We start from the raw sequence: 71,669 nt of genomic DNA, 5'->3' as shown, positions 1-71,669 counted from the left end.
CACCTCGTCTCCTCCTCAGTCCCTCATCTCCTACCAGGGACCACAACTGACCTCCCGGGCCCCTGTGGCTCCCCACCCAGGACACCCTGGACCTGGGTTCAGATGATTCCTCCTAAGGGCAGCTGTGGCCACGTCTCACCCTGCTCAACCCCTCATGATGCTGCCCTTTCCAGGGGGACGAGGACTGTCTGCCTGACCCTCAGGGCCTGGCTCCATCCACCCCCAGTCCACCTGGCAGCACACACGGGTCCCCACCACACAGCCCAGCTTTTCCTCTCCTGCCCTTCATGCTCTGCCTCTTCCAAATGCACCCACCTCCCAAGGTCTGTACAAATGCCACCTCCTTGAAGTCCCCCCTGATTTCACTGCCACTGTCTCCCCAAATAAATCTCTCCTGCTCTAAGAAATCAGAGTGTCCACTCCTCTTGCTGTGTTAAGACCTGGTGCTGCCCACTGTGGCTCTTCTTCCCTGCTGCCCCCATGGCTCTTGCCCTCCTCTGGGACATAGTCAGGTCTGTGTCACACAGAGTGCACCTTCCTGCATCCTCTCGCTCCTTCCACCAGTGCCCAGCACAGGCCTGGAACCAAGCAGACCTTCCACACAAATGCAGATTACTGCATGAACTCAACTCAACTTGGATTGGAGAGGAGTTCCATCAGTTCTGCAGCTCAGCACAATATACAAAAGTCAGCAAACAGCAGGCAGAAAATACCAGATGTTCAATGTCTGTTTCATGGAGGATGAGCACTTACTAACATGCTACATGCTCAGTCACTCAATCGTGTCCGACACTTTGTGACCCCATGGACTGTAGCCCGCCAGGCTCTTCTGTCCATGGGATTTCCCAGGCAAGAATATTGGAGTGGGTTGCCATTTCATCCTCCAGGGGATCTTCCTGACCCAGGGGTCAAACCCATGCCTCCTGCATTGGCAGGCAGATTCTTTACCACTGGGCCACCTAGAAAGTCTCTTAATTCATAGAAAAACAAAGGCTAAAATGGTATACCAGATCTCCTTTTGAGGGGAAAAGTACACAAATAGCTATTTCTCTAATGGCTAGGCACCCTTTGCTCACTCATTCACGAGGTGTCCTGAATACCAGCCATGCAACTGGCCTATATCAGGCACTGGGTCCCCATGAGGAGCCGCAGACACCATTCTGGCTCAGTGAAGGGACGGTCATGTGTAGCAAATATATCCTCCCCTACACCTTCCCCATGGACTCCACTAGGAACACAAAATACCAAAACTCCAGTGGTCTGGGGCCATTTGGTACAGAGACAGGTTCTGCATATCTTAACAGCTTTCAGACACCACCACGCAAGCATCGCCTGGTGAGATGGCCATTACAATTGTGAATCACCAAACAAGGACACTTTACATTTGATACAGCCCCAAAGACCTAAACCTTTGACATTTGACTTAGAAAGCTATCTTTCAAGAATTGATCTTTAAAAGGTTGGATTTTAGGAGAAACTGCATTTTGGCCAGTAATTCAGATCTCAGGAAATGACACTTGCTCTGGGACACATCTGCCAGGGGAACCTTTGGAGGCAGCGTGAGGCCTAGGTCCCCCACATACAACAGGGTCCCCCAAAGGACTGGGAGCTGAGGATAAGCCACAGGGACAGGCCAGTCTCTCCCCCAGGCACAGCCTGGAGCTTGGCTCTTGCCTATAGTCAGAACCCCAGATGTGACCACGTGGGCTACAACCCCTTCCCCAGAGGACAGAGGCAAACCACTAGAGGACTGTTTAGAAACCTGTGGTCCTTACTGGGGCTGAGGACCTGAAACAGCACAGTGAGCCCTGCATTCAGCAAGAGTCTCTATGGATGCTGAGCACAGGGCCTCAAGGCTCATCACACCTCCAATCCAGATGGGACCGCTGAGGTGTGTGTGCCCAGGGACCCCACGGTCAGCAGCAGGACCATGGACAGCTCTGATTCACTCTAGTCCTGGCCCTGATCCTTGCCTGGGGAAAGGAATGCCAGTCTCCTCACCAAGCCTACCTCCTCCAGTTCAGTTCAGTCGCTCAGTTGTGTCTGACTCTTTGTGACCCCATGAATTGTAGCACGCTAGGCCTCCCTGTCCATCACCAACTCCCGGAGTTTACCCGAACTCATGTCCATCGAGTCAGTGATGTCATCCAGCCATCTCATCCTCTGTTGTCCCCTTCTCCTCCTGCCCCCAATCCCTCCCAGCATCAGAATCTTTTCCAATGAGTCAACTCTTCGCATGAGGTGGCCAAAGTACTGGAGTTTCAGCTTTAGCATCAGTCCTTCCAAATGAACACCCAGGACTGATCTCCTTTAGAATGGACTGGTTGGATCTCCTTGCAGTCCAAGGGACTCTCAAGAGTCTTCTCCAACACCACAGTTCAAAAGCGTCAATTCTTTGGCACTCAGCTTTCTTCACAGTCCAACTCTCACATCCATACATGACCATAGGAAAAACCATAGCCTTGACTAGATGGACCTTTGTTGGCAAAGTAATGTCTCTGCTTTTGAATATGCTATCTAGGTTGGTCATAACTTTCCTTCCAAGGAGTAAGAGTCTTTTAATTTCATGGCTGAAATCACCATCTGCAGTGATTTTGGAGCCCCCAAAAAATAAAGTCTGACACTGTTTCCACCGTTTCCCCATTTATTTCCTGGAAGGAAATTCTCAATGAGTGCTTTTAACCAAAACAAAAAGGAGGAGGGGCAGTTCTTTAGTGGCTTAGTTGTTAGGATTCCAGGTTTTCACTGCCACGGCCCAGGTTCAATCCCTAGTTCAGGGAACTGAGATCCTGCAAGCCCAACAGTGTGGGAAAAAAAGAAAAAGATATCTGGAACATGACCTGTAGCTATTAAAGATCAATATTCCCTTCAATCCTCAAATTAAAGGATTTGAATTGTTTCATTACACTCTATTGGTCATGTATCACTCATCTTCAAGATGATCCCCCCTCCCCAAAAAAGATGAACGACACTGAACTAAATTCAGAACCTCTTTCCTGATCAACTCTCTGGTTGGCAGAGAAGTGTCATCCTCCCACGCCTGACCAGAGCCAACCCAGCCAGGCAGGAATGCCTCCCAGGCAGGGACCCCAGCTGTCGCTCTGTATCCTCGGGTCCTGCCCCACCTTCAGGAGATGGAGATGCCCATCTTCATGGGCATGCCCAAGAAGTGGTCAGAAAATGAGTGGATGGCACAATCTCAGGCAAAAAGCATCCTTTTCTTAAATTCCTACCCTAAAATACATCCCCAGAGATTACTGACCAAAGTCTTAGCCTGTATTAAAATTCATGGGCATTCTACACTTTCCCTTATTATGTGTTCTCAGGGGCCTTAATTTGACCTGATTTAAATGACTGCAGCTCAGTAAAATCAATCATGGGTCCTGTGACCCCACTGCCTGCTCTGCAGCCCACCCACGGGCATGGCCCCTGTGGTCTGAAGGCTTAGGATGTGGACACAGAGCATCACATGTGGTAGGTTTGTAGTTTTCCAACTACCTCTGCCAAGAAACACTTGACATTTCTAAAATTTATATCTAAATAATTATATGAGGTAATCAAAAGCATTCAAAAGCATGCTACATGCCAAACAGTTAATTAAAAATAAAAAAGCATGCAAACACAATCACATCACTGGTTAAGCAGCTTCAGTTGGAGGCTGTCATCAATCCTGCCAGAGCCAGCAGGCGTCTGACAGACACTCATGGTGAAGGGCCACCGCCCCCCTCATTCAGTGTGTGGGGGTTGAGGGGGTAAATGGGGTGAAGGAATGATGCTGAGGCTGAAACTCCAGTACTTTGGCCACCTGATGCAAAGAGCTGACTCATTGGAAAAGACTCTGATGCTGGGAGGGATTGGGGGCAGGAGGAGAAGGGGACAACAGAGGATGAGATGGCTGGATGGCATCACCGACTTGATGGACGTGAGTTTGGATGAACTCTGGGAGTTAGTGATGGATAGGGAGGCCTGGTGTGCTGCGACTCATGGGGTCACAAAGAGTCGGACACGACTGAGTGACTGAACTGAACTGAACTGAAACTGGGGTGGGGAGGACTGTGGAGCTGGGAGCCAAGGGGAAGCAGAAGCCACCCCTTCGTGTGGCCCCAGGTGAATCTGTCAGTGTTGTGTCCATTTCCTGAGGATGCCAGGACAAGTTATCATGAACCTGGTGTCTTAACAACAACAGAAATCCATTCTCTCACAGTCTCAGAGGCCAGAAACCCTAAACCAAGGTGATGCCAGGGGTGGGGCTCTCTCCCAGGCCCCTCCCCTACCTTGCGGCAGCGGCCGGCCACCCTCAGCATCCCTTGGCTCGTGGCGGCATCACTCTGGTCTCCGCCTCTGTCATCACATGGTGGTCCCTTCTGTCTGCTCTCATGTCCTTATTAAGGACACCAGTTGTGAGATTTAGGGCCACCTGAGGGAGCACCTACCCCAGGAAGAAGGTGACTGATTTAACTGATTACACCTGCAATTACCCTATTTCCAAAAAAGGGCACAGTCTGAGTGGACGTGAATTTTGGGGAAGGACACTATTCAAGCCCCTACAGGCAGCAAGGACCTCAAGGTTTAGGCGGACGCCCCAGAGGTACAGCTCCTCCTCCCACAGGAGGACGGTGGTGGGCTAGAGCCACAGGTTGCAGCCACACCTGCAGCCCAGCATCCTCCCGGGTCACACACAGGCTGCGCCAGCGCAGCGGAGCAGACCTCAGGATGCTCCCTGCTCCTCGGAACTTGACTCCATCTCTAGTCTCCTCACTCAGAAGAGCACAGGTCATGTATCTGAACGTTCTCCACCCACCAGACCACTGAGAGCTTCTGGTTCTTCAGGCAGACACAGCTTCCTGGTGGTGTCTGTCCTTCCTAAGAGTGGTCATCGCCCAAAGAGTGCTGGCATGCCACCCAGGGATTCCCTGGGAATGCGACACACTCTCCAGGCCCCTCCCCACCATCCAGCAGAGCTCACGGTGGTCACTCATCTAAACCACAGCTCCCACCATAAGGAGAACCACACTGGGTTTTCTGGAGGCCTTGCAGAAGGGGCATTGCCTGAAATGCCCTTTGGGTAGAATGAAGAACCTTCAGCAGCAGGAGCTGCATGCATGCAGGAAGGTGGGGAGTGCAGGGCATACAGGAGACCCCAATATAGCCCTGTGCGGGTGAGGCTGGATGTGTGAAGGGGCGGAGACGGACAGGGTGCAGACAGAGGCAGATGCCAGGGGACGTAGGCCAAGGCTTCACTCCTAAATCCTGCTGGCGGGGGCCCGTGGCCCTCACTGTACTTCAGGAAGATTCAAGGCTGCAGCGTGAGGCCCCATCAAAGTGGCTGAGGAAGAAGACGCAGCAGCCTGCTCCTCCAGGGGTGAGGGTCTTACACTTTAAGCCACAGCTGTGGCCATTTCACAAAGCCTAGGGCCCCTTCTCAGAGCCATGGTTGCTAAAGGCATGGAATAACCAGCAAAGTGCAAGGGAAATCAATCATAAGGAAGTAGCGCTATCAAACAGTTTTTAGAAAACACGCACGATAGGGTAACATGTTCCTTATCCGCAGCTACCTAGCAAGCCTGCAAATAGCAGGTCCAACTCTGTGTCTCGGAGCTGGAGCACGCTGAGCAGGCATGAATATCCAGATGTCTGCAACGACTGAGATGTGGCAGGAAAACACACGTGGAGCTTCATGAAGTTCAAGGCTTCCAGTGTCAAGAACGTCATACGTGCAAGAGCGCCCCCCCAAAAGCAGAGCGTGTGTTATGGACAAAGTCCCTGGAAATTGTGAAATAGCACAGGGCTTTGATGTGTGCATTCGTAATGGAAGGAAATGCTAAACTTCAGTAAGAGGTTAATGAACATGAAGATGTCATTTTTTTTTCCCCATCCTAGTTCAAAGATCCCCTGGATTCTGCCCTGATTAGAACATGATGGCTGGTGTCTACGAGGAAGTGTCAGCCTGGAACAGGGCAGGGTGGGAGGAGATGAGGCTAGAGAAAAGAGGATGAAAAGGAGAAAAATGACACAGCAGGACAGCTGGGGCCGGGCAGCCCCGCTGAAGGGAGCGCTGAGCCAAGACACACAGAGCCGCCCTCAGAATTCCTGGAGGGGTACCGCACCAGGAGAGGGGCCCCAGAAGGAGTGGCTCTGTCCCAGAAGGGTGACTGGCTTCCGTGATCATGTGGTAGAAACACAGCATCCGTCCGTGGTAGAAACATTCCATCCAGGAAGCAACCATCCACCAATCCTGAAACAGCCGGGAATGGACACAGTGACACAGATACTCCGGACGTTCCCTCTTTTGTTCACCTTATTCTGGGACAGTCAGAGTGTTTTATTTCCCAAGCGATATGATTATATCTATAACTGCATGTGTGCCTGCTAAGTCATTTCAGTCGTGTCTGACTCTTTTGCAATCCCATGGACTGTAGCCCTCCAGACTCCTCTGTCCATGAGATTTCCTAGGCAAGAATACTGGAGTGGGTTGCCATGCCTTCCTCCAGGGGATCTTCCTGACCTAGGGGTCAAACCTGCATCTCTTACATCTCCTGCATTGGCAGGTGGGTTCTTTACCACTAGCACCACCTGGGAAGCCCAATATCTATAGTTATCAGATACTTACAAGTAAAAATTTTAGAAAAATCTCTGGAATACATTAAAAATCCTGAGACACAACTGATAAGTAAAAATGTATATATATTATGGTGCTCTGATACATGTTTACACTGAGAAATGATCGTAACAATTAAGTGAATTAACACATCTGTCACCTCGTATAGTTATTTTGCAGTGAAACCACTTAAAAGCCATTCTTTTAGCAAATTTCTTGTGTGTACTTAGTTGCTTCAGTCGTGTCCAACTCTGGGGCCCCATGGACTGTAGCCCACCAGGCTCCTCTGTTCACGGGGATTCTCTAGGCAAGAATGCTGGAGTGGGTTGCCATGCCCTCCTCCAGGGGATCTTCCCAACCCAGGGAGCAAACCTGGGTCTCCCACACTGCAGGCAGATTCTTTACCAGCTGAGCCACCAGGGAAGTGCAATTTCAAGTATCAGTTCAGTTCAGTCGCTCAGTCGTGTCTGACTCTTTGTGACCCCTTGGACTGCAGCACTTCAGGCTTCCCTCAGTGAACATGTGAATACAGATACCTTTTCAAGATGTTGTTGTTGTTCAGCTGCTAAGCCATGTCCAACTCTTTGTGACCCCATGGATTGCAGCACGCCAGGCTTCCCTGTCCTTCACCCTCTCCTGGAGCTTGCTCAAACTCATTTCCATTGAGTCGGTGATGCCATCCAACCATCTCATCCTCTGTCTTCCCCTTCTCCTCCTGCCTTCAATCTTTCCAAGCATCGGGGTCTTTTCCAATGAGATGGCTCTTCACATCAGGTGGCCAAACTATTGGAGCTTCGGCTTCAGCAACATTGAATGCCATGAATATTCAGAGTTGATTTCCTTTAGGATTGACTAGTTTGATCTCCTTGCTGTCCAAAGGACTCTCAAGGGTCTTCTCCAGCACCATAAAACAAAAGCATCAGTTCCTTAGTATTCAGCCTTCTTTATGGCCCAGCTCTCATATCCATACATGACTATTTGAAAAACCAAAGCTTTGCTATACAGAACTTTGTCGACAAAGTGATGCCTCTGCTTTTTAATATGCTCTCTAGGTTTATAGCTTTCATTTCCTCTGAATATATCCCCAGAGGTGGGGTTGTTGAATCATATGGCAGTTCTATTTTCCATTTTTTGAGTCATTTCCATAACATTTTCCATAGTGACTGTTCCAATTTATGTTGCCACCAACAGTGTACAAGGGTTCCCTTTCCTCCACGTTCTGGCCACGGTGTGTGATCTCCTGTCTCACTGATAACTGCCATCCTAACAGCTGTGAGGTGCTTTTAACCTCCTGTGTGGTTTTTGCTATTGAGTCGTATGAGTTCCTAATATGTTTTGAATATTTACCCCTATCATGTAGCTGGTTTGCCACCATTTGCCCTCATCTCATGGGCTGCCTTTGCATTTTGCTGATGGTTTGCAGGGATTTGATGCAGTCTCAGTGGTTCATTTCTGGTTTTGTTGCCAGGGCTTCTGACATCATATCCAAAAACTCATTGCCAAGACCAATATCAAGGAGCTTATTCCTGCGTTTTCTTACCGAGGTTTACAGTTTCAGGTCTTACTTTTAAGTTTTTCATTTCAAGTTGATGCTGTGAGTAGGCTAGGGGGTGAGTTTTGTTCTTTTGCATGTGAGTGCCCAGTTTTCCTAGCACCATTTATTGAAGAGACTATTCCTCTTCCTCTGTGTATTCTTGGATCTTTTGCCAAAGGCTATCAATTATATTTGGTTTACTTCTCAACTCTTGATTCTGTTCCATTGGTCTATGCATCTGTTTTTATGCAAGTACCATATTGTTTTGATTATCATAGCTTTGTAACATCATTTGAAATCAGGATCTGTGATGCCTCCAGCTTTGATTGCTTTGGCTATTCAAAGTCATTTGTGGCCCCATACAAATTTTAGAATATTTTTCTATGTTAGTGAAAAATGTCATTGGAATTTTGATAGGGATTGCATTAAACCTGTCTGTCACCTTGGATAGTTTGAAGATTTTTAACAGTACTAATTCTTCCAATCCATGAACACAAGGAATTTATCCACTCATTTGTGTCTTCCTCAATTTCCTTTCTCAATGCCTCATAGTCTTCAGTGCACAGGTCTTTCACCATCCTGGTTAAATTTATTGCTAAGTATTTTACTTTCAGGTGTATTATAACTGGAATTGTTTTCTTACTTTCTCTTTCTGGTAGATCATTGTTAGTGTATAGAAATGCAACTGACTTTTTTATTTTGATTTTACAAATTCATTTATTACTTCTAACAGATATTTGATGGGGTCTTTAGGATTTTCGATACATAAGATAATTTCATCTGGAGGCAGAGACAGTGAATGTTACTTCTTTCTGATTTGGACATCTTTTATTTCCCTTTCTTGCCTAATTGTTCTGGCTAGGACTTTCAGCACCATGTTGCATGAGGTACCCACAGTGGACATCCTTGTTTTGTTTCCTGATCTCAGAGAAGAATCTTTCACCTTTTACCATTGTGTTTTCTGCTGAGAAATGGATTGATAGCCTTATGGGAGCTCCTGTATGCGACGAGTTCCTTTTCTCTTGCTGCTGTCAGAATTCTTTCTTTGCCTTGGATTTTTGACAGTTTTATAATAATATGTCTCAGTGAAGCCTTCTTTGGATTGTATCTGTTTGGGCACCTATAAGCTCCATGTAGCTGTATGAATGTCTCTCTCCAGATTTGAGTCATTTCAGCCATTATTTTCTTAAATAAGTTTTCTGCCCTTTCTCTCGCCCGCCCCCAACCCTCTCTCCGTCTCCTCCCCTCCCTCCTCCCGCTCCTGGGATTCCCATAATACAGACATTGTATCACTTGATAATGTTCAATAATTCACATGGGTTTGCTTTACTCTTTTTCATTCTTATGTCTTTTTTCCTGCAACTGGATAAATCCAAATGACCTGTTCTGGCGTTTACAGCATCTCTCATCAACTTGGTCAGGTCTGTTGTTGATGCTGTCTGCATTATTCATTCATTCATTCAGGCATTTGACACATTATTTTGGCTCTAGAATCTGGTTACTTCTTCATGAATCCACTCTCTCTGTGGAACTTCCCGCTGTGCTCGTGTGTTATCTTCCTGGCTTTGCTGCATTGTCTCTCTGAGTTGTCTCACAGCTCGCTGAGCTTCCTTAAAGCAATTATTTTGAATTCTCTGTCAGGCGGTTCATAAATCTCTATTTATTTTGGGCCAGTTAGTGGAAAATTATTGTGTTCCACGGGTGGCATCATGTTTCCTTGATTTTTCCTTGAGGTCTGTGTTGCTTTCTTCACATATAAAAGCAGCAGTCCCTTCCTCCAGGCTTTCCCGACTGGCTCTGGGAAATGCCTGCAGCAGTCAGCCTGGCCATGGATTCCGAGGTTTTCTCGGACTTTTGGACATGCCTGCTCCACATTGCTTATTCCCCTTCAGGAATAAGATTATTGGCCTTCTCTCTTTGCTACTAAGCCAGGTCTAGTGCTGAGACCCTCCTGTTTCCCTAACACCATACCCTGAAATGCTCAAGCGTGGAGTATCCTCCCAAGCCTTTGGGCCTGGCTGGCTTCTTGTGTAAGCTAACCTGTGAGTGGTCTGCTCACACTCACCCTCGCTTCCCTTGGGAGTGCACACAGGGAGCCTGTCCCAGGAAGGGGGGGAATGAGTGAGACACACGGAGCCTTGGGCCAGCTGTACTTGTTACCGCTGTCCAGGAGCCAGCTGGGGGGTTTGCAGAGGCGGGGTCCCCAGAAGCTCATGGTGGCCTTCCTGCTGACGTCCATGAAGGATTAGGAGGATGGACCCCCAAGTGGTTAGCGGCATCTCTTTGATGAGTTTGAAACTCCAGTTGCTGTGCCCCCAGCTTCCCCCACCCACTCAGCCATGCCCGTCACCCTCGTGTTCCGGGCAGGGTGAGAAGTGAGTGTGCCTCAGATGGTGTCCAACAGAGCTGGATGAGCTAGGCCCTGACGCATCCTTATACACTCTCACTTCCCCTGTGGGAGACTCACGTGACAGAGACTCTGCCCCAGATGCCCCCTGCCCCATCTTCTGGGGATTGTTGGCCATCTTTGATCTTCCTCGGCTTATAAATGCATCACTACAGTGCTCTGCCTTCACGTGGCATTCTCCTGTGTTTTCATATCATCTTCCCTCTAAGGATGTCTTATCTGAATTTAACTTTCCCCATTTTTTAAGATCAGCAGTCATAGTGGATATGACTTAATTTTACCTTGCTAACCTCTGTAATGACTTTATCTCCAAATAAAATCACATTCTGAAATACAGGAGTTCAGGACTTCAGCACGTGAATTTAGGGGAGAGGGTGACACAAGTCAACTCACAGTGGGGAGCGAAGGCAGAGAAATCCTTGAGAAAGGCCATGAGCGGGCAGCTTCCAGCAGACGGGCTATGATGAGGCCTCCCTGGGGGTGTGGGAAGTAGATGAAATCCGTGCACATAATCCATTTTTGCTTCCACAGTTTAGGCTGAGCAGGCTTCATGAAAGCCTTCACTTCTTAGACAGGCAGGGCATGTAGGGCCATAAGTAATGCCTTAGGGGTGCTGTTGGCAGCCTGGGGACTCTGCAACCCCAGCCTCTTCTGTCCCCAGCTTGTTTGAGTCCTTGCATCTGGACTGGGCACTCAGGTACCTCCACCACCTTCCAGACTAGAAGTCTCCTGACCCGGCCCTGCCCAGAGAGTCAGTGGGCACCAAGAACCTCAGAGACAAAAGACAGTGTTGAGCCATGATCAGCCCCCAGACACCGCCTGTTATCCACCTACTTTGGGGACCCATTGGAGAAAATGTCAAGCGATAAAGCAGCACAGAATGTGTCTTGATCTCCTGGTGCTTCTAATGCTGATGTGTAAGTGCTGGTAAATAATCCATCACCCGTGTGTTCAGAATCAGGCTCAGAATCCGAGGTGCAAGCTTACAGATCACACCTGTCCATTAGTTTAAAAATGCATAGCTAATAAACTGTTTTCCTCTTTAGAAATGGCATAAATGTCATTAGAAACTAACCTGAGCTTATTGGCTTTATTTAACTCTTGACAAGTATAGAATATAACATTAAAAATGCAATTAACTTGGGCAGTGGGGGAGAAACAAACCCATTAGATGGATGTCTTTGGGGTAAGGAGAGATATTTACATGTCATAAATCAAAACTTTCATAGTCACATCCCAAAATAGGACTACAGTTCCTTATTATCCCAAATTTCTCAACTCTCAGAAGTAAGTTATTAGCTGGATGTTACCAATGATTAGACAGAAAAACACAGGCTCGCCGCAGACTAAACCATCTCTCAGTAAAATAGATTGGGAGTCGAGAGAAGTTTGGCTGGGTCAACCTATCAGAAAAACGCCATCCTGTCTGTGATGGTGAATGTGAATTTTATGCATCAACCAGCCCGGGTGCCCTGGCATCTTGTCAAACTTAATTCTGGATTTCTGTGAGGACGTCTCTCAACGAGACCAATATTTGAATCTGTGAGCAGTAAAGCAGAGCCTCCTTCCCGATGCGGTGGGCCTCTCCAATCAGTTGAAGACCTGAAAAGAACAAAAAGCTGGTCTTCAACAAGTGAAAGGGGATTTCCTCTGCTGGGCTGCCTTCAGCCAGGACACTGAGCGTTTTGCTGGTTTGTTTTGTTTTGTTTTGTTTTGTTTTACTGTCATGGGATTTAAACGGAAACTCTGGCTCTTCCTGGGTCTTAGGCCTGCCAGCTTTGGACTGGAGTTTACACCACCAGCTCTTCTGGGTCTCTGGCTTCAGAGCTTGAGCGTCAAGGTCCATATCATGTCATATATATATACGGGCTTCTCTGGTGGCGCAGTGGTAAAGAACTTGCCTGCCAATGCAAGAGATGTAGGAGACGCAGGTTTGATCCCTGGGTTGGGAAGATCCCTTGGTGAAGGAAATGGCAACCTACTGCAGGATTCTTACCTGGAATATCCCATGGATAGAGGAGCCTGGCCAGCTACAGTCCATAGGGTCGCAAAGTCAGACACAATTGAAGTGACTTAGCATGGACTACATTCATTCTCTTTCTCTGGAGAACCCGGACTGATACACTCTCTGTGCATTCTTATCCATCCGGTGACCTAAACATTTGCTGGGCACTGTGGAAAACTGCGGTTTTTACACTTAGCGTTGGCTATGCGTTCTTCTGGTTTTCTCTGGAGGCCAAGCCCTCCATCACTCTCAGGCTGTGCAGTTCAGCTGGAGCTGACCCCACCTCCCCTGCACCACAAGCATGCACCCCGTACCCAGCAAACTCACACCCTCCACACTGCGGCTGTGATGACTGGGTCAGAGATGGGAACGTGACCCAAGATCACGCAGAAGTGAACAATCCCAGGACTTCAACTTCAGAAGCATCAAAGGAGACACTGTCCTCCTGCTGGGATTTTAGATGAGAACACTGCTGATGCTGGAGCTGCTCTGTGGGGCTGGCTCCCAGGGACCCGCCGATCAATGGAACCAGAGACCACGCCTGGACGAGCTCAGCAGGGACCCTGACTCTCTAGTCTCTTGAATTCTAAATGCAAATGAACTTTCTGTTTGCCACTGAGAGAGGGGTGTCTGCCACTTGTACCCAAAGGCCCCTTTTTGTGCCAAGGGGCCAGGAAATACTTCACTCTGGGCTAAGAAACGAAAGTAACTTTCTGGGCATTAGTGGAGCTGACTTTAAAGATTAAAGCAAATGGGTCTCTATGTCTGCATCTCCACTGTTGCCCTGAAAACAGGTTCATCAGTACCATCTTTCTAGATTCCATATATATGCGTTCAGTTCAGTTCAGTCACTCAGTCATGTTCGACTCTTTGTGACCCCATAGACTGCAGCACACCAGGCCTCCCTGTCCATCACCAACTCCTGGAGTTTACTCAAACTCATGTCCATCGAGTCAGTGATGCCATCCAACCATCTCATCCTCTGTCATACCCTTCTCCTCCCACCTTCAATCTTTCCCAGCATCAGGGTCTTTTCAAATGAGTCACTTCTTTGCATCAGGTGGCCAAAGTATTGGAGTTTCAGTTTCAGCATCAGTCCTTCCAATGAACATTCAGGACTGATTTCCTTTAGGATTGACTGGTTGGATCTCCTTGCAGTCCAATGGACTCTCAAGAGTCTTCTCCAACACCACAGTTCAAAAGCATCAATTCTTCAGTGCCCAGCTTTCTTTATAGTCCAATTCTCACATCCATACATGACCAATGGAAAAACCATAGCTTTGACTAGACAGACCTTTGTTGGCAAAATAATGTCTCTGCTTTTTAATATGCTATCTAGGTTGGTCATAACTTTTCTTCCAAAGAGCAAGCATCTTTTTAATTTCATAGCTGCAATCACCATCTTCAGTGATTTTGGAGCCCCCAAAAATAAATTCTCTCACTGTTTCCATTGTTTTCCCATCTATTTGCCATGACATAGTGGGACCAGATGCCATGATCTTCATTTTTTGAATGTTGAATTTGAAGCCAGCTTCTTCACTCTCCTCTTCCACTTTCATCAAGAGGCTCTTTAGTTCCTCTTCGCTTTCTGCCGTGAGGGTGGTGTCATCTGCATATCTGAGGTTATTGATGTATCTCTCGGCAATCTTGATTCCAGCTTGTGCTTCATCCAGCCCAGCATTTCACATGATGTACTCTGCATATAAGTTAAATCAGGGTGATAATATACAGCCTTGACGTACTCCTTTCAAGATTTGGAACCAGTCTGTTGTTCCATGTTAATACACGATTTTTTTTTTTTTCTCTTTCTGACTTAACTTCACTCTGTATAATAGAACAGAAATAGGACCATGTGTAAAATAAATAACCAGCAGGAATTCACTGTATGATTCAGGGAACTCCAGTCAGGGCTCTGTAACAGCCTAGAGGAATGGGAAGGGGTGGGAGGGGGGCGGGGGAGGGGGTCACATGTACTCATGCTGATGTATGGCAGAGGCCACACAATATTGTGAAGATGTCCTTCAATTAAAAATAAATAAGTTTGAGGGGGAAAAGTGAATGGATTGTTCACTCCGCACCACACAGAAATCTGAGACACCACAGACCAGCCCGTCTGCTCCCCTTTCAGATAAGGACACCATGAGCGAGTCATATGGCCAGCTCCCGACCACAGAGAAGCTTATCCAGGGACAGGGGATGTTCTCCCCCTGAGGATCAGGAAAGGCCGGGGAGAATAAGACCACTGCCAGAAGAAGCTGGGGTCTAACAAGGAGCCTGGAGCCTGCCAGCCCCTGGATCCAGCTGGAGCAACTCTGCGCACCTTTAGGGAAAAATGGGAGATAGTTTAAACCTGTTCATTCTGAAACATGTACGTCTCCTGCCGCCGGCTGTGACGGTCACTCCTCACAGCCTGTCAACCTGATTTTCTTCTCCCCTCTCCATTTCACTGACATAACAGGATGGAAGGAGTCACCGTTCCCGGCACGGACACGCGTGAAAGTCAGGGAGGAGAAAGCGACAGCGCAGCGCAGGCCAGATCTCTTTACGCCTGCCTGGACGTCTTCAAGGACACGAGCGTCTAACTCACACTTAATTTCACGGGTATGTAGCTGATACGGCCCCTCTACCAGCTCAGACTGCATAATGAGCTCACACACCTTTTAACAGTCAAATTAATAACCCTGCATGTTCAAGCTGTTCTTGTGACAAGGCTTCCCTTCCTCCAGCTAGGAACCCCCTTTCACAAGCCACAGCAACCCCACAGGTGAGAAGCCAGGGAGAGGGCAGGGTCTGCAGGGCCCTGACAGTGGCGGCGGTCACTGAGACAGCCATTTGACCAAGCTGTGCCCGAGGCTCCAGGCCAGGCCCCTGCACAGGGCCCACAAGGAGGGTCTCACCGCTGCCCCAGCACCGGTTTCTCTGGGTCTGGAGTCAGACTCCTCTCTCCAGTGCTGGGTTCACCACTCCAGGCTTAGGTCCAATGCCCAGTCCTTCAGGGTCAGTTCTCTTAATTAATACATGCACACACGCAAGCACACACACACACACATACACACACACTCATGCAATTTTCGTATAGCAATCCAAGGCGCCAGGCTGCTGGGTCAGAAGTTCGCCCATCAGCCACACACACGCACGATGTCTGGAGACTTGGCATAGCTCTCCTCTAAGATCTTAAGCAGGGATCACTTGCTCAATGCCCAGGGCTGAGGTCATTTGCCAAAGTTCATCGCCACAAATCAATGCCACCACGCTACCGATAGTCAGAGAAGGAGATGGGTGGACAGGAGCTGAGCTGTACGCTAGACCTGGACTCACAAGCTCTCCCCACACAAACACACTCCAGGGCTTCTGCGAGACCTCCCACGGCACCCTCATCATGCCCCAGGGAGACTGGAAAGAGCTGTGGTATCTCCAAGGCCCTGGAAAGGCAATCACAAATCTGAAACAGGCAGCGATGGTGGTAAAGAACCCGCCAATTCAGGAGACACAGAAGACGCAGGTTTGATCCCTGGGTCAGGAAGAGCCCCTGCAAGATGACATGGCAACACACTCCAGTATTCTTGCCTAGAGAATCCCACGGACAGAGGAGTCTGGCGGCTTACAGTCCATGGGGTCACACGGAGTTGGACGTGATGGCAGCAGCTGAGCATGGCACGGCTGCCAGCCCACAGCCCAGAAGCCAGGCTGGCCAGCCCCAGGGATCTCTGAGCCACTAAAAGCTCAGAACCAATCAGGGCTAATTGCAGGTTTCCGTGCCACCCTCCTGGCTCAGCTGTTCAGCAAAAATTACATCTCATTACTTTTTTCACTAATCAGCTTCAAGAGCAGAGTGCAAAATTAACTTGAAATAATTTCATGCTTTCAAGTAACCTTTATTTTCTAAATTGTGGTGCTTTGCCATAACTATTTCATCCTACTGTATAATAACAGTGTTTTTTGCGTGAGGGTAGAGCACTTATATAACAGCTGCTATCTTAATCAAATATCAATAGCTCATCTTTATTTCAGCATTAAGTCAATAGCACATGCCATTTGTTACTTCATAAACCTCAATACCATAAGTATTATCAGTTAAATAAGTGTTCTCTAAAGTGTGGTTTAATGAATCAGAACCAATTTAAAAGAGTCTGGACTGAAATACTGAAATCTGCCAAATTTAAGACTTCTATAAAACACTGAACTCTTCAGGTAACCAAATGTTCAGCTATATTTTGAACACACACCCTCTCCTAACAAGTGCTCACATACTGTGGTTTCACTTAAAATATAAGTTAGCGTAATTATGCTGAAGACTCAACCAATCGCAAACCGAGCTCCTGTGTTTCTCTTTTTCCTCTGTCCTAATAAATTGTTAACACACACTTGCCCAACCTTGTCCCCCAAAAGCCAAAACTGAAGCAAAGAAATATGCTTGTTGTTGCTTAACCATCATGAATGTAAATAAGACCTGGGGGCTCCAGACAACTGTAAACTCCTGTCAGAAGACAGAACAGACATAAAAAAGGGGCCAGAGCAATCCTGAACATTATCAGGGTCCTGGTGCCTAGGAAGCAGAAGGCGACAGCCACATCCTGTACCTGGAACTCGCCTGGAAGGACATATTCACATATGAGCCCCTCGCTTGGAAAGAAAAGATGCGACAGAATGACATAGATGGAATCAGGCCCCAAGACACACGGAGGAAGGTTGGTCAGAGGATTTGCACACGTGTCCCAGGGGCAGGGCCAGGATGACCCAGTAGAAGTAATCGGCTAGGAGGTCTGTCTACACTCACAGCTGCTCCGACGTGGAACGAGCCACTTACAGGACAACTAACTGAATTCTCTCATTCCCAAGGTGACAGAAAACTACAAAGAGAGGACCTAACAGGTGGGCTCTTTGTATTTGCCTTAAAAGTCAGTATTTCCCAGAAATGTCTTCTGGGCAGAGGTTGGGGGTCTCCTTGAGTGGAGGAGGCAGAGCGGGGACTCCATGAGAGCCCAAGAGGCTGGAAGTCACAGTGTGCAGGGGAGGAGAGGGCAGCTCCTGAGAGCTCCAGAGACCCTCAGTCACTGATGCCTGCAGAAAAGCTCCCCACGTCCAGGAAGAGGACCGCCAGGAACGTCACAGGGGACACTCACCAGAGCTCACACGGGGCCGAGAACGGGGCCTGTCCCCACCAGCCCGAGCAGAAAACCTTAAACGTCCAGGAAGAGGGCCGCCAGGAAGGTCACAGGGGACACTCATCCGAGCTCACACGGAGCCAAGAACGGGGCCCGTCCCCACCAGCCCGAGCAGAAAACCTTAAAGTAAAGGGAGAGGGTAAATCTCTCCAAAGAGCTGCGCTCAGAAGTGGAGCAACTCATAACCCTGGGCTAAAAGTCGCTCTGTTCCCACCCAAGAAGTATAAAAGCAAAACCTGGAAGGATCAAACTGTCTCTGAGGACCTAAGCCATGGCACAGAGCAGAGCTCAAGGATATCTATAGGAACAGAAAAGTATCCACTGTACAAGGCAAAAATCACAATGCCTGGTTTCCACCAAAATTGCTCAGTGTGCTAAAACAAGAAAATAATGCTCACAATGAGGAGAAAAAGCAAGCAACCAAAACTGAACCAGCATTGACACAGATGATAAAATCAGTAGAAAAGGACATAAAACAGTTACGATAACTGTTCTATATGCCCCAGAACATAGGGAAGAGAATAGGCATGTTAGGAGGAGCCATGCGTGCTTAGCTGCTCAGTCGTGTCTGACCATTTGTAACCCCATGGACTGTAGCCCACCAGGCTCCTCTGTCCATGGAATTCTCCAGGTAAGAATACCAGAGTGTGTTTCCCTTTCCTTCTCCATAGGAAGAGCTATAGAGAGCAATTTTTTTAAAAAGAACCAAATTGAAGTTTTAGGAATGCAAACTAGAAGGTATGAGATTAAACTAAATGTGACAGATGGAATTAACAATGGGTTAGACTCTGTGGAGGAAAAAAGTAGTGAACTTGAAGACACAGCAATAGATGAAATTAAGCACGGCATTGGGGAAATGGCTCCAAAAAACTGAACAGAGCATCAGAGTGGGCGGTATGGGACAACTTTGGCCAAACACAATGGATAGGACCTCAAAAAAGAGGAAAGGCTGGGGAGAGCACAGCCAAAATTGTCTAAGGTTGATGAAAACATAACTCCATCAGTCAAAAAGTCATCAAACCTAAAGTACAATAAACATGAAGAAAACCACACAAAGGCACGCTACAGGGAGTCCCCCACACACGAACCTTCAAGTCGTAAGCTTTCAAAGATGCGAACACGCATCCCACCAAAGCCAGGCGGGAGTGAGAAGGCACCTTGCCTCTGTCTCCATTGCTGACGACCCTTCAGCTCCACCCTCTCCCTCCTCCTCGCCCTCTTCCAGTCAGTGACTCTTCTTGCCTCTTCACTCCACTCCAGCCCCTGTGTGCCCGCTTTTCCAGGTACTGCACTGTAAGATTTAAAATGCTTTCTTTATTTTTTGTATTTGCTTTTTATGTATTATTTGTGTGAAAAGTATTATAAACTTATTACGGTACAATACTATATAGCTGATTGTGTTAGCTAGTTACCTAGGCTAACTTTTTTGGACTTACAAATGCATTCTCAGAACGGAACTCATTTGAATGTTGGGAACTTACTGAACTTTCAAACTGTTCAAAGGATTAAAAAAAGTCTTAAAGGCAGCCAGAAAAAAAGGGTCACATTACCTGGAGAGGAAAAGAAATGAAGGTAACCGCAGACATCTTAGTGAGAAGAGTGCCAGATGAAAAGCAACACCACAACTTTAAATTATTGAAAAACACTGTCAACCTAGAAAACTCTACTCCATAAAGATAGCTTTAAAAATAAAGACAAAATAAATGGTTTTCATACATGCAAAAGCTGAAAATGTTATCACCAGTGAAAGTTCCCTACAGTAAAGGAAGTTTCTCAAGCAAAGGGAAAATGAGAGCAGATATAAATCTCTACACAAAGTAATCATGTCAATGTATGGCAAAACCAATACAATATTGTAAAGTAATTAGCCTCCAATTAAAATAAATAAATTTATATTAAAAAAATTAAAAAAGAATACTGAAAATGGTAACTATATGGGTAAAGATAGTTATTATTTAAATCACTTTAAGATATAGTTGACTATTTAAATGAAAATTAATAACAGTTCATTGTCTAGTTTGTAATATCAGTTCAGTTCAATTCAGTCGCTCAGTTGTGTCTGACTCTTTGCGACCCCATGAATCACAGCACGCCAGGCCTCCCTGTCCTTCACCAACTCCGGAGTTCACCCAGACTCACGTCCATTGAGTCAGTGATGCCACCCAGCCATCTCATCCTCTGTCGTCTCCTTCTCCTCCTGCCCCCAATCCCTCCCACCATCAGAGTCTTTTCCAATGAGTCAACTCTTCGCATGAGGTGGCCAAAGTACTGGAGGTTCAGCTTTAGCATCATTCCTTCCAAAGAAATCCCAGGGCTGATCTCCTTCAGAATGGACTGGTTGGATCTCCTTGCAGTCCAATGGACTCTCAAGAGTCTTCTCCAACATCACAGTTCAAAAGCATCAATTCTTCAGCGCTCAGCCTTCTTCACAGTCCAACTCTCACATCCATACATGACCATAGGAAAAACCATAGCCTTGACTAGATGGATCTTTGTTGGCAAAGTAATGTCTCTGCTCTTGAATATGCTATCTAGGTTGGTCATAACTTTCCTTTCAAGGAGTAAGCCTCTTTGAATTTCATGGCTGCAGTCACCATCTGCAGTGATTTTGGAGCCCAGAAAAATAAAGTCTGACACTGTTTCCACTGTTTCCCCATCTATTTCCCATGAAGTGGTGAGACCAGATGCCATGATCTGCATGTTTCTGAATGTTGAGCTTTAAGCCAACTTTTTCACTCTCCACTTTCACTTTCATCAAGAGGCTTTTGAGTTCCTCTTCACTTTCTGCCATAAGGGTGGTGTCATCTGCATATCTGAGGTTATTGATATTTCTCCCGGCAATCTTGATTCCAGCTTGTGCTTCTTCCAGCCCAGTGTTTCTCATGATGTACTCTGCATAGAAGTTAAATAAGCAGGGTGACAATACACGGCCTTGACGGACTCCTTTTCCTATTTGGAACCAGTCTGTTGTAATATACATAAAAATAAAATGTGTGGAAACAATAAAGCAAAGACTAGGAGACTCTGGATGGGAAAGGGAGAGAAGGGAAGGAACCAAAGAGGCATAAGTGAGAAAACTCAGGCTGGCTTGAAGATGGAGGAGAGGGAGCCTCTAGAAGCAGGAAAGGCAAGGAAACAGGCTCTCCCCTGGAGCCTCCAGAAGGAACAAAGCCCTCCTGAACCCTTGATTTTAGCCTCGAGAGACCTGTCAGATGTCTGACCTCCACAACTATGCGATAATAGAGGTGCATTGTTTTAAATCACAAAATCTGTGCTAATTTATTACAGCAGTCACAGGAAACTCATATATTCAATTCAATGAGTGAATGAGAGGATGGATGGATGAACAGATGGATGGATGAAAAGATGGATGAGTGGATGAATAGATGGACAGGTAGATGGATAGATGGATTCATGGATGAATGGATGAAGGGAGGGAGGGATGGATGCACTGATAAATAGATGGGTAGATGTATGTATGGATGGATGGATGGAGGGAGGGAGGGAGGGGTGGCTGGATGGGTGGATGGATGAATAGATGGGTGGATGAATGGATGGATGGATACATGGATGAATGGATGGAGGGGGAGGAATGGATGGAGACATAGATGAATAGATGGGTAGGTGTATGGATGGATGGATGAATAGATGGATGGATGAATGGATGGATGGATACATGGATGGAGGGGGAAGAATGGATGGAGAGATAGACTGATGAATAGATGGGTAGATGTATGTATGGATGGATGGATGGAGGCATGGAGGGAGGGATGGATGGATGATAGATGGATGGATGAATAGATGGGTGAATGAGTGGATGAATAAAAGTGCCTGCTGCCACCAAACTCCTGACTTCTATGTCACACATTTCTCATTTTTCCTTACCTCAGCATTGATTCCATCTGGTAAAAGCACCTCAATTTGGCTTTGGAAAATCGCCCTTCTCTCATCTTCTATCCATATGGTTCAGGTGAGGTTAACATGAGTGTCGAACAATAGGGGTGGCCCAGGGCCTGGGCTGTTGGCTAGAACACACCTCCTTCTGGTCAGTGATGGGCCAGCACTGAACACATGGCCACACGGGGCTTCTGCTGCGAAGTTTGGAAAACAAAGCTCTTCCCTGCCAGAGAAGGGGCGCCAAGCTCGTAGGGTCTGCATTTGGAGCTCTCGGTGGCTATTTCTGTCAGCCTGTGGGAAGGGCCTGCCTGAGAATGAAGATGACATGGAGGAAAGCATGGCGGAAAAGTGGTGACCGAGTCTCAGCTAAGTCATTTGAAAGCTTGCATCCAGCCACGCCGGTTGCGTAGGCCAGTTCACTCTCCCCAGAGCTTTAGCAAGTTAGTCAGGCCTCCTGCCTTGAAGTAAAGAGGAAATACAGCCTCTCACTTCCAGGTTCTTGGTTCAAGCCACTCCCTCAAACTAGGACCTGCGTGCCCATCCTGGAGAGCTCAGCTGAACCCCCCGTGCCCATGGAAAGCGTCCCTGATCCCTGGATGGTGCCATCAATCCTGACATCACCAGAGCACAATGTCCATTCATGCTGAGAATGCGCATCTACAGTCCTCGGGCTGTGGTCATGGCCAACATATCCACCTATCCTCCCGGCATGGAAGTGCCTTGCCCTTGGGCTGTGCCTTGCTCACCTCTACACCTACTCCCACCAGCAGCCTGTGGTCAATAAATAATTTTACATAGAGATGCCCCACCACTCTGAAATAATTATGACATTAATTATTTGACAATATTCCCTGTTTATCCTTAAGTGCCTTTAGAACCTGTAATGACTCCCTCTCTCAATCCTGATATTGATAAATTGTGTCCTCTCTGTCTTTATCTTGACAAATCTGGCTAAAGGTTTATCAAATGTATTGATCTTTTCCAAGAGCCAGCTTTTGGTTTTATCAATTTTCTCTACTTTTCTGTTTTCAATCTCATTGGTTTCTGCTCTTATCTTTGGTATTTCCTTTCTTCCATTTGCTTTGTAATTCTTTTTCCAGGTGAAAAAAAAAAAAAAACTGGAAAAAGAAACAAATTCTTGATCTTAAACTGTTTTTATTTTAAATACAAGTATTTAAAGCCATGCTTTCCTGAAAGCTCAGCTGGTAAAGAATCCATCTGCAATGCAGGAGACCCCAGTTTGATTCCTGGGTCGGAAAGATCCGCTGGAGACGGGATAGGCTACCCACTCCAATACTCTTGGGCTTCCCTTGTGGCTCAGCTGGTAAAGAATCCGCCTGCAATGCAGGAGACCCATAAATGTCTCTCAAAACACTGCTTTAGTTGTGTCCCACACATTTTCATATCTTGAATATACCTCACATAATTTAATTACTTTAAGTATGCTGAGGTATTGAAGCTCATCTTATGGCCCAGTGCATGGTCTATCCTGGTGATCACATGCACTTGGAAAGAATGAATAGTCCGCTGTTTTGGGGAGAATCATCCCGAGTCACTAAGATCAAGCTGAATGAGAAAGCTGCCCTGATCTCCAAATCCTCACTGATTTTTCTGTTTCCTTGTTTCTTTGATTACACAGAGAGAATTACAGCTTCCAACTCTAATTATGGATCTGTCTGTCTCCCTTGTCAATCCAATCAGTTTTTTTTACAAATTTTAAAGTTCTTTTATTAGTTTCACACACATTCAGGATTATGTCTTTTGGTTCACTGACCTCTTATCTGAATGTAACGTCCCTCTTCGTCCCTGATAACAGTACTGTTCCGAAGTCTACTTTGGTAGATACTAGTTCAATTAATCTTTGCATGATAGAGCTTCTCTCATTTTTATATTTTTACGCCAACTATGTCTTCATATGTAAAGTGGGTTTCTTATAACTTATCAAGCATATTGATGGGCCTTGCTTCTTTATCTGATCTGATAATCTTGGCTTTAAAATTGCTTTAAAATATTTACAATGTTTAGGACATTTGCATTTAATACAATTATTGATTCCCTTGGATTAAAGCTATCATTTTGCTAGTGATTTTCTTTTTGTTCCAATGATCCTTCATTCCCTTTTTCCTCTTTTTCTGACTATTCCTGGGTTATTTGAGTGTTTTTTATGATTTCATTTTGTCTCCACTGCTGGCTTATTAGTTATACCTCTTTTTAAATTGCTTTGAGAATGGCTCGGCTTTAACAAGATTCAGTGAAGAGGAATCTAGATTGCTGCAAGAGAATGTGAAAGGTAACTGTTTACTTATGGAAAAAACCCTCTGTTCCAGAGAACAGATCCACTGGGGACTCCAAGCTCTAATCATCTGCACCAACGCGCTTGGCAGGGTTCAATTTGCTCATAAAACTGACAACCAGCTTCCCAGCGTGATGCCTGCACGTCCACACCAGCCAAGGGGCAGTGACAGAGTGGGGCTCCCAGGAGCAGCCTCAGCCCGAGTCTCTGGAGGGGCTCCCAGCCCTTCTCAGCAGCCCCTCCCCAGGGCAGCCCCCGGCGGCAGGACAGGCCAGCCCGGGAGGAGCCTGGACGTGGCAGACTCCTGTCTGTCCCTTTCCTACCTCACCCTGAGCATCCAGCTGTGACCACAAGGGGAGGCACCCCAGCAACTCCCTCTCTGCCCCAAGGGGGCTGCTTCATCGCGCAGGAATCTCCAAGGATGAGTCCGGATGGCTCAAGCCACTCCCTGAGGTCAGTGAGCCGAGCTCAGACTCACATAATAATGCTCACCTCATCTGAGCAGCCTAGTATTCAAAAAGCAGATAGAATTCTCAAAGACAAGGGAAGATAATTTCCCAACTTCCAATTAATCAGCCAAGGCAGGTTCTTTCTACTTTTGTTGCCAGACCACTGAGCTATCAAGGGGCTGCACAGAAGCATCTGAAAACGAATATCCTCCCCATAATGACAGAGAGAAAAGGGCCTCAATCATCCACCAAATCAAAGCCCATTAAGAACATGATCCATCACCTGAAACTCTGAAACCAGACTCCTCAGACGCTCCCCCTTTCAGCGACACCCTCTCCAACTGCTAATACTCTGATGCCGCTCCAAGGCCACGCGGTCCCAAGGATGACACATCAGCACATCCCTGGAGGCGGCCCTCTAGGGCCTGGACTGGCGCTCTTCCAGCTGCTGGAACCAAGCCCCCTCCCACCACCGAGTGCTCGTTCAGGAAACAACCAAGGCTCCTGCGTACCCAGATGAAAGTGAGAACCCATATTCACAGGAGATGAAGGGGTTGCCCATGCGGCCAGGCGCTGGCCACGGAGGGGCACCAGGTAGTCAGGGGCTCCCAGAATGTAACTTTGGGAGCGAATGGCCAAGAACTGGTCCCGCCCAACTGAGAGCCTGAGACGCCCCTGCCCCCTGATTCTCAGACCTGCCCAGACAGCCGTCATCCCAAGACTGTTGTGTTCATGAAATAGCAGCTGGATCAGACAACAGGTGGCAGGTAACTGACTTTCTGGGAAAGGAGGAACAGGTTCCCTGGTCTTCAAGCTGAGCTGGAGGAGAGAGGGGACTTCATTCCTAGCCTGGGACGGGAATGATGGGTCCACAGGCCCAAGACCAGAACCGCTCATGGGGCTGTCTGCTGTGCCCCCAGCCTGGTGCCCAGCTCTGGGAACAGAGGTACCTGCTACGAAGGAACGTGATGACCGGGAGGGAGCTGGCTGCTCCTGCTGCACAGGCCAGCTTGAGGCAAGGCCCCCTCAAATCCCTCCCTTCTCACCCCACGCCAGGGCTGGGCCCCAGGAATGCCCGGCAGCCATGCTCAGAGAATCTCATCTCCACCATGGGCAGAGCTGAGGTCAGCAGAAAACCAGATGCAGTTTGTTTCGGTGGGTAGATTCCAGCAGCTTTTAAGTTCATGTCCTTACCAGCTCTCTCCTGAAAGGGAGACTGGGCTGGAAAGAGCAGGACACCAGTCACTGCAATGGTGTGATTCCAGGGTCTTCAGAGACCCCAACCCACGCTGACATGCTCTAAATCCAGGGACTGATTTCTGCAGACATGAGGTTTTTCAAGTTGTTGTTTAGTTGCTGAGTCGCGTCTGACTCTGGACCTCACAGACTGTTGCCTGCCAGGCTTCTCTGTCCATGGGATTTTCCAGGCAAGAATACTGGAGTGGGTAGCTGTTTCCTCCTGCAGGGGGTCTTCTCAACCCAGGGATCAAACCCGCGTCTCCTGGATTGGCAGGCGGGTTCTTCACCACTGAGCAACCAGGGAAGCCTTTTCTCAGATTATTAGAACCTAAACCAATCTGGAAAACTCAAGCCCTTAGGGAGTTCATCAGAAGCCTATGAAAGAAGTTCACAGACTCAAAGAAGCGGCGAGGGAAGCAGGCACAGAAAGACAGAAACCAAGAAGCTGACGGGCCCCATGCATCCACAGGGGAAGCACCTCCAGCCACCTTAACCTTTCTGCCCCTTCACTCGGGGCTCGGAGTCTTTGGAGGAACCTGCTGGGGTGGGGCGCCCCCTTCTCCCGAGGAATGCAAGGGCCCCTTAATCTAGGTCCCATGAGACTCTGTCCAATGGGATGGGTGGGTCCCCAAAAGGGAAGTGTCAGATGACACCCCCAAAGGGAAGCAGCGGGTACATCAGGCAGAGGGTCAGCTTGAAGGGCTTTCACCCAACTGGGAATCCAGGCCTGGCATCAGGGGCTTTCTGCAGGAAACGGCCAGCGCGTCGGTCAGCTGAAGCCCACACCTGCCGTCTGCGGTCTGGAGTTCAGCTCACCCTAGAGGTGCCGTCCAAGGCCCGAAGCCGCGTTCACACCAAGTGATGTGAGCAGCCGCACGTGCTCAGAACAGAAGCGCCACAGAAGGCGCTGTTTTAACCTCTAGGCGTCCTTGCTGTTGTGACACAGCCGCCCTGTGACACAGAGGGCGCCCTGGGTTGGAAGGGCCCTCGCTCGCGCGTCCATCCCACAGGCCACGGCAGGCTCGCACTGGAGCCCCAGGGGGTGCGGGCTGCCGCACGGGTCTGCCCGAGGCTGAGGGTCCTGCAGTCTTAGAACCAGAAGAGTCCCAAGACAACCATCTCCATTTTCCCAGGATTGAAAGTGTTCCTGGCACACAGGACTGTGGTTTTAAAATCAGGAATGTTCTGGGCCACCTGGAGCGCTCCACCTGATCACCCCACCCTGGGCAACGCGAGCCCCCGGGCCCTCCTCCAAGGACCCTGCTGGCCCATCCCAGTGCACGACACACGTTCCAGGGTCATCAAGGCTTGGACCTGACGCTCGAGGCATTACAAGCCGTGTCAGCGCAGCAAACGCCCTGAAATCCCTAAGTGCACAGCCAGCCTTTCTGCAGCTTCAGCCCCTCACAGGCGGCGCGTGCTCTGATGTGACTGCAACCGCTGCCTTGTCCCCTGGGTTTCAACTGACAATGTCCATCTGCACAGACACAGTCTGGATGGCACAGGCCCCGGCAGGCGAGCGGTGGGCAGTGGGACGCCTGGACCCCCGAGGGCCAGGCCAGTGTCTGTTCTTTGCTATGGAGCAGAAGAGCAGGGGTTGGTTCATTTTTGCACTCCAAAAAAATATAATAATTAAAGCGCCATCAACATTAGCATTTAGGTATGAAATATTATGGCACCGATGCCTAATTAACATAGTAATTAGACAGATTAATATATTTCCTTCTTCATTTCAAATCCATAATCTACACTAATTACTTGTAATGCACGCATTTTGGATGGATGCTGATATTTTCGAGTGTGAAATTATAACTTATTCCATTACCCAAACACCAGCGGCAGCACGGTCGTCCCCTATGCGTTCACACTCCTTGTCTGTGTTGCCACCAGCCGTCGGCCCGGAGAGACAGGGAGACATTCATTTGCAAATTCCCAGAGCAGGACAGGATGATTAGGACACAGGGTTAGCACTTCTCTCCCGCACTCCAGAACCATAGAGAGATGGATCCCAGAGGAAGCCGCGGGCAACGCTCCATCAGGGCTGACAGAAGTGACTCCCACACCGAGTGTGGGTGTTGTCGACTGGAAAACAGTGCACAACCTACAATTTGAGAATCACGTTTCACTCGGCAGGCGTGCTGAGGATGCACGCCTGGAGGCAGCCTCCCAGCACCCTTGGAGCCACCGCTTGGTAGAGGTCAGGGGTGGGGAGCCAGGAGAGACGGGGGTTTGCAGCAAAGCCCAGGTGGTCAGAACATCAAAAGATCCCTGTTAATTAAAGAAAACCCAGACATCTCAAGGCAATGAATTTAGTGCCTTCCTGTGTATGGGAAGGTGCAAGAGTCTGGGCTCATTGAAATTGCTCCTTTTGACGTGCCCCTCAGCTACCTGGGGCCAGGGTCCTGCTTTTCTCCATCCTGACTCCTCTCCAGGGCACACTCAGGGCGGCTGCTGGGGCCAAGGGTTGATGGCCGCAACGTCCTTTGCTTACTCATAAAGCTCGTATGCTCAGTCGTGTCCAACTCTTTGTGACCCCATGGACTGTAGCCCGCCAGGCTCCTCTGTCCACTTCCCAGGCAAGAATACTGGAGTGGGTTGCCATGCCCTCCTCCAGGGGATCTTCCAACCCAGGGATCCAACCCAGGTCTCTTGTGTCTCCTGCATTGGCAGGCTGGTTCTTTACCACCGAGCCACCTGGGAAGCCCTTCTGATCTGGCAGCGACATTCTTTGTCCTCAGATTTGTTCGGATGCAGCTGTTTTCTGTTCCGTATCCACAGCAAATAAGGTGGCAGAGCCCAGGATCCCCCCTATTTGTTTCAGGAAAGGTTCCCACAGGCCTTAGAAGAAGGTGGTGCTCTTGAGAAGACTGTAGCCTGGGATGTCCAGATGGTGACCAGTTGGCTGAGCGAGCCTGCTCTGTTCTGGGGCCTCCATAACCCTCTTCGTCATTGCAGACACTCAGGCTGCCCTGGCGCCTAGTCACGCACTCCCCCCATCCCTCTGCACCCCTGCAGAGGCCAGTCTTGGAGCTCCAGGGTCCCTTCGCCTGCTCTGGGCATGTGCTTAGCCACCCTGGGGGCCACCTTGGTGGACAGAGGGTCCAGCAGACAAGTGCTCTGGACCCTGCACTTAGGGGGAACAGCACGGCCTGAGGCTATCTAACCCCTGGCCAGCCACACCTGTCTCTCTTTCCTCCTGAACAACCTTGGAAAAACACATTTGGAGAGAAGTTGCCACCCCACACCTAGGCACCCCACAACTGGGCTTCACGACTTCAGAGCCCAGAGTCATTTGTGGACAATGCGGACCTGCCCCCCTGCCCCCCAGGATGCTGATCTTGCAGGGAAAGCAGAGAGCAGAAGGGGACGGCAGTGCCCAGGTACACCCTGGCCTCCACTGCTGACCACCAACCAGGACCCGCAAGTCACTTTCCTCTGATTCTCAGTCTGCTCATCTGAAAAGAGGAGACGTGGACCTAGGGGCCTGAAAATCCTGTGACCCCCCACCCCAAATTGTACACTGGTTCAAAGGTCAACCAAACTGTGCCTTCTTTCCTGACAGCCAGGGCACCCACACAGGGGAAGGTACCCAGCCACTTCTGTCAGCTTTGAGCACCTGTCTAAGGCAGATGTGTTAGGGAACTGTTGATGGAACGCATCCACCTTGGCCAGGCCCATGTGCCTGAGCTGTCTCACAGCCTGAGGTCCTGATAAGGAACACCACGCTGCCTCAGAAAACTAACTGGGAGAATTCAGGAGGGGCCAAGAGAAGGAGGGCTTCCCTGATGGCTCAGTGGGGGAAAAAAAAAACCACCTGCCAATGCAGGAAACCCAGGAGATGAGGGTTAGATCCCTGGGTTGGGAAAACCCCATGGGTAGGTAATAGCAGCCCACTCCAGTATTCTTGCCTGGAAAATTCCACAGACAGAAGAATTTGTCGGGCTACAGTCCTTGGAGTCACAAGAGTCAGACACGACTGAGCACACACAAGAGACAGGGGATACACCAGCCCATAGTATGTCTTAACAGCCCCCTAGAGTCCTTCACACTGGAATCCCTCTTGGCTGAGCGACGTGCGTGAGAAGTGGAATATGTTCTGCTGTATCATTAGACAAAGGATGTCACTATCATCAGCAACCACAGCCACGGCCAGCAGTAAGCCAGTGAGCCCTGCAGAAACTCGGGAAGAACACCTGCAGTCTGGTAGCCATCAGACTGCAGCCACTCCCCGTGGTGAGCCCTGAAGAACTAAGGTTGTGAAAACATGGGAGACTGGCCCTGGACAGCTGAGGTGCATACAAAAGGAATGATGTCAGGGGGCCCAGACTCTTGCATCTTCCCTTTCATAGAAAAGCACTAAACTCCTTAAATTGCGATATCTGATTTACTTTAATTAGCAGTAATCTTCTGTTCAGACACCTGCCTTTTGTCACAGAACTTCTATAGAACATGGCTCCCCTCCTCACCTCCTCAGAACAGTTCTTCCAGGGCTCCTTGAGATGCTGCCTCCGCAGCTTGAAGTCCTAAAAATTTCTGCCAAATAAAACAACCCTCAACTTTTAGCTTGTGCCTATTTTTTTTTTTTTTTTAGTCAATACATCTGCCACTGGGAAGGACCCTGAATCAAACCAAATATGGGCCACACAAGATGACTGACCAGAAGCAACCTGGAAACTCACCCCATCACCATAAAACCCGTGACCGCAAGCCTCATGGCAGAGCAGTCCTCCTGGGCTCCCTGATTCTCCTTGGGCCCGGCAGCCCTCCCAGTATAGTCTCTTGCTTTGCCAGCTGTGTGTCTCCTTGGACAGTTTATTTCTATTAGAGAAGAGCCCACTCTCTGGCCCTGGAAGGGGTCTCCTTTCTTGGAACAGATGTACCCTGAGTTCCGCACTAGGGAAGGGGTGTTTCCTGCATTCCTCCAGAGCAGAGAGCAGCTCTATGCTCTCTGAGCTTTTCATGGGGGTGGGAGGGTGGGAATATTCTTCTACCCACCTCCACTGTATTGGCTGGGGCCCTGCAAATTTCATGGGCCAAAGATTAATAAAAGACAAACAGAAGTTCACTGCTCATGCATCTCTGAAACACAGGGCATCAGTCCCAGGTGACTCAGAGGGGCACTTGGAACTCTTAACAAAAGAGAAACAAATGTGCGGAGAAGTGGCAGGACAAAGGAGAAGGACCCTGAGTCTCCAGGGGAAACTGTGGGAAGGCAAATATAACCCGGGGAAGCTGGTGGGAGACAAGCCTGGCGAGCAAGTCTTGTTAGCGTCAGCTTCAGACTGGCGCTTGCCATGGGTGCTTGCCGTCTACCTCCATAAGGGTTAAATCGCGTGCTGCTATAGCTGCTGACCTCCAACACCCTGAAAGGAGCAGTGGGTGGAAAGCAGAAATGAGGTCCTCTAGCAGGACAGACCGCCATGGAGTTAGATATTCTCAGGAGTTTATGTAGGAGCCCAATTCTTGGAGCATCTCACACCTGAAAAGCACTAAAATCCTTCATGGTGACTATTGTTTCTTGTTTCTAGCAGAAACTTTCTAAAAGCAAATGTGCTTGATTGCATGAACTCCCCCATCATCACAGTCACATACGTACTGTCCTTCCCTCCTGCTCTTTGGAGCGGTCTCTTGGAGCTCCCTGAAGTGCTGTCTCCTGGGTCGACGTCCTCGTTTTGCCCCCAATAAAACCTGGCCCACAACTCTCAAGCAGTGCATTTTTTAGTCAACCTTATGCAGAGTCCTCTGGGCTGATAAGGATCTAGTTTTCTCCAGTCATTAGCTTTGGTCCTCCATGGAGAGAGAAAGAGGACACTTTTACAAACTGATGTCCTGTTTTTAGGCAAATCAGTTCAATCGCTCAGTCGTGTCCAGCGCTTTGTGACTCCATGGACTGCAGTATGGCAGGCTTCCCTGTCCAACACCAACTATTGGAGCTTGCCCAAACTCATGTCCATCAAGTCAGTAACACCATCCAACCATCTCATCTTCTGTCATCCCCTTTTCCTCCTGCCTTCAATCTTTCCCAGCATCAGGGTCTTTTCCAATGAGTCAGTTCTTCACATCAGGTAGCCAAAGTATTGGAGATTCAGCTTCAGCATCAGTCCTTCCAATGAATATTCAGGACTGATTTCCTTTAGGTTGGATCTCCTTGTCCAAGGGACTCTCCAACACCACAAATCAAAAGCATCAAAATTCTTTGGTGCTCAGCGTTCTTTATAGTCTGACTCTCACATCCATACATGACTACTGGAAAAACCATAGCTTCGACTACACAGACCTTTGTTAGCAAAGTAGTATCTCTGCTTTTTAATATGCTGTCTAGGTTGATTATAGCTTTTCTTCCAAGGAGCAAGCATCTTTTAACTTCATGGCTGCAGTCACCATCTGCAGTGATTTTGGAGTCCCCCAAAATAAAGTCTGTCACTGTTTCCATTGTTTCCCCATCTATTTGCCATGAAGTGATGGGACCAGATGCCATGATCTTAGTTTTCTGAATGCTGAATTTTAAGCCAGCTTTTTCACTCTTCTCTTTCACTTTCATCAAGAGGCTCTTTTGTTCTTCTTTGCTTTCTGCCATAGGGTGGTAACATCTGAGTATCTGAAGTAATTGATATTTCTCCCAGCAATCTTGATTCCAGGTTGTGCTTCATCCAGCCTGGCATTTCATATGATGTACTCTGCAAATAAGTTATATAAGCAGGGTGACAATATACAGCCTTGACGTACTCCTTTCCTGATTTGGAACCAGTCTGTTGTTCCATGTCCAGTTCTAACTGTTGCTTCTTGACCTGCATATAGATTTCTCAGGAGGCAGGTCAGGTGGTCTGGCATTCCCATCTCTATAAGAATTTTCCACAATTTGTTGTGATCCACACAGTCAAAGGGTTTGGCATAGTCAATAAAGCAGAAGTAGATGTTTTTCTGGAACTATTTAGGCAAATAACGGAGCACAGTATCTGCTTCTCGACTGCCCTCAGCTCAAAATAATCTTGATGCCAAAGTGGCCTGTTTGGGGGGTGGCATGTTCTGGGAACTTTAGCCTCCGGCATGGAGCCCAGCTCTAGGGGCTGCTCAGCGTCTAGGGAGGAGGGTGCTCTGCTCACTGGTCCCTCCACTCTCCAGGGCTGCCACAGGCTCTGCGGGCTAGCTGACATCTTCAGCGCCACACCTATGCCAATGAAAGATCAGCACTCCACATCTAACCTCTGATGCTGGGACGACGCATTTCATTTTTCAATTAAGAGTTGATTTTCCGTGTTCAGCCCTGTTCCGCATCACCATTACCTCTTTAATTAATTTAGCATCTCTCAAGCAGCAGTTGTTAAATTGCCCGAGCAGAGATGGGAAAATGAAACCCAAGCAGCTCCCAAGCCCAAGGTGAGCAGGCCTCTGGAGCACTGGGAGCTGGCTGGCTGTTTGAATAAGAAAGCGTTTATCTGACAACACTTAGCTTAAGCAGCAATTAGTCGGAAAGGGAGACAAAGCCATTTGGAAGGCCAGTAGGCAGCCCTGGGCCAGCCTGGGGAAGACCGTCAGAACCTGCCTTGCACTGAAACAGGCTTCCTTAATTAGTTCCTGGCGGAATCCGACCTCCACTGTTTGCATTTCAGGGAAGTTCCTAAGACCTTCTTATTTGCTTTCCTAGGGGTTTTGTTTTGCTTTTGTTTTCATTCTTTTTTGTTCTTCAAGCCATAACATTCAAGGCCCATGTCAAAGGCGGGCAGTTCCGGCGGGCATCTGGGTTGGCTCCATGCTCTGCCCTGGAACAGGAGTCTCAGGATGACTGCAGAGCAAAGAGCCTCCGATATGAGGGGCCCGGTCACAGCTCCCCACTACCCACCCCACCAATGTAAGCCAGCTTTTAGCAGCTCTGCATTCATTTAAAAGAAAACAATAGCCTGTCTTAACAAGGCCTTCGAGTCACTGCTTTTGAAGACCCTGGAGCCCCACCAGCAATATCACTCAGCGAAGAGTCTACTGGGTCATCAGACTGACTCTCTGAAACGCGTCCACCACCAGGTCACTGGTTGTGATGCAGCTTCTTGAATGTAGGTAGAAGTCAGACTGCTGGTCACGGAGGCCTCAACTGACCTAGACCAAGATTTGTGCAAGGACTGGAGGGCTGTGGCATGGAGGCAGATACCCTGCCAACCTCAGAAGGGATCAGAGTGGCACCCCCCACAGACCCACGCACCTCTCTGGAAAGCCTGGGGAAGCAGGGTAAGGCAGGAGATAGCTGGACTCAGGCTGAGCAGCTGGGTCTGTCCCCTGTGGGCAGCTATGCCAAGACAAAAGAACAGCAGGAGCAGAGAGGAGCTGAATCTGCCCAGATGCAAAATAAAGAGACCACATCTTCCTCAGTCTTGAGGCCAAGGAGACCTGTCCCACTACACATGCGCAGAAACGCCGCGTGGAGTCACAAAGGGAGGGGGGACCACCCTCACAGCAGGTGAGGTCAACCCACCCACAGGCCTCTGCAGTGGAACACATCCTGGCTAAGAGATGCGCGTGCACATGGGAAGACCCTGAGACATACCAAATACCGACTCAGAAGCAGGCAAAGCGAGGCAACTGGCCAGGGCACACCCAGAAGAAATGCCCCATGGGAGTGATTCAAACAACCGCGAGGCTGAGCCTCTGAGTCCGCCCGTGCACACCTCTTCACTTGACTTGTCTCACTCCTTTCCGTTTCTTTGTGCAGATTGATTTCTACAAAGCTGACGGTCAGGGCCTCATCACGGGTGGTCTGGAGGCTGGGATTCAGCGCTCTCACTGCCGCGGCCTGGCTTCACTCTCGGTCGGGGAACTGAGGTCCTGCTTCAGGCCACTGCAGGCCGAGGCCGCCAGAGACCACATGGCCCCACCAGGTCCCCTGGACAAAATGAGGCTTCTCCCCATGGGACGGGAGATCCTGGGGTCCTCAGAGACGTGAAGTCCTCAGGATGACGGCACACCCAGCGTTGGCATGCTCCAAACACCCCACGGTGGGGAGGAGAGGCAGACCCATCACCCTCCAGCTCGGCTGGCCTGGTGGTTCTCCTCCAGCTGAGTGCTGGAATCCCCTGGTGGTGCTCCTGGCTAGCGACGGAATCGGTTTAGACTCCTGATTCAGGGCGCCATCCCCGGAGGTTCTGATTAACTGACTGGGTCCAGGGCAGGCCCAGGCACGGAACGCTTCAGAAGCTCCATGGGTGATCCCAGCGCACAGCCCCTGATGGCCGAGAAGGGCTCACCAGGTCAAGGCAGACCACCTCCCCTCGCCCAGGCAGGTGAGGCCTCTACGCACTGCAGCAGCCAGAGAGGAACCTCCAGGCAGCTCCACCCCTGGACCCAGACTAAAGGATTCCTGCTACCTGAGATGCAGCACTAATGGAAGGCCTGGGCCCTCCCCAAGGGCCTGCGACCCCAGCAACGTGAGGAGAGACGAGGCTGGGGAATCCCATCACACCTCCAGAGAGGCAGACAGACACCAGATGGTCCTGTTAATGTGGACGGACTCATCTACCTTCCCCCCAAGGCCTCCCTTCCTCACCAACCTCTTTCCTCACAGCCTTTTCCGTTGCAGTTACATGTCATCATGCTTTACAAAGTATGTGGACCTCTTAACAATAATCCATGCCATTAAAATGCAACAATGATTCTTAAAAACAGACCCAGGGAGCCACACACTAGGACAGAAGACAAAACCCTGGAGGAAAATGGTAACTAAAGCCACGCTTCTCACTTGGCCTTGAGCTCCCCCGGGCCGAGGTGCACAGGTACTGGTCTACACGGTCCTCCTTGGCAGGCGAGCATTCTGGCCTCACGGTCTGAGCCAGGCTTGCTGTGCTGCTGTGGAGGGTCCCCCAGAGCGAGGGCACCCGGGCAGGTGGCTTCTGTCTCCAGGGCCTGCTCCTTCCATGATTAAGTTCAAGGGGAACCAGGAAACCCCACCCTTCCCTCTCTAGGGCCATCACAGGGGCCTCCGGGGCATCCAGGGCCCACATACCTGTCCCACCAGCTCCAAAGCGGAGTTCCCCCGTGAACTAAGCCAGGACAGCTGAGCAGAGTCCTGGGGTCACAGGATGCTGACCTGCAGAAGGAACTCTCCCTCTGGGATCTTGAATCCCACCACTGGTCAGCACGGGGGTCCTGGGGTCCAGCGGGAGCCATGGCCCCTGCAGAGCCCTCTCCAGCACCTCCTCCCTGTGTCTCAGGGCTGGCCAGGGAGTTCCCAAGCCCTGCTGTGATCCATGACACCTTCCAGAAGGTTTCACCTGCTCCTGGGGCTCCGTGAGCAGCACACGGGCACCTGTGCTTGGATGGAGGGGGCCGAGTGGACGGAGCGGGAAAGACGGTCGATCCTGAAAGCGCTGGGCCTCCACCCTGGGGTCTGCAGCCACTGCACTGTTCGGGAGCCTGACCCCGCCCTGGCCCCCTGCCCCGCCGTGCCCTCCCGCTGCCCGCCAGCACGTGGACCCACCCCTGCTTAGCTAAGGTCCTGGCTTCCCTGACCCAGAGGGACCCTGGGCCCCAGCCAGGCATCCCACAACCACACCAGGCCCGTGTCCAACCACGCTCATCAAGATCTCCAGTTCCCTTCACTTCTGCCTAGGAGCCTCCCTCTACCTGACCGAGAGCTCAGACAGGTCACGACTGGCTTCAGTCATGATGAGAGGGAACAGTCACCACAGGCTGGCACTTGGCATCTGCTTCTACCAGGATCAAATCTCGAGCCACTGCACCTGCTGGCCATCCACACCCCCTGAAAGGGGCCCAGGGTGGAGTACAGAAGCCCCCCATGCTCTGGAGAAACTGGCGGGCAGTTCTTTAGATAGTGAGCTATTTTCAGGAGAAGATTTTATGAGTCCAATTTTTGCATCTCCTCAAATCTAGAAAAGCACTGAACTCCTTCGTGATGACGTCTGCTCCTCATGACGAGCAGTGACCCTCACAAGACTAACAAAGCCTTCTGCATGAACAAGTGCTTGATTGCATGAACTGCCCCGCCACCAAAATCACACATAGACCGACCTCCCCACTGCTCTTTGGAGCAGTATCTCAGAGCCAGCCGAGGTGCTGTCTCCCAGGCCATAGTCCTCATATTGCCCCAAATAAAGCTTAACTCACAGCTCTCACATGGTGCGTTTTACTTCCAGTCAACAGAACCAATTCTGGACAGAAAACGTAAGAGCTGGCGCAGGACTTGCCATGTTCTCCTGTGTCAGGATGACCCCTGAGGTCTGTGTTGAGACTACAGTGTCCGAGGCCAGGGGAGCCCGCTCACCCTGGATCCCCGAGTGGCTACCCAGCAAAGAGCCCTCGGCTGTGTAAGATAAACACGGATGATAATAAGGGCACATGTGTTCCTTGGACACCGAGAAGCAAGGCCGTTTGTTTCTGCAGCATCACCTCACCTATCCTGACTGCTGCAACCAGGGTAAGCCGGCTGCACATACCCTGGCCACACAGACACGCTCACACTGCCCTCTCAGAGAGAGCTGGTCCCTCATGGTGGAAAGAGCCTCGGTGATTCTGGGGAGGCTTGCTTGACAAGGGCCACAAATAACTCTCCAACTATGTCAGCCCCTGGCGGAGACCACCCTCCCCAGACTGGTGGCTCTGGGCACTCCACGGTCCCCTCTTCCAGTTCTCCATCTTGCCTCTGAACCTGAATTTCAACCTGTGTGATCGGGAGCCTGGCTTCCTCCCTGCAAAGACAGATCTCTGATAATCACACTGTCTGTCTGGAATTGCTGCTCCAGAATCAATAGAGAATGTATTGATAAAAGTTAAATTGCCCCTGACTAAAGCATTTCCTGCCAAAGAGAGGCAACATAATTAAACTGCAGACAATTTAGCAAAAATTTAAACTTAAACTTTTACAATCTTGAGAGGTGTCAGCGCAAAGCTTTCCCTAAGTGGCTCACTTTCCTGTGGGATAAAATTCCTCTAAGTGCTTTTGCTAGTGGACATTTGGTTTTGTTTTTTGTTTGTTTTCCAGAATGGATGTGAGAAATGGCAGATTTGGATCAGCAATTCGCACAGAAGAGAAGTCCTTTTGGACACTGAGTTTATAAGTGGGCCTTTCCTTTATTTCATTCAGTGACTACATATCAAATGCCTACTAAGTGCCAAGCACTGAGAAGACACGACCTTAAGCTGGGAGCAAGTGTCAAGTGATGATGACGAGAAGCAGTGGGTAGATGTGGGGGTGCATGTGCATCAGGGGGGTCCCTGAGCCTGAGCCTCTGCTGGCTCCTCTGCACCCAAGGATCTTGCTGGTCCGCTGACAAGCTCCCCTCTTCATTCATTCACCCCCTACTCATCCACCCCCTCAGCTCAGGGCTGCAGAGCTCAGACTGTGAGGCTCTGCTCCCAGCTATGGGGGCTCAGCACCCCCACCAGCGACAGAATCGACCACCTCAGGAGCCCATGTGTAACAAGCATAAGAGGAAGGAGGGACACGTGGCACGTTGAGCAAGTGTGTGTAGGGCAACATGAGGCAGAAGAGCAGGCGTGAAAGGACTGGGCAGGGAGGGCGCTGGGTGTCTGGACAGACCGGGCAGGTCCCTGGGGACCCCTTGCTGGGGTCACTTCCGCAGAGGCTGACCTCCAGCAGCCAGAAGAGGACTGGATGCCCTAAGATGGCCCAGCTCACAATGTTGGCACTGGGTGCTGGCTGATGGGGCCCCAAGAGGCCAGCTCCCCTCCACTCCATACGGTCTCTGACTGCCCCCACCCCCAGCATGGGCTACACTGGGCTCTTCATGGCCATCAAGAAAGCAGAAGCTTGGATGCTCCAGGAAGGCTCAGAGGCCACACAGCATCATTTCTGCATTCTGTCGACAAAAGCAAGGCTCAGAACCAGCCAGACTGGAGGGCTGGGGAGACAGCCTCTGCCTCTTCATGGAAAGAGCTGCACAGTCCCCCATCAAAGGGTGTGGATGCCAGGAGGGCAGGCGCTGCTGCCCTGAACCTCAGGAGCGTACGCCATGTTCTGACGCATCCCAAACCTGAGCTCTGCATTCACCCCGGCCGTCCCTGCAGACCCCTGCTGGCCATCAGTGGCAGCTCCACTGGAGCCAGGACATGCCTCAAAGTCCCTCCTGACCCCCCTCATCCCTCGCACATCACACCCATCCAGCAGCAAAATCTGCCGGTTGCACCGTCAGAATGAACCAAGAACGCACCCACTTCTCCCTGCCCCCAGCGCCACCCACCGGCTCCACGCCCCCGTCTCTCCCCCACTTGGATTGTCCCAGCCAAGCCCCTCTAGAGCACGCGTCCCGGGCTCAGCGGTGCCGGCTGCTGAAGGACACTAGGGGCTCTCCTTCTGCCGCTTTGCATCTCATCCCACAGCATCCGCTCTGTGCCGTCAAACATCTTCACCAAACAACTCTCAGCTACTCATAAATTATCAACACACCACCCTGAGATCTAAGTATGTGTAAGTCATCTTCCAAATCTGTGGCTCCTGAAATGTTTGAATGGTCCACTCGCATCCTCAAAAAGAGAAATGAGCATCCTAATACATGCATGGCTATTTCTTTATTATATACACCAGTGACCAAATGAATGCATAATATGCTGGGTGCACTTACTGCGTGCTCCAGACCTGTGTCCACCCCTCTCCAGGCTCTGTACCCAGAATGCTGTCCAGCATGGCCAATATCAACAGCCCCTCACATTCTGACTCCCACTGGATTTGGCCCTCAGGGAGCCTGAAAGATGCTAGACGAGAGAGAGAGGAAGGTCAGCCCCTCCCCAGGGGTCCCAGGGGCTGGAGCATTCTCCACCTGACCTGCTCCTCTCTGTACAGCCCTGGGGTGTCCTCAGCACCCTGACCACATGATCTTGAGGGTCCTTCTGTCTCAGGATCCTGACAAGAAGCATACAGCTCACACAATTAGCACAATGAGGCAGGAGGGCTTCCCTGGTGGCTCAGAGGGGAAAGCGTCTGCCTACAATGCGGGAGACCCAGGTTCAATCCCTGGGTCGGGAAGATCCCCTGGAGAAGGAAATGGCAACCCACTCCAGTACTCTTGCCTGGAAAACCCCATGGACTGAGAAGCCTGGTAGGCTATAGTCCATGGGGTCGCAAAGGGTCAGACACGACTGAGCGACTTCACTTTCACTCTCACTTAGTAGAGGTGACATCCACAAGGATGAGGGGGCAGAGTGCAGAAGAGCCCCTGGGACATGACCGTGACTCGGGGCTGGCTGCTGAGACGTGGTCGCCACCTCTAGGCCCAAAGGGAAGAGGGGAAGGAGACCCTGAGCCCAGAGGGCAGAGTCCAGCACAAGAGGCAGCCTGGAGAGAATCAGGGCCCTCAAGTTGGGGATAAGCCACCGATGTAACCTCAGAGAAGGAAGGGAAGGGGCCCGAGGAATAACTACTGGCCCCCAGCTCCTCCCTCTCCCCAGAGTCGGCCAGGGATCCCAGTGTCCAGTCCCTACAGGACCCAGAGGGTGGGCCCATGGTCACAGCTCCTGAGGGGACAAATCACCCAGCATGGCCTCTGCTCAAGACTCCCCAGTCAGGTCACCCCGACGCTGAGTCTGCCTCTGTCTACCAGGACCCCCAACTAATGAAACGTACATGTGCTTGGTCACTCAGTCGTGTCTGACTCTCTGTGACCCCATGGACTGTGGCCCTTCGGGCTCCTCTGTCCACGGGATTCTCCAGGCAAGAATACTGGAGGGGTTGCCATTTCCTCCTCCAGGGGATCTTCCTGAGCCAGGGATTGAATCTACATCTCTTTTGTCTCCTGCATTGCAGGTGGATTCTTTACCACTAGCGCCATCTGGGAAGCCGGAAACGTACATGATGTTTGTATGGTCATCTTCATCTTCATCAAACGTGACGAACCAACAAACAATGTGATTTCTTCAGATTGAAGGTGAGTTTTGACAGAAGTTCCGTGTTTCTGCCCACTCCTGGTGGCTGGTATTGCACACTTTGCAGACGAGGGCAGCCCACCTGGCGGACCATGATACGGGGCCTGCAGGGTCCAGAGCGGGAGGCCAGGACAGGCGGTGAGGACCCAGCCAACACCTGCTCCCCGGAGTCCTCACCTCCTCAACTTGAGTCCAGCCCCCAAAGCATCTTCTGCGGAGACACAATTTAACCCACTCTGGGGCTGCAGGGTGACAGGCACCTCTCCTGAAACCAACGTTAAGACAGTAATTGGGGAGCATCCATCTGTCCACACTCCAGCTGTACCCAGGGGACTCTCCTTCCTCAGGAATCACGCATTCTGTTAAGACAAGGCAACAGAGACAAGGTTTACCTGAAAGCCCCGGGAATCACTGTGCAAGTTTCAGGACAAAGCCCTTCATTAAGTACCTTCCACACACTGTGGCCATCTCTGTTTTAAAATGATCTCTGCATTAACATGACCTCCTCCCAAGCACCCCTGGTAACAATATCCTTGTAAAAGCATCTCTCTAAGGCAGGTGGCCAGAACCTCTCATGCTGTTACACCATCTGCAAATTGTCCTCATTAGCACTCCATGAGTGTATTTAAGAAGCCACTTCAAAGTCATAGATCCAGGAATAAGAAGTCCTCTCCTTACTGAGGTCCAGCAAGGACTGCATTAAGAATCTTCCAACCCTGAATTCTCAAATGTCTGCTTTCCATGGAGACAATGGTAAGTTCACCACTGAGTCTCCATCCTATAAGCCAAAAGAAAAATGAATGAGTTTTCTGAAGACTCCAATTGAGTTTTATAGAAAGAGCATCAGAGTTCAAAGTCTTTATAGAAAAATGTCAACACCAATTTCCAGGGGAAGAAGGATATCCAAGTGTCAAAAAAATTACATCTAGAAATTCCTGATAAAAATGGACATGGTATAGAGAAGAGGGCAAAAACGAGGATATTATTTTTGAACTAACTTTGTTAAATGTTCCCAGCAATTGGATCAGAATAGATCCAAGGCGATCTCAGCACAGATTCACCGGCACTCACTCAACTCTCAGTTCTGCAGAGGATAAACATATAGGCATTTTACCAGCGTCGGGAGAGATCAAAATACAAACTCACAAAGCAGACCTGAAAAATCTTGATAACGTTATTTTTGGCTACAAAAGTATTTCATAGCTGTTTCAAGTCAATGTGAATAATTTAATATGTAAATAATTTGGTTTTAAAAATACAATGAAAAACAGCTAGGGCAGCGATGTCAAATAAATCTGAAATGCAGAAACAGAACAAGATGGTAGCTCAGGACTGGAGAATAAAACGAGCTGAGAGTGGGACTTCCCTGGTGGCCCAGTGGCTAAGACTAAGCAGGGGGCCTGGGTGCAATCCCTGGTCAGAGAACTAGATTTCACATATGGCCACTAGGAGTCTGCAGGCCACAACTAAAGACCCAGCACGCCACAACCACTGAGCCCACATAGAGACTAAAATAGGCCCGCACAGCCAAAGAAAATAATAGCAAAAAGTTTTAATTAAGAACAAAGAGCTGATAGTCCCTACAACAACATCTGGACAACAGCGGGGAACGGGGATAGATTAAGAGGCTTGATGTTGAGCTTGGGATCAGCTGGGAAAGCAGACAGATGCAGTCAGGATAGCAGGTACCTGAAGCACTGAGCCATCAGGCGGAGCGCTCCCTGATGGAGTCCAGGGGGTAATTCCGGAGCACGTGCACCTCTGCTTTGGCTCAGTTGTGTACATCAGCCACAAAAGGGCTCTCCGGTTGTCACGTTTCACCTCAGTAACCACAGGGAGACTTAAGAGAGGCTGCAAGAGAATGAAACAGTCCACTGAGCGATGAACAGCTAATAAAAAAAAAACCCTTCATTCTGTTGTTTATCACATTTTGACAAGAAGCTGAATGCCATGAGACAGAAATCATAACAAACCTAACACATTGCATTAGGGGGAAAGCTTAAAGCATCTGTAGAACAACTCATCTGCCCGTGTTCAATTTCTCCGGAGATCTCTGCCGAAGCCATGGTGTCTGGAGAAGGAGAGGACTCGGGGTTTCAGGGCATTAGGAGGCTCGTCGGGGTGTTAAACTTGCCAGTGAGACGTCCTATGTGACAGGAAATAGAGCTTCGGAGGCTGACACGAGAAACAACAAATCTGCCACAGAGCCCGCCAGAAGGAAAGTGCTGATAATGAGATACTTACCCAATTGCTCAGCTCCCGCCCGGGGGGAGTCAGAAACTTTGAGAGCAGGTTGAAGGACCCGGGAAGAGCGGGAACGGAAGAGTCGCAGCTCACTGGTGCACAGAGCCTCCCGGCCAACCCCGACGAACAAGAGCAGAGAAGTGACAGCAGACCTCCCCCGCCCAGTTCAGGAGGAAACCGTTGTTCACTGGGAGTAAGTTAGAAATGGATTCTTACAAAAATAGGTATCTTAAGATAAAACCCATTTCCAACCTGTGCTCAGTCGCTCAGTCGTGTCCGACTCCTTGTGACCCCATAGACTGTCCTCTGTCCATGGAATTTTTCAGGCAAGAGTATTGGAGTGGGCTGCCATTTTCTTCTCCAATTTCCAATTTAAACAGCCTTTCGTGAACAGCATTAAGTACCGCAAATATCAGAAGAGAAATCCCACAAAGCTGCAACATGGAGCATCAGCTAAACTCAGAATGCCAGGGGCTGTGATTCTCCCGTTCCCGCTATTCCAATGTCCTTCAACCTGCACTCAAAGTTTCTGACTCCCCCGGGTGGGAGCTGAACAATTTGGGTAAGTATCTCATTATCAGCTCCTTCCTTCTGGCTGGCTCTGCAGCAGGTTTGCTGTTTCTCGTTCAGAGAGCTGATCACCGGAGTATCCTTGTAAAGAGTCCTCCGCTGGAAATACAGAGGCACAGAGGGTCTACACATGGCCGGGAACTTGTGCCGAAATTGTGATTGTTTGGTTGAGAAATTTCCAACCTTGTGAAAGAACAACAAATTGCTGACTACAGAGGCTTGCTGGGTTGGGGGTAGGTTTCTTGCAATGTTCTCCACCAGCAGATACTCTGTCTTCAGAGCTGAGAGAAGCCAGGGAACGGGCCATCTCTCCTCCCTGTTCCCAAAAGGCACCCATACTTTTCCCCAGATATCTGAGATCTATGTCTCAGCAGCTCGTAAACTCGAGCAAGTGGGCAACACGTGGGTTGCCAGACTCCCCCAAGAGCGCAAGTTGTTTGTTTAGTTGCTCAGTCGTGTTCAACTCTTTGCGATCCCATGAATGGCAGCACATCAGGCTTCCCTGCCCTTCAGTATCTCCTGGAGCTTGCTCAAACTAATGTCCACTGAGTCAACAATGCCATTCAACCATCTCCTCCTCTGTTGCCCAGAGGACAAGACCAGCAGACTTTTTTTTTTAATGCTGTGCCATGTAGCACACAGGATCTTAGCTCCTGGATCAGGGATCAAACCTGTGCCCCCTGCGTTGCATTGGGAGCATTAGCCACTGGCCCACCAGGGAAGTCCCAAGACCACCAGATCTTTTATTTCAAAAGTTGGGGGCTGAGAGAGGCAGGAGCAAACAGCTCCAACCTGGATTCCTGCCCTGGAGACTGAGGCCTGGGAAGTGCAAGGAGCCCAGCCAGGAGCAGGGGTGAGCACCCACCTGGCTGGACATGAAGGGTACAGGGCACCACCCATATGGGCACAGCCCGGGAGGGAGCCCTCCACCCTGGAGGAAGCAGGAAGGCTTCCTCCATGGAAGGAAAGGCAGTTTCCTGCTCAGGACAGAGCTGGGAGAACTCGGGGCTGTTCCAACCACCCTCCCCGTCCCTCCCTTCCAGTGCCGGGTGACAGTCACCTTGGGGAAGAGCCCGGGGAGGAGGCAGGCCTGGGTGGTGCTAATAGCAGAGAGAAGAAAGGAAATGTACAGCCTGGAGTCACCGTCTCTGCAAATCCCCAGCCATTGACAAGACGGGGGGACCCGGAGCAAAGCAACTCTCACCCATGAAGCCTGGAGTCCCGGATTCCCGGCAGAAAGCAGATTGGTCTTTTTCTGTGGGAACCCCAGGAAACGGCCCTTCTGGGGTCCTCACGTAGCACCTGCTCAGCCCTGCGTCCATCCACCGAGAACAGGAAGGGCGTGCGACAGTGGTTCTGGCGCATCTTGTTGACGGCAGCTGCCTGAGGGGTGGCCCGGCAGGTTGAGATGCCTTGTTCACAGGAAGCATGTGCAGGGCCGTGCTGCATGGCTGAGGGTGGAGCCTCCTGCAGCAAACGTGGTTGTTGACATTCACTGAATCCAGGCCAGACAAGCTACCCTTGGTAGGATGATCGTCAGGGTCCCCCAGACTCAGAATTCTCTGCTTTCCGCTTTCCTTTCATCTTGAATGACGACAACTCCAGGAAATGCTCATTTTGAGATGGTACCTCGAGATCACACACAGACAAAGAAATCGTGGAATCTCAAGGGCAAGCAAACAGCGTCCAGCTGATCCCCAGAGCTGACTCCGAGAATCCACTCGCCAGGCCTTCTGACTGTCAGCGCCACGCAGACGAAGCTTCGGGGGAGCATGGTAAGCAGGCCTGGTTCCCTGCAGAGGGACAGGCCGGGAGCAATCTGCAAGCTCGTGTGGTCTGTGAGCTCACCTCTACATGATTCCCCATGGCTGCCGTAACACACGACCACCGGGGGTGGGTGGGGGGGTGACCAAAAGCAACAGAAGTTAATTCTCCCACCGTTCAGGAGGCCAGAGCCTGAACTCCAACTCTGGGCATGGTTTCGGACACATGCAGCCATGAGTCATCCCTCGAGGTAAGCAGCAGCAGTGAGCAGGGGCAGGAAGCAAGACCTTAGTTCTCTGACTGGGAACCAAACCCTAGTCGCCTGAGTGGAAACCAGGAGTCTTAACCACTAGACCATGAAGACCAGCAGCCACAGCCTAAATCCCCAGTCCTTGGCTGCCCTGACAAGAAAATTCTGGTGAGAATATAAAGCAAAACGCATATTGGCAAAGTAGAGTACACGTGGAAAGGCTAATACGTGAACTCAGGGAGAGACTCGTGCAGAGTCCCGCCTTCGGGGAGTTAAGTCACTTTTAAGGGGGCAGCTTTCCTCTGGCTGGCTGCCTTGTTTTCCACCCCCTGGCTAATCTGTCTCAGGACCCTCCCCCAGGTGTGCACACACCCCTCAGCCAAGGTAGATTTCAACACAAAGGCATCTGGGAAGAAAGAAGCAAGACTTATTATGGCCTGGTATGCCCTGCCTTTTGAGCCCCAGGGAGTCTTTCTGCGCACGTGTAGGGTCTCCTTCGCTCCAAGGACAAGGAACATGCAACCACCTGACCCTCTCTCTACTCAAACAGGGTTCAGCCCCTCTCTCTCTGCCATGACTACGATCTCAAGGTGTCCACAGTGGACAGCGCCTGGCTGAGCATCCTGTTTAAGTTGTTACTTTCATTTCAGAAAGCCCGCGGAGGCTGACGGCAAATACCTAAGCTGGAGCCCACCTGTCTGCCAGCTAAGGAAATGCAAACAGGAGGCTAGTTTTAAGTGTCCAGCCTGAAGCCCACCTTTTTCCTGCCCCACGTAAACAGGAGGCCAGTTGTAAACGTCTAACCTGGAGCCCGTCTATGTCCTGCCTCAGGCAGGCTTGGCTCCTCCTGGAGGCTCTGACGGACAATCTGGTCCACATCTCCCTCCTGACAACCCGTGGCTGTGGCAGCATCACTCCAGTCTCACCTGCATCCTCACCCACATCTCCCTGTGCATCTGGACGTCCTCTCCTCTCCTTGCAAGGACACCAGTCGCTGGACTGAGGGCCCCCTCGAACTCCAGGATGATCTCACAGGAGACCTTAAATTAATCACACCTGCAAAGACTCTACTTCTAAGGAAGGCCACACTCACGGGTACTGGGGGTCAGGACTTGGACCTATGTTTTGGTGCTACATTTCAAGCTGCTGCAGCCTTGTAAAGACATGCAGCATAGAAAGGGTGTGGACTATGGACTCTCACCCTTCCTTAGATGCCCACCCCTTTGGTGAAGTCTTGTCAACAGGTTTCTACTAACCCAGCACTTACTAAGTGCCAAGCACCATGCTGAGGCCTTGGCCCAAGTCCCTGGTTTAGCATAAATGTATCTGTTGCTGTTGTTCAGGCACTAGGTCATGTCTGACTCTTTGCAACCCTATGGTCTGCAGCACACCAGGCTCCCTGTCCTTCACCATCTCCCAGAGCTTGCTCAAACTCGTGTCCTTTGAGTCGGTGATGCCACCCAACCATCTTATCCTCTCCCGTCCCCTTCTCTTCCCACCTTCAATCTTTCCCAACACCAGGGCCTCTTCCAATGAGTCAGCTCTTTACATCTAGCACATCAACTTTCTGCTTTGATGTGAATCGGGGGGAGCGGCCATTGCAGTCATTCTACACCTCTGTGTGCATGAAACTGACGTACCTGACAAAAAGGAATTCACGTCCGCATGGGGTCAGCCAAACAAGGATTCCCAGGGATAATCTGCTTCAAAATGTCCAAAAATCAGCTGGAAATGTGTGAAAAGACAGTTTAAAATGTAGTCTACAGAGAACACCTGCAGAAACAGACTTTTTAAAAAATCTTAATAAATATGTTCACAATTCTAAGATAATATATTTGAGAACATAGAATTAATGGGCAATTTCTAGGTACACATGAAATATAAAATTGACCCAAGAAGAAAGAGAAAACCTAAAGCAGTGGTCCTCACCCTTGAGTGAATCTCCGAATCGCTGAGAGGCTGGTTAAACCACAGGAGGCTGGGTTCAGCCAGAGTTTATGATTCAAGGGGTCTGTGGGCAGGTCAGGGGCAGTGTTCCAAAAATCTGCATTTCTAACGAGTTTCCAGGTAATACTGATGCCACTGGTCTAGTAACTACACTTTGAGAACCTTGTCTGAACATCAAGCCCCTTGATAGCAAGAATCTTGTCTATATAGGACACATTCTTTGAAATTGGTTGAATTAACAAATGAATGAATGGTTCAATATTAGGAAATTTAATATAATCTATCATCATGATATAGGAGAAAACCTTGGTGCCCTAGGATTTTTAATGTCTGTCGTGGTTTTATGGCTAGAAGGGCATTCATACTCCTTAAAATGTAATTCTCAACATACTTCAGAAACAAAACTTAGATAATAATTATTCTTAAGCAATGTTTACAAGTGAAATTAATTCAATTCCCTTAAATAATTTAAACCATATCTACAAATAAAACATGACAGACCATTTTGAAACCTTCAAGAACATAAAGTGCAGAAAAGCTTTCACAAATAAGATGATTATACAGGTTATTACTGCACTTGCTCAGTCCCCAGTCTAACATAAAGGTACGGACTTAACTGACTTCCTTATATATAACGTAAATCTTGTCAGCATTTATAATAATCTTACAAGATGACTTATTTCTCTACCTTCTGAGGTTCAGGACCCAAAGGAAGTAGGGAAAGCGTATCTCAGTCTAGCCAAGGCTGCAGGTTCTGGGGGGCTGGTCGACTGATTCTTGTCCAGGACAGAGACCAGTGTGCCTTCAAGGTGAGTAAGGCAGGCTCTGATCACGGTGCAGAGATACCGTGAAAGCTTCACTCTGGACATCGTTACTTTACATGCCCAGATCTTTCATGTAACTTAGAATTTTCCAAACCCTGATGCTCTTCTGTAAACGGGTGCGTTTCTAACCCCATGTGGCCTTCATTATTCATTGTACGTCCCATCTGGCAGGTTAACGTGATCAGAGATTGACACAGAGTTCACTGACATCTCATCAGAGTGAACAGAATCGTTCCGAGTTCTCCTCCCAGTCGAGGGTCTCGGCGAAATTAAACTGACTCACGCAGTTCTCTGTACGTGATAGGCTTTCTGTACCTTTTCACTACCATTCTTAGTGGCTGCAAAGACGTGATAAGGACAAACCACTCCGAGACTTTCTTAATTTGCAATGATACGTCACTCAGATCAGACCATTTTTTGATCTCCAGTGTCCCCCAAATCTTATTTTAAAATATTCTTTTCTCAAATACCATATGATATCACTTAAATGTGGAATCTAAAATATGGCACACACGAACCTATCTACGAAGGAGAAACAGACTCACAGCCGTAGCAGACAGACTTGCGGTTGCTGACGGGGTGGGGGTGGGTGAGGGATGGACTGCGAGTCTGGGGCTAGCAGATGCAGACTAGTGTGTATAGAGCAGATAAGCAAGACCCTACTGTGCGGCACGGGGAACTATATTCAATATCTGCTGATAAACCATCATGGAAAAGAACACAAAAACAATGTGTGCATGTGTATAACCGAGTCACTTTGCTGCATCGCAGTCACTAACAACACTGCAAACCAGCTACACCGCAATAAGAAAGCGTCCTTTCTCACACGGCTCCCGTTTTCTGAAGATCCTGCCTCTTCCTTCTCTGCAGCCACAGGCCCTGCAGCCACAAACAGCCGCATGTTCACCGTCACTCTGCTTGGCACTTGGTAGATGGTAAATGAACACTTTTTGGATCAAGAACACGTGGGGGAAGTATTCCTTGAGTTCAAACGGCACCGTGCGCATGAAGCGGCCCCACCGCTGCCAGCTGAAGGGGGTCCCCCCTCCTCCCGAGGGCTGGGGGTGTCTTGGCTTCTGTCTTTCACACACAGCACCTCCTGCCTGGAATGGGGTCTGAATGAACCCCCGTGAGACTCTCAGAGCTGCGAGGACAAGGACTGCCTTGCATCTTCGGGCCCCTCATCAAGAGCTTGAGCAGAGCAGGTGCTCAGTAAATGTTCACTCAATGGGTGAAGCCACAAAGAGACCTTCTGCTCACACACCCTTCATCTCAGCACCCTTCACAAGGAGACTGGAGGGCGAAACGATCTGGAGAAGAGCAGGGTCTCCAGGGGGTCAGGATGTGACTGCAGGCCCTGAACCCTCAGCCCAGGGGCAGGGCATGCCCGATATCACTCCCCGGGCAGCACCAACCAACAGGAAGGCAGGAGGACTCCCTCGGGGGGAACTCGGAGCATGAAGATAACCAGGAGGGCCGAAAGGCAGGCACTACTTCCAGGTCAGGAGTTCCCAAGCTTGCAACAAATAACTCTATTAACTCCTCTAGAGCCTTAACACCCTGCCCAGCTGCAACCTGCAAAGCATTTACTTCCCAGCTGTATCTGTCAGGTTTTCTGTGTAACAAACAAGCCCCACATCTCAGAGGAACAAGGCAATAAGCATTTATTTCTCAGTAAAAATCGAGGTGTGACTGGGCAGCTCAATTTTGCACTGGGATCAAGTTCAGACTGCTCCATGAGCCGAGTCTCCGTCTAGAGAGGCAGACCCCAGGGTCACGATCCCCTAGCAGACGGCAGAAGCTCTGGAGGGGCAGAAACAAGTGATGCCCAGCAGGGGCTGGGTTCCAGCTGGCATGCTGGCACTTCCTTCCAAGTTCCACCTACCAAAGCAAGTCACACGACCAAGCTCAGCGTCACAGGCGGGTGCAGGGGTGAGTGGAGGACAAGGCGTAAAGAGGAGGCAAAGAACCAAGGGAATAAGCATCTGTGAACAGTGGTCTCACCTGCCAGCCCACACCTGGGGCTCTGCCATCTCTGAAAGCACCGGTGCACCCAGCACCAAGGGCTCTTTTATTATTTATACACAAAATTATAACTCAATACTGATAGCTTCACAAAACAAGAGACCACCACCGACAATTCTGACTTTGGAGGCAGACTAGACCAAGGGAACTCGGCCCCCATCTCTGGAGTCCACCAGCTGTAGCACCTGGGCAAGTCACCAGGCCTCTCTGAGCATCCGTTTCAACATATTTAAAACTGAGGTATCGGGACTTCCCTGGTGGTCCAGTGGTTAAGAATCCGCCCTCCAATGCAGGTTACCCGAGTTCAATCCCTGGTCAGGGATCTAGGTCCCACATGTTGCCGGGCAATAAGCCCAGGCAGCAGTTATGAAGCCTGCGCTCTAGAGCCCGCAAGACGCTAGAGAGAGAAGTCCACGCACCACCACAAAGATCCCGTGTCCCACAATGAAGAGCCAATGCAGCCAAGTAAATAAACCAAGAATTAGCTACCGCTTGTAGTGATGCTGGGCTTCCCAGCTGGCGCTCGTGGTAAAGAACCCACTTGCCAATGCAGAAGACATAAGAGACATGGGTGCGATCCCTGGGTCAGGAAGATCCCCTGGAGGAGGGGATGAGAACCTACTTCAGTATTCTTGCCTGGAGAATCCCATGGACAGAGGAGCCTGGCGGCTATGGTCCATGAGGTGACAAAAAAGAGTCAGACACAACTGAGCGACTGAGCACATAAGTGAAGTCAGGGCTCCCCTGGTGACTCAGCTGGTAAAGACTCTGCCTGCAATGTGGGAAACCTGGGTTTGAGCCCTGGGTTGGAAAGATCCCCTGGAGAAGGGATAGGCTACCCACTCCAATATTCTTGGGCTTCCCTTGTGACTCAGCTGGTAAAGAATCCGCCTGCAATGTGGGAAACCTGGGTTTGAGCCCTGGGTTAGGAAGATTCCCTGGAGAAGGGATAGGCTACCCACTCCAGTATTCTTGGGCTTCCATGGTGGCTCAACTGGAAAAGAATCCGCTGGCCCATGAGGTCACAAAGAGCTGGACACAACTGAGTGACTGAGCACACAGGAGGATCTTACATGTGAAGATTATCTCGGGTCATCTAATCACATAGCTCTTAAAAGCAGAGCACTTTCTCTAGCTGAAGCAAGAGGGAGGAAGCAGAAAGGTAACTGAGAGCAAAGTCAAGCATGAGAAGGCTTCAGTGCGCTGCTGCTGGCTCTGAGAGGTAGGGACCCACCTGCAAGGACCCCAGAGAGGCCTCTCGGAGAAAACTGAGCTGTCAGCCAGCAGCCAGCAAGGAAATGGGCCTCAGTCCTACCACCCCTCCGAGAAACTGAATTCAGGCAACATCCTGAATGAGCGTAAAAGTGGCTTCTCCCCAGAGCTCCCGGGAGGAACACAGCCCTGCTGCAAAGTTGACTTTATCTCAGCCAGAGCCACGTCAGACTTCTGACCTCTGGAAACTGAGATAATACACCGGTGTTGTGCTCAACTGTTAAATCTGTGATGATCCGCTACTATGGCAACAGGAAACACATGCGGCCAACCTCACACCAACTACCCACATCACCGCGGATCAGCGTTACACTCCCTGCGTGACACTCTTAATGACATTGGCTCTCCCAGCACCCACACGCCTGGCACACGGACGTGCAGCTGTCCCCTTGCAGAGGAAGACGCTGAGGACGGAAACCAGCAAATGCTGGAGCCAGGTCCGATGAGTGTGAAGCCCCAGTCCTGCCCGATGGGCTGCCAGGCCTTCCCCTCAGGGCTCTGCAGGGGACGCACCGCCTCTGCCCACAATGGCTGCCCAGCACTGGGGCCTCCCCCTAGTTCACAGTGGCCTGACAGCTTCACTCAAGTCACCCCGGGCAGGCACTTCCACCCAGGCTCCTTGCTCCCCAGGAGCCCGTGTCACTAAGTCCTCTGCCAGGTTCATGGGCAGGCCCCCCTCACTGCTGGCTTTCTGCAGCGGGCAGAGCGTACTGTGACATGTGGTGATGCCCCTAACTACTGGTGGAGCGGAAGTCCCCATGCTGGGCAGCTCCCCGACTTGTCTCTTGTGCTTCTTCCCTCACAGTTCCTCTCTGAATCAGGCCCTCTGTGACGGAGCCTGTGTGTTCATCAAACTCTCTAGGAGAAGTCCAAGCGAAGCAGCAAGCCTCCTGGCTTGATTGTTTCTGCAGCGCCTGAGATACACGACACAAGTAAAGAGCTGGACTCGGGCCTGCAGGCAGCTGACCTCCACAGCCCAGGAGAGGGCTCAGAACCAGTAGCAAGTCTGTCTCCTGTGGCCACGCGGGGTCCCTGGCCCCCAGTCCCACAAGGGCTTCCATCCAAGCGCTCTCAGCATCCTGGCTATTGATGGTCTGTCCTGTGGCCAGGCGGGGTCCCTGGCCCCCAGTCCCACAAGGGCTTCCATCCAAGCGCTCTCAGCACCCTGGCTATTGATGGTCTGGGCAGACCCCAACATCTGCTTCCGTTGTTCATTGCAGTCGCCGGTTGACCTGCTTCCGCGCAGGGCGTTTGAATATTCTCATCAGAACGGAGAGATTAGTCAGAGCAGAGCCCTGCTTCATTAGCCTGGGAGAAGCGTGTTTAGCAGAGACACCACAGCAAACAGGAGGATTGTAAATTATATTATGCCTCAAAGTCCCCTTAGCCCAGGCCACCTGCTTGCCTGCTTCCCGGTCTTCAAACACACAGGCTGATGTATTTCTACCCCCTTCTGAGTCATGCCGGCTAACAGGAAAGTCTTAATTCCATCAAACCCTTGAAATTCCTATTTCCCGTCCACATTAACACCGTAATGAACAGCACCGGGCCTGTGTGAACACGGAGGGCGGCCACCCCCGGCTGGGTGTCGGGGCTCGAGGCAGAGCCGTGTGCTTCATCATTTGGGAGCTTGGGGAGGTGTATGGTGTGGGCACCTCCAATTACAGCCCCTCCAGGAGCAGCAGCGAGACCTGTATTCAAACGCGGGCTGGCCAGGTGTCCGGGAACCGGAGGACAACCAACCGTGCGACAGTGACAAATGGTGAGTCCGCTGCAGCGCGCTCCCCTTCTCAGCTGTCTCCCTGCTCCTGGGGGAGGGATGGAGCTGCAGAGAGGGAGCCTCCCTGGAGGAAAGAGGCCAGCCCACCTGGGCCAGGCCCGCCAGGTGGTGAGGGGGCTTCCTGGGTCAGACCAGTGCGGAGGCCTGAGGAGTGGCCGGCAGGGCCCCGGGTGGCCTCCTTCTCCAGCACCTGGCTACCCGCCCCCCCGGCACCTCTCCCCCTACAGCCGGGGACCCAGGACTCCTCTCTGCCTGTCGCAGGGGTGTCCTGAGAACAGAGGAGCTGCCTGACAGCAGAATGGCAGAAAGGTGCCATGAAAGGGCCAAGAGCTGTGACTCATCAATCAGACCCGCCCCCCCCGCCCCCAACCCCGGGAAGTCACTTCGTTTGCTGAGCTTCAATCCACCGAGGACTCTGCACCAAGAACTGAGATCAACCCACTAATTGTTTAGAGACAGCAGAGCCTTGAGATAAAGGGGGTTTAACCTGGCAGACAAATTTGCTCTCAGCCTCTGCAATCGGCCAGAATCAGCCACAGAAAGCTGAGGGGAGGGCCCAGAGGGGGCTGTCAGTCTCCCACCTCCGCAGGGAGAGGAGGTGTGGAGGGGCCCCAGGACTCCCCAGCTCCCTGGAGAGGAGACAGAGGCAGCAGAGGCCTCTGCCACCAGGAAGCTGGGTTGCTGCGATTTGCAAAAATGTATAAATTTTCATTACAGCATCTGGCAGCCTTAGGCCAGGTATGCTCTGTAAAAATTAACATCTTTAGGGCAGCTCAGGGCAATTGGGTCACAGCTGTCTTGGGGGCTCTGTGTCTGGCAAGGGCGGTCCTCCCAGGCTAGGGACACAGTACAGCTGGCCTCCAGCAGGCCACCCCGCCCCCCTCGACAGGCCTGGGGCCACCCCGCCCCTCCCCCCACAGGCCTGGGGCCGGCCTTCCTTGTCTGTCTGCTTCCAGGAGCCAGAGAAGCAAGGCCCGGAATTCTCAGGGGAATCTCCCCCTGGGGGTGTTCTCCCCCCCCCCCCCACTCCTCCTCCTTCACCTCTCTTAAGGGTCCTTCTGTGGAGGGCTCCCTGCAGGGCACTGGATCTGCATCACATTCGTCTCCATGGCAACCCCAGGAAAGGGGCTACCCCATCACCAGTGGAAGGAGGAGACTCAGAGAAGCAAAGTGATTTTTCAGAAGAGAACACAAGATACCCAAGGCTGAAACCCAAGGACGGGGTCTGCGGCCCCTTGAGAGCAGACTCCCTTTCAGCTCTGGTCCGGGCTCTCCGCACAGACCCAGCAGACACCCTGAAACGTCAGCGTCAGGCCCTCGGGCAGGGTGAGGGGTGTTTGCTGTGAAGTCTCCGAGGCCCCTCCTGCCCCTCCCCACCCCAAGCTCCAGACCCAAGGCGGCCATTCCTCAATAGAGGGGCCTGGCGGGCTACAGTCCACAGGGTCTCATACAGTCAGACACAACTGAAGTGACTTAGCACACCCACACCCGCCCCAAGTCAAGACGAATCAGTCTATCAGCTGCTAGTCACATACTCAGTTTAAACAGAGTTCTAAGCCCCGATGCCTGTTTGCAAAGGCAGCCTTGCAGCACCTCATGGAGTATGAATACTGATGACCAGGGTCCCCCGGGTGGTCCCACTGCAGACACAGGGCCAGCTGCCTGAGGCTCAACCCTGCAGGGAGATGCTCGCACCCACTGTCCAACCGCTCCCACAGCTCCCCTGGACCACCAGCATCCTCTCTCCCAGCGGGGTCCTGAGTGCACCCCCTCTACTCCCAGACCCACTCCCCTCTCCCTGTCCCACCGCCAGGAGGTGTCTCGGCTTCTTACTAGAAATAAGAGAAGGGAAGCAGGGGGTGGAGAAGCCTGGAGCAGGGAATGGGAAGGCACAGCACAGGGAGAAGTATGCAATTCCTCGAAAGTTCTCTTGCAGGATCAGCTTTCCGTGGTAGTCTGATTCAGTTTCCTAGGGCTGCCAAATAAAACACCCCAAACCTGGGGCTTAAAGCAACAGAAATTCACGCTCTCGTGTGAAACCAGGGGTCCAAAATCAATGTGTCCTGGGACCACTCTCCCTCCAAAGGCTCCAGGAGGGACTCCTTGCTTCCCTCGTCCAGCTTCCAGGGGCGGCTGGCAACCTGGAAATCTCTGCTTGTGGCCGAATCACACAAGTCTTTGCCTCCACTATCAAATGGACTTTCCATCTGTGTATCTGTATCTGGCTCTGCTTCTTTTGCCTTATAAAGACTTAGCTTTGGATTAAAGGCCCGAGATCCTTACCTTAATTACATTTGCAAAGTCCCTTATTACAAATAAGTTCAGGGTCTGAGGTTCCAGGCAGATATGTCTTTGGGGAGACACAACTCAACCAATTACAGTCCACCCTCTGGCCCTGAAAATGTCCATCCTGTGTGTGGAGTTACCTGTTCACTGAATCCACTGAGATCCTGTGTCTGCTCTGGGATCACTGCAGACAGAATGACAGCTAGACCGTGCCCCGCCCCCACAGCAGGCCTTCCTAACGTCCAGGCTGGTGTGTCTCTTCAGGGGCACGGAGGTGCCTCTTCAGCCGGTCCGGCTGCCCCCTCCCCTAAAGCCATGGCAACCGTGCACGCAGGCCAGCCGGTGAGACGTGAGCAGACCTGCCCAGGCACGTCTCAGCCGGGCAGTTAGTCCCCAGGGCTGGACGCTCCTGCTCTGGTTTCCCCGCTGCGACGAGTGGAGCCCCTGCAGATGGTGGAGCCTGGGCCCCTGAGTGAGGACCCTCCAGTGTCTGATGGAGAAGAAAACTGAGGGCGACAAAACCTTTCTGGCTTCAAGCCACTGGGATTTAGGAGTGCTTGCTGCCTACCTTCACCACATCCCCATAGAGACTGCACCTAAGCTGCGGTGACCTTGGTTGACTTTCCTTCAGGCCACAGAAGTAGCAACTGGCCTCATTTTTCCCCCAACATCCAGGTGTTCTTGGCCCCAAGGACTGACATGCACATTTGCATACCCACGCACACAGTTAAGGGGATGCAGGTAAGGGATGCCTCGACTGTCACGGAACTGACTGAGTGAAGGCTCTAACATAAAGCAGTATGACTCAGAAATCCTCACTCTTAATGTCCTATCTGGGGGAAACATTCCTGTCTCCTTCATATTCTAGCTATAGGATATTCATATTGACTTTTTTCCCACATAACGGAGATAAATCCAGAGGAAGCGTGTGCAGCTAGAGGAGAGAATAAGGGCTGACCCTTTGGGTAAAGGCCCCCGGCATTTATGACAGTAACCTCCTTCCTCCTCCTCCGTGTGGAGGATCATTGGCGCCTTCAGATTTAATCACTGACAGGTTTCCTGGTGCCTTCTCTCTGCCTCAACCTCTCCTTGCTCGTCCAGACTGATGAGGAATAAATCTTACATCATTGTTGCATTGCTCCCTGGCAAAAAATATGCCTTATTAATTAACTCTGGTTTCTAACACTCAGACGGCTAACACAGAATGAAAAGTCTAGAGAGCTGTCTGAATCAGGTACATCATTTTGTCACCGCACCAGCACCCTGGACAGAGTGTCTTTATAAATATGGGAAGCACACACATTTCACATCACAGCCTCTTGCGTTTACAATACAAAGGCCTCTGCAGCACATTGTGAGAGGCAGGATCCAAAAGCAGTCCCCTCCAGGGACTGCCCCGGTGGTCCAGAGGCTAAGACCCCACGCTTCCAACGCAGGGTCACTCTGCACTGGGGGGTCACCAGGGTTTGATTCCTGGTCAGGGCACTGGATCCCACATGCCTCAGCTAAAAACCCTGCCAGCCAAAACAAAGATCGAAGATCCCATATGCCGCAGCTAACACCCAGCACAGCCAGACAAATAAAAGTAATATTAAAAAAAAGATGTCCCTCCAGTCTCCATCCTCTGGTTTTCCCATCAAGCTCTAATCTAGACATGGCCATCTGTACTCACTTCCTGGGACCTCCATGTCAAATCACCATAAACTGGAAGGTTTCCTGTTGCTCAGTCACTAAGCCATATCCGACTTTTTGTGACCCCATTGCCTGCAGCATGCCAGGCCTCCCTGTCCTTCACCTTCTCTCAGAGTTTGCTCAAACTCATGTCCATTGAGTAGGTGATGCGATCCAACCATCTTATCCTCTGCGGCCCCCTTCTCCTCCTGCCTTCAATCTTTCCCAGCATCAGAGTCTTTTCCAATGAGTTGGCTTTTCGCATCCGGTGGCCAGAGGATTGGAGCTTCAGCATCAGTCCTTCCAATGAATATTCAGGGTTGGTTTCCTTTAGGATTAAAATGTCTTAACACAAAAGAAACGTATTCTCTCAAGTTCCAGATGCCGGAATTCAGTATCAGGTGTCAGCAGGACCACACTCCCTCCAAAGCCTCTGAGGAGTCATCTTTCCTGGCTCCTCCAACTTCTGGTGGCTCCTGACAGTCCTCGGCATCCTGGGCTTGCAGACACATCACTCCAGCTCTGGCTCCATCTTCAGGTAGATGCCTTCTTCTCTAGGTCTCTGTGTCTCTTCTCCTCTTATAAGGACACCAGTCATTGGACTCAGGGTCCATCCTAATCCAGCCTAATCTTGGGCCTCAACTATTTACAGTTTCAATGATCCTATTTCCAAATAAGGTCACCCTGAAGTTCTGGTGGACGTGAACTTTGAAGAGACACTATTCACCTCGCTATCACTGGAAAGGGACTTTGCAGATGGAATTAAGATCTCTAATCAGCTGACTTTAAAATTGGGAGCGTGTCCAGGATTATCTGGGTCAGCCCAGTGTAGTCACGTGAGCCCTTAAAGGCAGAAGAGGAGCAGAAGAGTGAGAGACGAGGCAGAGGGGAGAGAGCAGAGCATGGAAGCAGGAGGGACCATGGGCTCTGATGGCAGAGGAAGGCAGCCAGAAGCCGAGGAGGGACAGCCTCCAGAACCTGGGGACCACCACCCCAGCAGCCGGCCAGCCAGCAGGGACCCGGGACATCAGACCTGCAACCTCACAGAACTGAATTCTGCCAGCACCCAAATGAGCAGAAGGGGTTTGTCCCAGAACCCCCAGGATGGAACCCAACCCGGCCGACCCTCTGACTTCATCCCATGAAAGCCTGAGCAGAAAACCCCCGGGGGTCGCAGAGGGGCCCCTCCACTGACACGGGTGCACAGGAGTGCCAGCACAGAGCCTTGCAGAAGGAAGCAAGAGCTTCCCCTCAGGGGGTTCATTTCCAAGCTCAGGAGTGCACGTGGGTGTGCATGGGAAGCCCCTACTCACAGCCAAGCCCCTGCTCTGAGCACCTCCCAGTGCAGCCCACTCAGCCTCCTGCAGGGGCTCCAACCGCACCGTGCAGATGAGGAGGCCGAGACAGAGGACACGGTGCCCGGCTCACCAGCCGGGACGAGCAGGGGTCAGCGTCGGGTTTGGCATCTGCTCCTGACCCAGCATCAGCTGCCCCCAGAGGTTCCAGGTGGCCCTGGGAAATATTTCACTAAGCTTTTAGAGTGTAACTAGGGCTTCCCTTGTAGCTCAGTTGGTAAAGAGTCTGCCTGCAGTGCAGGAGACCAGGGTTCAATCCTTGGGTTGGGAAGATCCCCGGAGGAGGAAATGGCAACCCACTCCAGTATCATTGTCTGACAAATCTCATGGGCAGAGGAGCCTGGTGGGCTGCAGTCCATGGGGTCACAAAGAGTCAGCCACGACTGAGGGACTAACACCTGAGTGTAACTGAAATTCCCTGTTCCTTTAAAATCAGCAGCAAAAAGAGCTGTTTCAGTCACTTATTAATTCAACAACAACTAGTTGCTGAATTGCTGCTGCTATGTGCCAAACCAGAAATGCCTTTATGCTGAATCAGATTGATACCAAAACAGCTATGGCATGGGTCCCAAATGGGCCAGATTCTGAGTCAGACCACCTGATACCCTGCAGCCTCCTTCAACGGAGACCAGACGTGAACCTACATGTTGGAGGGGATGGGCCATGGGGAGTCCAGTGGGAACCTGGTGTGGGCAGGGGAGAGCATGCAGGGAAGTGTCCCCACGCAGGACGGGGCAGGTCCCCCGGGCCCAGGTGCTCCCCGCCCAGCTTGGGGCCGTGTGGGTGGTGCAGGCTGCAGGAGGCCGGGGCTTCCAGAGAGCACAGCAATGTTAGCCGCAAGGTGAGGGCACACCCAGGGGAGGGTCCCTGGTGGCCGTACTTGGGGCCACTGGTAATGGGCACGAAGGCCCCCAGAGGGGAGTCTGGGCCCCAGCAGTAATGACCAGGCCAGGAGCAGGGGGCAGCAGCCTTGGTGGCGGAGAGACCCAGCCCATGCCTGGGAGTCCACGTGGATTCAAGAACAGTCAACGGCTCCACCCCTGGGGCAGACCCTAACTGTAAAGGCTGCATATTTCTAAATGCAAAGTGACCTTCTGAGTTCCCTCCTAAGCCACAGACTGTGGGCTCATGTTCCATCTGAGGTGCGATTGGCTTCGAGTTTTGGCAACCCACTCCAGTGTTCTTGCCTGGAGAACCCTGTGGACAGAGGAGCCTGGTGGGCTGCTGTTCATGGGGTTGTACAGAGTCGGGCATGACTGAAGCAATTTAGCATGCATGCATGCCTTGGAGAGAGAAATGGCAACCCACTCCAGAATTCTTGCCTGGAGAATCCCAAGGACAGAGGTGCCTGGTGGGCTGCCGTCTATGGGGTCGCACAGAGTCGGACACGACTGAAGCGACTTAGCAGCAGCAGCAGCCAACCTGAAGTGCTTTTTCACCCCTGGTCAGCTCAGCCAGAATGACAGCAGAGTGGGCCATCCTGGCCCATGCTCCTCAACTCAGCCAGAGAAAATCAAAGGCTTCCCCAGATGTCAGCACACGGACCAACTTCAAGGTTTAACTAAATCTAAAGTCTGAGAAGCTTCCCTGGTGGCTCAGATGGTAAAGAATCTGCCCGCAGTGCAGGAGACCCAGGCTTGATCCCTGGGTCGGGAAGATCCCCTGGAGAAGGGAATGGCAACCCACTCCAGTGGTCTCACCTGGAGAAACTAACACTTTCAGTTTCGCTTTCCAGATCTGATAAGGTCAGAAGTTGAAGCACAGCTTCCAAAGATCAAGTGCTTAGATGTTGGGAGCCCCCATCCCTACAGGCCCCAGGTGAGAGCCCTCCCCCCACGCACCACGACCCTCCCTCCTGTGATGTGTCCGCTGTCATGGAAGGGGTCTCAAAGCCTGAGGGCCCTCAGGAGCCTCAGAGAGCTCAGGTGCCTGGCTCTGAGCTCCTCAGGAAAAGAGCACCAAGGGAGCAGCGAGGTCAGAGGACACCGAGGAGGGTGCCCAGGAGGTACACAGAGGGCCTGAAGGAAGGGTTTCCTCCGGACGGGGCAGGCACCAGCTGAGCTAAGGACTGGGGAAAGGTGACCAATCAGACGTTCCGGGAGCCTCTGTAATTCCCTAAACCTCGCCTCAGGCTGCTGCTTCTTCACTTTTACTGTAGAAGGAGGAGACGAGGGTGGGGGTCTCTAGGCGCCCGGGGGTCCCTGTGGATCAAGACCCTGGCAGCACCCCGTCTCCACCTGTGGGGAGCACGCCTGTACCTCAGTGTAATGGAGAGGAGATGTTAATAAATACAACCCGGGCTGCCGCTCCTCCCGCTACGGAGTGACGCGGCCCCTCTTCAGAGCACGCTGTGCCTTCCGATGAACTCCCCCGTGAGCCCGCTGCTGCAGACAGAAAGCCCACGGGGCAGAGTCCGGAGGCCTCCAGGGAGGCCTCAGTCACGCCAGAGGAGGCGTCAGCCAGTGCTGAGGACCTGCAGGACAGCTAACACGCTGGGGAGGCAGGACCAGCGACCCTTCCGTGTGGGGCCACAGGGTGAGTATTCTCAGCTTTGCAGGCCATGGGGTCTCTGTTGCAGCTTCTCAACCCTGCCCACCGTCAGAGAAGCAGGCCAGACACGATGAACAGCACAGGACTGGGCTCGGAGGTTTTTATCTGAGAGCAGACCCGCAGGTCCTGGTGTCCTGACCCCGCCTTGCGGGGGGGTGGGGGGGAGGGGGGCGGGGGACACTAGGTTTAGACCCACAAGGATTGGTGTGTGTCTGTGTCTGCATGTTCACTGCGTGCAAGAGTCCAGCAATTTCATTTGCAACTTTCCTAACAGGGTCCCTCTGCTGACGTCTGGATGACAAGAGCAAAGCGTTAAGTCTTGAAGCAAATGAATTCCCCCAAATAATCTCCTCCGAGGTCACATCTAGAAAAGGTCACGTTCTCTTCTTCTCACCTCTGTTGGTTCTGTCTGTCACGTCTCCGTGTGTGAAGCAGGAACTCGACAGGCGCTTCTTGTGCCGCTTCCGGGGACTGCAGTGAACAGTACCGACTAGGTCTTGGTCTCCAGTCTCCGAGCTCCAGGGCCCACATTCTAGGGTTCGGGGGACCTGGTCGCAGTCCCAGAGCACCTGTGCTGCAAGCACAGCCGACCCGCAAGGCTGGGGAGCAGCCCTCCCCAGGGTCACGTGAACTGACCGTTTCTGGCCGACTTGTCAGCAGCATCTGGAAATGCATAGCTTGGCCTGAGTTTCAGGCGCTTCGCCCAAGACCGCTGTGCTCTAATGAGAAAGAGATCTGGTCTTTGCACAGGGCTTCAGAATCCCTTGCAATTTCTTGAGTACCAGGGACAAGGGAGTCTTGGTTATGCTAATGAGCATATGTGAAGAGCCAACTCATTGGAAAAGACCCTAGGAGAGGAAGAATGGAGCTTCAGGAAGCGGCTGGTCTCCAGAAAAGGAACCACCTGGGGTTTCCAGAGCTAGAACTTCCAGCTGCCTGGCCTCCAGGGACTGAGAGGCTAGAGGCTGAGTTCAACGACATGGCCAGTGATTGAACCAATCATGCCTGCACAATGCTCAGTCACTAAGTCATGTCTTACTCTTTGCAACCCCATGGACTGCAGCATGCCAGGCTTCCCTATCCTTCACTATCTCCCAGAATTTGCGCAGATTCATGTCCAATGAGTCAGTAATGCCATCTAACCATCTCATCCTCTGCCACCCCCATCTCTTTTTGCCTTTAATCTTTCCTAGCTTCAGGGTCTTTTCCAATGAGTTGGTTCTTCGCATCTGGTGGCCAGAGTATTGGAGCCTGAGCTTCAGCAACAGTCCTTCCGATGACTATTCAGAGTTGATTTCCTTTAGGACTGATGGTTTGATCTCCTTGCAGTCCAAGGAACTCTGAAGAGTCTTCTCCAGCACCACAGTTCAAAAGCATCAATTCTTTGGTGCTCAGCCTTCTTTATGGTCCAACTCTCACATCCATATATGACTACTGGAAAACCGTAGTTTTGACTGCTCAGACACACTGGTAAGAACTCCAGGCCATGGGGTTACAGAGCTTCCTGATTGACAATCATATGGATACACCAGGAGATGAAGCACTCCACCTTCTCGGGGACAGTGGCCCCTGAACTTGGGACACTTCCAGACCTCATTGGTGTACCTCTTCATCCAACCAATGGTTTGTACCCTTCATAATAAAATGATCATGGTAGGTATAATGTTTCCTGAGCCCTATGAATCATTCCAGTGAATTATTAAACCTGAGAGGGTGCTATAGGAACCCCTGACTTTGTAGCCAAGTTGGACAGAGGTGTGGGTGACCTGGGAAGCCCCAAATGAGGTGAGGACAGCCTTGTGGGAACTGGCCCTTTAACTTACAGACTCTCTGCCAACTCCGGGTGGTCAGGCTCAGAATGAAATTGCACCAAAAGCCTCCAGCGACGTCAGCACCCCTGTGGAGGCTACACTGCAGAGGTGAGGTCACAGGTGGTGGGAAGGCCCCTGCCCTGCCCTCTCCACTGCCTCACCCTCAGCTGCTGCCCAAGAGGATCCCCTTAGACGGCGCTGTTTCATCCAGGGCCCAAGCATGTTTGGGTAGCAGCAGTGCGGGGGGGAAGCTGCCATAAAGTCAGAATTCTTTGAAGGTATCTACCTTCAGGCATTAAAGGTCCAAGGACTCGTTTCGGTGATGAGTGAAATATAGAATCAAAGCTTCATTTCAATGATCAAAGGATAACAGAGCAAAGGAGACCCGATTCTATTGTCAAAGTGATAAAAGACATTAACAATATATCTGCAAGATATCAGTCAGGGGAAGGGGGGTCTCCACGTGGGAAACTCCCATACTTTCCTCTCAAGCCCAGGAGGTTTTCCAATAGTTATTCCCGAAATTTTTTAATTAAACCTAATTAGTTCCATCAAGCCAGAGTATGCCATGCCTCAGAATTCTCCATGTGAGCCTAAGGGCTGGAAAGCACACTATTTTAATTGTGGAACCTCGCCCCCACAGTGAGAGAGATTACAAGCTTTCTGAAGGCGCAGTCCAGCTGCAGCTGCAGGATGCTGGAATAAAGGATGAGGAAAGGGACCTAGCTGGGGCCACATGCCTCGCCGCCACTGCACCCCGCCACCTTCTCGGCAAGCCACTCAGCCGCTGTTTGAAAGAGATCCAAACCAAGAAAAACATTAACTCTCGTGAAACAGCGTCGAGGTCCTGCAAGGGCAGAAGAGGCTGGTGCTGCTAATTCCAAGGTTGTCCCGAGAGCTTCTGGATGGAGGAACAGTGGATAAATGACTGCAGAGCCCGGGCAGGTCACGTGGGCTGGCTGTGAGCCCAACATCATCTCTCATTTTCCACATTTTCTGTTTTCCTATTGCAAACCGTTATCCATGTCAGTGGTTTTACAGGCTGTTAAATACGCAATTAGTCTAAATAACACACATTCCACTGTATTCCAAGTCACATATTAATTACCAACTTGCATTAATATTAATTAAAGCAAATAGAGGGAAGGGGCCTTTGATCAACTGGAAACTACACTCTTCATAAACGAAAACGGTTTCTCCCAAATCCTGGACTGGCTAGAGAAACAAAATGGAGGACATTTCATTATGCCAGTAGAAAAACCTATTTTAAAATCATTTTTAAAAGCCCTATTTTTTCCAGTGGTATTGCACACCACGATTTCCACTGGAACATGAAAATCTAAGTTTCCAGAGTTTCTATAAACCTATTGACTGTAAAAGTACTTGCAGAATCCAAAAGAAGGTAAAAATTGATAGATCAATTTTTAAAGTTCATGGCGTTAATCATTTAAACAAATAATAATGTGATCACAGGAGCCCCAAATCAATAATCCTTTGTACCTGACTCCTTGTTCAGTTCTGCATAAAATAAAATCATCCAGGCTATGTTCTTTCCAAAAATGTTTTAATAACAAATTAATCTTCAAGTTGGAAAAAAATTAGGGCTTTTTAAAATGATTTTAAAATAGGTTTTTCTACTGGCATAATGAAATTTCTTTTCCAGAAAAATGCTTTTATTTTTTCAGATACAAATCCTAAAATACCTTTTGCTTAAACTCTGACATTCTATTCAGTTCAATTCAGTTCAGTCGCTCATTTGTGTCCGACTCTTTGCAACCCCATGAATCACAGCACGCCAGGCCTCCCTGTCCATCACCAACTCCCAGAGTTCACTCAAACTCATGTCCATCAATTCGGTGATGCCATCCAGCCATCTCATCCTCCGTCCTCCCCTTTTCCTCCTGCTCCCAATCCCTCCCAGCATCAGGGTCTTCTCCAATGAGTCAACTCTTCGCATGAGGTGGCCAAAGTATTCAAGTTTCAGCTTCAGCATCAGTCCTTCCAATGAACAGCCAGGACTGATCTCCTTTAGGATGGACTGGTTGGATCTCCTTGCAGTCCAAGGGACTCTCAGGAGTCTTCTCCAACATCACAGTTCAAAACCATCAATTCTTCCGTGCTCAGCTTTCTTCACAGTCCAACTCTCACATCCACACATGACCACTGGAAAAACCATAGCCTTGACTAGATGGACCTTTGTTGGCAAAGTAATATCTCTGCTTTTGAATATGCTATCTAGGTTAGTCATAACTTTCCTTCCAAGGAGTAAGCGTCTTTTAACTTCATGGCTGCAATCACCATCTGCAGTGATTTTGGAACCCAGAAAAATAAAGTCTGACACTGTTTCCACTGTTTCCCTATCTATTTCCCATGAAGTGATGGGACCGGACGCCATGATCTTCGTTTTCTGAATGTTAAGCTTTAAGCCAACTTTTTCACTCTCCACTTTCACTTTCATCAAGAGGCTCTTTAGTTCCTCTTCACTTTCTGCAATAAGAGTGGTGTCATCTGCATATCTGAGGTTATTGATATTTCTCCCAGCAATCTTGATTCCAGCTTGTGTTTCCTCCAGTCCAGCATTTCTCATGATGTACTCTGCATATAAGTTAAATAAAGCAGGGTGACAATATACAGCCTTGACATACTCCTTTTCCTATTTGGAACCAGTCTGTTGTTCCATGTCCAGTTCTAACTGTTGCTTCCTGACCTGCATACAAATTTCTCAAGAGGCAGGTCAGGTGGTCTGGTATTCCCATCTCTTGAAGAATTTTCCACAGTTTATTGTGATCCACATAGTCAAAGGCTTTGGCATAGTCAATAAAGCAGAAATAGATGTTTCTCTGGAACTCTCTTGCTTTTTCCATGATCCAGCAGATGTTGGCAATTTGAACTCTGGTTCCTCTGCCTTTTCTAAAACCAGCTTGAACATCTGGAAGTTCACAGTTCATGTATTGCTGAAGCCTGGTTTGGAGAATTTTGAGCATTACTTTACTAGCATGTGAGATGAGTACAATTGTGGGGTAGTTTGAGCATTATTTGGCATTGCCTTTCTTTGGGATTGGAATGAAAACACCTTTTCCAGTCCTGTGGCCACTGCTGAGTTTTCCAAATTTGCTGGCATAATGAGTGCAGCACTTTCACAGCATCATCTTTCAGGATTTGGAATAGCTCAACTGGAATTCCATCACCTCCACTAGCTTTGTTCGTAGCGATGCTTTCTAAGGTCCACTTGACTTCACATTCCAGGATGTCTGGCTCTAGGTGAGTGATCACACCATCGTGATTATCTGGGTCATGAAGATCTTATTTGTACAGTTCTTCTGTGTATTCTTGCCACCTCTTCTTAATATCTTCTGCTTCTGTTAGGTCCATACAATTTCTGTCCTTTATCGAGCCCATTTTTGCATGAAATGTTCCCTTGGTATCTCTAATTTTCTTGAAGAGATCTCTAGTCTTTCCCATTCTATTGTTTTCCTCTATTTCTTTGCATTGATAGCTGAGGAAGGCTTTCTTATCTCTCCTTGCTACTCTTTGGAACTCTGCATTCATATGCTTATATCTTTCCTCTTCTCCTTTGCTTTTCACTTCTCTTCTTTTCACAGCTATTTGTAAGGCCTCCCCAGACAGCCATTTTGCTTTCTTGCATTTCTTTTCCATGGGGATGGTCTTGATCCCTGTCTCCTGTACAATGTCATGAACCTCCGTCCATAGTTCATCAGGCACTCTGTCTATCAGATCTAGTCCCTTAAATCTATTTCTCACTTCCACTGTATAAAGGGATTTGATTTAGGTCATACCTGAATGGCCTAGTGGTTTTCCCTACTTTCCTCAATTTAAGTCTGAATGTGGCAATAAGGAGTTCATGATCTGAGCCACAGTCAGCTCCCAGTCTTGTCTTTGCTGACTGTATAGAGCTTCTCCATCTTTGGCTGCAAAGAATATAATCAATCTGATTTCAGTGTTGACCATCTGGTGATGTCCATGTGTAGAGTCTTCTCTTGTGTTGTTGGAAGAGGGTATTTGCTATGACCAGTGCATTCTCTTGGCAAAACTCTATTAGCCTTTGCCCTGCTTCATTCTGTACTCCAAGGCCAAATTTGCCTGTTACTCCAGGTATTTCTTGACTTCCTACTTTTGCATTCCAGTCCCCTATAATGAATAGGACATCTTTTTTGGATATTAGTTCTTAAAGGTCTTGTAGGTCTTCATAGAACCGTTCAACTTCAGCTTCTTCAGCATTACTGGTTGGGGCCTAGGCTTGGATCACCGTGATATTGAATGGTTTGCCTTGGAAACGAACAGAGATCATTCTGTAATTTTTGAGATTGCATCCAAGTACTGCATTTTGGACTTTTTTGTTGACCATGATGGCTACTCCGTTTCTTCTAAGGGATTCCTGCCCACAGTAGTAGATATAATGGTCATCTGAGTTAAATTCACCCATTCCAGTCCATTTTAGTTCGCTGATTCCTAGAATGTCGATGTTCACTCTTGCCATCTCCTGTTTGACCACTTCCAATTTGTCTTGATTCATGGACCTAACATTCCAGGTTCCTATGCAATATTGCTCTTTATATCGGACCTTGTTTCTATCACCAGTCACATCCACAAATGGGTATTATTTTTGCTTTGGCTCCATCCCTTCATTCTTTCTGGAGTTATTTCTCCACTGATCTCCAGTAGCATGATGCCGGGAGCCAGCATGGGAGTTCCCACTCATGACAAAGGCCATGCAGAGAGAATCTGACATGCAAAGGTGAATCAGAACTCGAGAGGCCCCTGGACCTGCCCAAGCATCTACCCCAAAACTAAAATCTGTCTGTTTTACTATTTTACAACTTTCACCAACTCTTCTGACATTAACGGGGGGCTATCCAAGACCACCTTTCTCTGAAGAAATCAATTTAGAGCTCTAGTTAATAATTCTCCTGGGCATAATAGGAATATTTCAATTCAAACCCCTCTGATGACTTTCTAGCTTGCCTGACAGGTTTGTTCAGATTCACAGCCTCCCAACCACAAGAGGCACGGGAAGCTTAAGATATTCTAACAATGCAGAGCTTCTCAGAGAGTTAAAATTGTTAGAATAGAACTAGTAGAGGATTTCTTTGTTGAGCTAATGCTTGCTGCCAAGTTTCCATATCCCTTACCTACTGTGTCCCTGGGAGTGTATTGATTAATATAGTTGGTGTATAGAAATGTTAAGTAGTAGCTTTAATGTTTGTAACCTTGGACCCTTGAGTTAATTCTTTTCTTGTTATAGCCCACCACACTTTGGCCCTATAGGAATGCAACTTTATCTAATGCCTTTGGAGGGTGGCACCTGACTTTAAAATAATCACTTTTAGAGAAAAATAAGTTTTATGAAGAAAGGGTCATAAAATGTTAACAGGCCTCCTGGCCAGAAAATGATGTAAATCACCTAAAGCTTTTGCACATGATAAGTTTGCAGAAAGAAAGCCTGGCTTCGATAAAAATCAAGGACTGCTGACCTTGCATGACTCTACCCCGCCTCCCCATTATCCTCTATGCACAATTTAAGGTATAAAAACTACTTTGGAAAATAAAGTGTGGGCCTTGCTCATCAGGCTTGGTCTCCCTGTGTCATTCTTTCTCTTTCCTTTTCCTTTTCAGGCTGATCCCCTGGAGCACAGGGGCCCTCTGCATTCACTTTCCTGCCTGGGCTTCTAAGACCCACTCGAGAAGGTGCCTAAGGTGGGGCACCTTCCGCGATTCAAGAGGGCACCTGCAGCCTACTTGAACAGAGCAAGTCCAGTGCTGGGGCTTTATTGGCTTTCTGTGTAAACCCAGGAATATCAGCCTTTTTTCTCTCCTCTATTTTCTTAACTGCAAAATTCTTTCCTTATCTCTTTCTCTATTTCTCTCAGTCACCAACGTGGTCCTCCCAAGGGAATCCCTGGATCCAACTGGGGCTGGACCCCAATAGCATATTGGGCACCTACTGACCTGGGGAGTTCCTCTCTGAGTATCCTATCATTTTGCCTTTTCACACTGTTCATGGGGTTCTTGAGGCAAGAATACTTAAGTGGTTTGCCATTCCCTTCTCCAGTGGACCACATTCTGTCAGACCTCTCCACCATGACCCATCCATCTTGGGTGGCCCCACAGGGCATGGCTTAGTTTCATTGAGTTAGACAAGGCTATGGCCCATGTGATCAGATTGGCTAGTTTTCTGTGATTATGGTTTCAGTGTGTCTGCCCTCTCATGCCCTCTTGCAACACCTACCGTCTTACTTGGGTTTCTTTTACCTTGGATGAGGGGTATTTCCTCGTGGCTGCCCCTATTAGAAAGACGCAAATAGGTGAGTTTTGAGAGTTACTCGCAAGGTAAAGTTACCACTACCCCCGAAGCAGCCAGCTAGGAGGGGAGGAATAGCCACAAAAGATGGGAAAGGCCCGTTCTCAAAACAGAAAACCCAAAGGAAGCCAGGCCATGGCCAGGCCAGAGGGCTCGCAGGCAGAGAAGCCACACAAAGCAGGGAGCATCTGCCTAGGCTGCTTCTTCCCTGAACAGCCACCACGCAGCAAATGAGCGCGAGCGATAGGGAGTGGATGGGACCCTCGTCCCCACCCCCTGCAGGAGAACTTCACGCTGCCCTAACTGACCAGCTCCCAGGCAAGCCTCACATCAGCACTCAGCCCTCCTGCCCAATTCAGTCCTGCTGAGACTGTCAGCTGAAGAACGTCCCTCCATCAGATGAGTTTGCAGGCACCGTTATTTCTGTGACTGGGTTTTACTCTCCAGCTGCAGCACCAGCTAAAGTTCTCTGCCCGTGATGAGCCCCCCGTGGGGGCCGTGCACAAGGCAGAGAGGGAGCAGAGAAATGAGACTCTGCGAGTGGCCCATCCCCGATATGTGCCAGGGTGTCCCCCTGCAGGGATGGGTGGAGCGGCTGGCAGGACCACAGGGCCCACAGGAGAGCACAGGGCAGCATTGGCCAGGAAGGCAGAAAACCGTTCATGCGTGAGAGCTGGGCCTGGGGGGTGCCTGTGGTTTCCTGGGAAAGGCCAACAACTCATGGATTCATGGTGGGACCAGGCATCACAGGGGGCACCACTGCCAAGGAATACCATACCCACAACACTTGCTGAGCGAATGCCACACTCCCACACTCTGGGCATTTCTGCAACAGGCCTAGCTCTCTGACAAGCTGGCAGGACACTTTCATTGCTATGAACACAGACACACAGTGCTCACATGGAAGACAGGTGTCCAGTCTCTGAGCAAATCCAGACCCACATCTCAAGGGAAGCAGGCCGAGAGGGACAGGATGGGTGCCTGGGCTCTGAGGGGTCTGGGCCTCAGGTGCCATGAATCACAGTGGAGGGACCAGACGTGGTAACCAGTAGGAGAGAGAATTGTTGGTGAGAACCTCCCATCTTTCAAAAACAAGGCCAGCAGAGAGCAGAGGCATCCTTTTTAAAGGAGGTGAGTTACCAGGGATGCCCACTAAAGGTCCAGGACCACGAAGACCATCCCTGCAAGCTGAAGGCCACCCATCTCCTGTGTCTTTTGGAGAAGGCCCCACATGGCACATACAGGCTGCCCTGGGCCCAGCCCTCCCCTCAGCTGTCCATCACCATCTCCCAAGCTTGATCAGCAGATGCCCCAAGCCTTCTGCATGGACCACAGCTGCCAGCCACTGGTTCCTCTCACACCTCCCTCTCCAGTCTCGCCTCCAACCCCTCCTCTGAGGGCAGTTTGTCCTGGCCTGGCCCCTCCCACCCCTACCCCATGCTCTCCTCTGACAAAGTCCTCATCCAGCCCCCACCAGGGCCATCCTGTCCAGTCCTGTCTCCATCCAAATCCAATTCACTTCTATATACAAGCATGTACAGAACTTGTATCCTGAAAATTACACAATGTTATAAATCAAAGAAGACTTAAGTATATGTAGAGGCATACCATGTTCATGGATTGGAAGACTCAACGTAATAATCATGTCAATTCTTTTCAAACTGATATACAGGTTTAATGTAATTCCTATCAAAATCCCAGCAAGAGATTTTATAAATAGAGATAAGATTATTCTAAAATTTATATGAAAAGGCAAAGGAACTTGAAGAGCTAAAATAGTTTTGAAAAAGTAGACTAAGAAAGGATCAGTCTACCTGATTTCAAGACTCACTATTAACATGTAGATACAATAATCAAGACTGTGTAGTACTGGCAGAAAGAGACATAGACTGTGGAATGGAACAAGGAGCCCAAAAATACACCCACACTGATGCCAAACTGATTTTCCACAAATATGCAAAAACAATTCAATGAAGGGAAGACAGCTTTTTCAACAAATGATGCTGGAACATGAATTGGTCATCCATAGGCAAGAAAACAGAAAAGAGGGCTTTGACCTATGTCTTATACAAAAATCAGCTACAAATAGATCACAGACAAAGGTAAAATATAAAACTATAAAAAGTTTAGGAAATAAAACATGAGATAATCTTCACAGTCTAGGACTAGGCAAAGAGTTCTCAGACTTGATACCAAAACCACAATCATAAAAGGAAAAACTGATAAAATGGACTGGAGCAAAATTAAAACTGCTACTTGCAAAAGACTGTTAATGGGATAAAAAAAAAGTCAAGCTACAGGCAGGATAAAATAGTTGTAAACCATATATTTGATAAAGACTAATAAATTTAGAATATATAAAGAACAGTCAAACAACAATAAAAAAAAATAGTCTCATTAAAAAGTGAGCAAAAGACTTGACGACACATTTTGCCAGAGAGGATACAGAGACGGCAACAAGCACACATAAAGATGCTCCACATCATTAGCCGCTAGAAGACGCAAATTAAAACCACAGTTTGATATCACTAAAC

At 50.1% G+C, this 71,669-nt stretch overlaps 2 long non-coding RNA genes across 3 annotated transcripts; one reads left to right on the top strand and one right to left on the bottom strand.

Annotated features, from left to right (window-relative positions):
* Positions 1 to 39,087: 39,087 nt before the first annotated feature.
* Positions 39,088 to 51,465, bottom strand: LOC102405198. Of its 2 annotated transcripts, XR_006547923.1 has the most exons (5): positions 51,326 to 51,465; positions 46,936 to 47,020; positions 42,157 to 42,318; positions 41,466 to 41,551; positions 39,088 to 40,826 (listed from the first exon to the last, which is right to left on the bottom strand). It is a non-coding gene; the product is annotated as an uncharacterized LOC102405198 (long non-coding RNA). The 2 variants fall into 2 exon arrangements; XR_006547924.1 differs by lacking the exon at positions 41,466 to 41,551.
* On the top strand, positions 51,038 to 52,277 carry LOC123331345. The gene is made up of 2 exons (XR_006547922.1): positions 51,038 to 51,800; positions 52,169 to 52,277. It is a non-coding gene; the product is annotated as an uncharacterized LOC123331345 (long non-coding RNA).
* Positions 52,278 to 71,669: the final 19,392 nt, after the last annotated feature.

The sequence above is a fragment of the Bubalus bubalis genome, chromosome 23, assembly GCF_019923935.1.
Source record: "Bubalus bubalis isolate 160015118507 breed Murrah chromosome 23, NDDB_SH_1, whole genome shotgun sequence".
NCBI lineage: Eukaryota > Metazoa > Chordata > Mammalia > Artiodactyla > Bovidae > Bubalus > Bubalus bubalis.
Note: the sequence above shows the minus strand (reverse complement) of the source record. Positions and strands in the feature narration are given on the sequence as shown.